The sequence below is a fragment of the Phytophthora cinnamomi genome, assembly GCF_018691715.1.
Source record: "Phytophthora cinnamomi strain GKB4 chromosome Unknown Contig13, whole genome shotgun sequence".
In the NCBI taxonomy this organism is placed as follows: domain Eukaryota; phylum Oomycota; class Peronosporomycetes; order Peronosporales; family Peronosporaceae; genus Phytophthora; species Phytophthora cinnamomi.
The window spans coordinates 59,444-131,532 of NW_027150946.1; the positions used below are offsets into that span (position 1 = coordinate 59,444).

Below are 72,089 nucleotides of genomic sequence, written 5' to 3' on the forward strand. Positions count from 1 at the left end.
CGTAGAGGCGCGAGTTCTGCGCGAAGTATGAGGGGGCTTACTGCTTGCTCGGTGTGGTAATGCACAGACATGGTATTGAATTGGTGCGAATATGAACCCGCTAGCATTTGAGGATTCGTCTCGGCATCTGTCCAGTCACCAGCGTACCGGTCGAGATCATTAACTAGCGTTCATCAGTCCGCAGGCAGCACTGGACAAACTTACTCCGGTATTTTGACTTTGTCTGGTATGTGGGCATGGAAAAGTCTACGTAAATCGGCAGAACACACAGCTACACGCTGAAAAAACCGTGATTTGCTGGGAGACCGATTTAATCACGATATGCTTGCTGTCTCGAGAACGATGTGTCTCCTCAGAGAACCACCACTTATTCGCGCAGTTAAGGTATTTCACCATCTACAGGTATCCCGCTGGGTTTATACCCAGTCACAGTAAAAGATCCAGTCTTTGACCAGAATATGCTGAACATGGAAAGCGTTCAACTAAAACAATGCTTGCATAATACATGAATACGCTTCAAAGTTAATTCGCCGACTGCGAACATGCCAGTTGCTCTCGATTGCGTGGATTGTCACCTTCGTCAGTGATTCACAGCCTTCAGGGAGTAAGGCTGCCTATCAGCGGCCGAGGTATTGTGTGCGGTGCGGTGTTATTAGTAAGCGCTTCTCCAGGTTGTGCACGAGGCGAATGCAATCTCAAGGGCAAACGATCGCAAAAAAAAGAATCCCTTCAACGCGACTGTACCATGTACGTGGTACATCGTTGCTAAAGCTGCCACTTTTCGTTTCTATCCAAACTTGGTCCAAATGATGCGCCCGCCAAAATGGTCCTTCAGCTGCGCCCGAAGGTCGCGCCGTTTCCCAGCAGTCTCACGCGACGATCCAGATGAGGAGAGCAGATATCTCGGTCCACGGTAGAGCAGCCGGGCGTACATGCAGCGACGCAGGCCTCGATGCACTAGGCCGCGCACTGCAACAGGCTTCATCACTAGGATGCTGTGCGTGGCGCTGCTGCTGGTCTCCGTCGCGGTGCGCGCCAGCTGTTCACGCGTGAGGACGTGCCCGGCCCGCCCGAGAAGGTTCTGATGTCGCCCGCGAGCGACTCGGCGGTGCGCGTGCAGTTCTTCCCGCCGCTGCACGTCAAACCCGAGGGCGTGAACGGCGCGCTCGGGCTGCGCTACCGCGTGGAGCTGACGCGCTGCGTGGACGAGGTGCAGACGTTCACGGTGGCGGCGATCGCGTGACCTTCACCAACGCGCGCGGCTCGGCGACGACGTCGTGAGTGGCGTTGAACGCGAGCGCCGTGGAGACGGCGCTGGAGCAGCTGCCCAACGTGGACAGCGACGGCGTCGCTTCCTTGGCTACGCGCAGCGACTCCTTCTGCGTAGCACTAGACTCCTGTAGCTGTAGACAGATAGGTAGCGGAGAAGGTTTGAGCTTGAGTTGATAATTTGCAAAGTGAGGTCTTTATTTATCAGTCAGTGGTGTTGTGTTGCACTGAGGTAAAAAACCCTCTTGGCCCCAGTAGACACTACAGGCTACTTCACGTAGCAGGGAGCGACCTTAAACTTCAGGGTGACGCCTCGTCCCCAAACCTTCTTCGGCCTTCCTTGCTCCCCATGTCCACGGCCTCAAATTCACAACCTTCACTCTTTTCTCCTTTCTGCACTTGAACCTCAACTAGCTGTCACACGCAGTTTGCATACTCGAATGCAGTGATACACTTGCATCCACTATACCAACTCAGCCACAACCAAAGTGACCATCTTGCTCAACCGTTGTTGCCACTTCGCCCACGACAGCCAGCTCCCGTACCAAACAGGATCACGGCCGAACTCCAGACCATCAACGGGTAGAGTCTCGTACTCCCACTTCACTTGGTAGTGGCGTTCATGAAAATGTGAATGCAATCATTCGCCCACCTGAGGCCGTTACGGCGAGGACAGGACGGCTACATGTCAATGTCCATGACATCGTCCGTCACCACCGCCAACGCTTGCGTTTCACTCGGCATTGCCACCCAGGCTGCCTTTGTATTCTCTACACTTAGAGTTCATTGAAACGCGTAGGCCCCAGAGCCTTCGTGAAAATGTCAGCCAGATTATTCGTTGTTGGAACATACAATATCTTCAGCCTTCCTGCATCCACGTGCTCTGCAATGTATCGAATCACTTTGACATAGTTCCGTAAGCGGTCTGCGTTGCCATTATTCTCGATCACCTTCAGAGTGTCTTGGTTGTCACAGCAGAGGGTTGTTTCAATAGGCTGCTTGACGCCCAACTCCTTCAGCAGGTTTTGTGTCCACAGCACCACTTCCGTGCACGCATCGGCAGCAAACAGCTCCGAACTGCAAGTATGCGTCGTCAGATTATCCTGCTTCTTGCTTCTCCAGTCAAAAGCGCAACCGTTTAACGTAATGACGAAGCCGGCCACGGACTTGCTGGTCTCCGGGCAGCGTGCATGGTCAGCATCTGCAAATGCCTCCAGCTGCAACGGTCCCTCTTGGGCACGGTAAACCATACCGTAGTCCTTCGTAGTCAGAATGTAGGAACTTGAGCGTACAGAAGACGGTAGAAAAGAGGATCTGTCTCGGATGCTTTATAAACGCAGAAAAGTGACTGGCGACAATCAAACATTCTCCAACCGCATGTTGCTCGGGAAGAGAAGAAATCCGACGGATGTTGCTTGAGTAACAGATAAATCGTTTGCCGCAGGTTGTAACGGATATAAGAGCATAACCGTTGTGATTACACTTTCTTACCTTACAGCAGAAGAGCGAGACTTGAAGAGCATCATACGATGGAAGAGCATGTTAACTCTTAACCCCTCCAAATCGGGAGCCGAAAGGAACACGTAAACTGCATATGAAGCGTAATCAGATTTGATGTTTGTATATAAAATGGGTTAGATATGATAAGATTCACGATGAGCAGCACCAAAGGCGTGCTAAAGCTGCATTCAAGCTACATACTGGTGCCAGCCTAACATGTCCAAGCTGAATAATGCACCTTACAGTAGAAGTGACAGGGCACCCGCAGAACAGAAACTTGCGCACCAGTAGTCCCCCATTTAAAAAAAATCGGAGTTCAAGACTTCCTATACAAAACGCTCTAGACGAAGTTGGGGTGTCACCCCTAGCCAAGAAACAAATACTTGATGTGTCTATCCGTGTTCTAGGCACTATACAAATGTAAAGAGAAGATGACAACCGAAAAAACATCTGGGTGTGCAATCACGTGACACGTTAAATCTTGCGTGCAAAGAAGCCACCAAGATGTTGTTTTGGATGTGAAATGTACAAAGGGAGGCAGTACCCTGTAAAGTTCAAGACATGTTATAGTAATGATTGCAGAGCTACACACGTAAACAAACGTAAACACGCGTTTCCTTGCATATATGCGCTTTTAAGACAGATTAATATGTAGGTTGGAGACTACGGACTCGTCCGACGTCTTTTGCTTGAAGCCGGGATACCAGGGGTTGAAGGGGGTCCAGGAGCGGCCACGTCTGTTTTACGGCGCACCCTGATTGAGTTGCCGCTCTCGACTGGGATCAGTTTGCAAATTGCCCACTCCTTGTGCCAGATATCCCAGCAAGTCATGGCGGCCCCGCAAACTTCCCGACGAGCGCGCATACAAAGAAAGAGTGGGCCTACCTGGTTACAGTCTTGACAAAAGTACGTCGTCGTTGACGCGCGATGGTTTCCAGTCCGCAAGACCGAGCAAACTTTGCATGAGCGCTGGTGTCGCTTAGCCTTTGTGCCTTCGTTCCGTCATTCATCTCTCTGACGCGCCGAGGGTTCGCAGTGCTGCCCCCTCCCCCCGACGGGAAGAGGTTCGTAGGCTGGTTCAGCAGCGCGTGGTGGTGCCCCAAAAGCGTTGCCTTCGTACATGTCCGTGGGTTTCAGCTGGCAAAGCTGCAGATGAAGCGTTATCATATACTTGACGTGCGTTAATGGGCGCGACTCCTTACTTTTGTGGTAGGCTTTGTGGATGATATAGCCATTGACTACGGCCAAGTCGATAGGCCCCAGCACGAGGGACTTGTAGTACTTCTTGAAGCTCACCGCGCGCTGCAGTGAGTAGCGCTGCAAGCGCAACCGGTCGTGGACGTTGTCCACGCCTCCCATGAAGACGTGATAGTCCTTGATCACCCTGGGGCACGGGGCCTCCACCTGTTGAGCACCATCCTGTTGCACTACAGCAAGGAGGTGCCCATGGAGATCTCCAATGCGCTTGCAACGCATGTTGCACGCGCTGACTGCCCCCACCTGTCCGGCCCATAGTGGGAAGCCCTCCAACTCCTGTCAACAGTCATTGGAGAAGCGGCGATAGCTACGATGCTGCGTACGCTATCGCCGACAGAGCAACATGGTGTTGCTCTAGGATTCATCATGATGGAGCAGCGTGCTGCTGCTTCCTCAGTGACGGCGTCGTCAGGGACGACACCGCGTACTCAATCATTAAAATTGAGCGTAAGCAATTACGTGGGAAGAGAGGGCGAGCCTCTCCTCCGATGGCTTGTCGAGCTCGACACAGCCATAGCGGCTCGACGCATCGTCGACCCGCTGTCGAAGGTCGCGTTCGCCATGTCCTGCCTTGGCGGACGCGCATGGAGTTGGGCGTATGGGCGCTGACTCTCCGATCCTACGTGCTTCAGCACGTACGAAGTATTCAAAGAGGAGCTCAAACAAGCGTTTGAGCCCCCGCAAAACGAGTTCCGGTCGAGGGCGGAGTTCCTCGACCTTCAGCAGGGTAAGCATGACGTTCATGCTTACGCGCAGCGCGCACGATACTTGGTCTCAAATATCGTGACTAATCCAATTGAAGAGGCGACTAAGGTCGTCACGTTCATGACGGGACTTCGAGATGGGCCCGTGAAGACCTATCTCTTCCGAGAGTACCCGAGTACTGTCGAAGCTGCAATCACCCTTGCCATGGAAGAAGAGTTTAGCCTGCGGCAGGCTAAACTCCATGCAAATGTGCCGAGGCCGCAACCGCGCCCGGTAGCGAGGCCGGGAGGTCCAGAACCAATGGACCTCTCGAACGCAACGGCTGCTGGCTACCAGCAGCAGGGAGGTAACGTGCGATGCTTCCGTTGCGGAAGGATCGGTCACTTTGCACGGGAGTGCACAGCTCCCATGCCCCCTGGAGGTGGCCGTCGCGGCGATGCTAGGCATCGCCGCGGACCAACAAAAAACGCGAACATCCAGTAGGCGCGAAGCGCCCTACTGATAATGCAGTCACGCGTGCCGACATCGGGCACGCGACACTGAGGACTGCAGCCCCCAGTGAGACTAGCGCTCGCTGCAAGAAACAAGATGACAGGCCAAACCTAGTCATCTTGAAGGTTTACTCGAAGAGAGCGAGTGGCAGCGGCGCCTGTTGATTCTACAGTTATAGCGGCCGATGTCAGCACAACGGAGCAAGTTCCCGGCCCGACCCTGGCGGAGGCAGCGCGTAGGAGGCGCGCAGCAATGACGGCGTCTCAAACAGAACGACGCCGTGCGCGAGACAGAGAGAGGGCCCGGGCCAGAAGGGCGAACATGACGGGATCCCAACGCGAGCGTCAAAGACGTAGAGATGCAGAACGCCAACGGACACGTAGGGCTCTACTAACCGAGGCCGAACGAAGCACAGCGCGTGAACAAAGCCGTTTACTACAGGCCGGTAGAAGAGCTAACCAAACCGAGCAACAACGGGAGATCATGCACGAGACCGACCGTCTCCTACATGCCCAACAACGACAGCAGGAAACGCCTGATGAACGTCAAGAACGCCAGGAACGTGACCGTGTTCGCCAAGACTACCGTCGGGCTGCGCTAAGTCAGGAAGTGGTCGAAGCGGAGAGGGCCGACCGCCGGGAGCATCAAGCAACGGTTCGCGATGCTCAAGAGGAGGAGGAGAGAGAGGAGCGGCGACAGCAGGAGCGTATACGACGCAGTACCCTTCGCTGAGGTCATGCACTCGCGAACCAGGAGGATTTCAGAGTTTATATGCTCAGCGGCGATAACATCATCAATGGTCGCCACACACTGCCTCCGACTACGGTTTGTCCTCATTGCGACGCGTGGAAGTGGCCTGCAGAGTCCAAGAAAGGCTGTTGTTTAGAGGGAGCGGTGCAGCTACCACCACTACCAGCTGCGCCTCCGCGACTGCACCAGTTTTACCCGGACGCCGAGTTTCAGCGCCGCATCCGAGCCTACAATAAAGTGTTTGCCTTCACGTCCATCGGCGCTTCCTGCAGCAACCGTTCCAACTTCAGAGATGTGAACCAAGACGAGAACGTTGCTGGCCAACGTGGAGTATTCATGTATCGTATCCAGGGAGCCATGGGGCACTACTTGGGCTCTCTGCTTCCGCTTATCGATACGTTCACAAACGAGCCCATGCCTCCCAAGTTTGCCCAGATCTACATCGTCGATCCAGACATGCAACAGCGAGCGCAGCGACGCCGAGGTATCTTTGCTGACCTCGATTCTGGAACGCTGCTGGAGATCGAGCAGATGATGGAGAAGTGCAATCCGTTCGCGCAACAATATCTCAACTTCGCGGAGAAGCTGCGCGCCGACCAGGCGGCGGGAAAGGAGGTGGTTGATATGGTATTCCGGCTACATGAAAAGAGGTCGAACCCGCGAACCCACAACCTACCAACGGTCTCGGAAGTTGGGACGACTCTTAAAGAGGACGGCAACTCGGACAGTCCGCACGACATCCTTCTGTGTGCAAAAGATCACTCTCTGTTGCGCCTTTTCGAGACACACTCTGTGTATGACCCGTTGCAGTACCCACTACTTCTTCCGCATGGAGAACTGGGTTGGACCTACACAGACGTGTATGCGAACAACGTGGTGCGCAGAAAGAAGCGTGAAATGTCCCTCCGCGAGCATGTAGCCTACCGCTTATTCCAGAAAGTCGGTGATGCGTCGGTACTGCACCAAGGTGGACGCTTATTTCAGCTGTACTGCGTAGATCAACGAGCCAAGTGCGAGCAAGAGCAACTGCGTTGGGTAGCATCCCATCAAGCCGAACTACGGGCCGATCAGCACGGCGGGGTTCAAGACGCGCTTCTAAGTGAAAACACGGCGGTTCTGCGCGAGGGAGAAGCTCTACTGACGGTGTACAACCGCGAAACTGGGGCGCTACAACACCCCGATGAGCCGCAGCGTCGCTCGGGACACTTCCTGGACCAAATTGGCAAACGCATCGTTCTACCAGCTACGCATTCATCGTAGCTCGCGTTTGGCAGCGGAAACTCGAGGCGATGCTGAAAGACTTGGATGAAGGCGTACTAGGTCGTGTTCTGGCGAGGATCTATGTAGTGGAGTTCCAGAAGCGGGGCCTCCCACACGCACACATTCTTATCATTCTTGCTGACGAAGACAAACCGCGTACAAGACAAATCATCGACAAGTTGTGCTCCGCGGAGCTCCCGGACGCCGAGATCAACCCCCCAGCTGTACGAGACTATCCTCACATGCATGATGTATGGGCCATGTGGCGCGGTGAACCCCTGCAGTCCGTGTATGAAGGACGGGAAGTGCACGAAGGGATACCCGAAGCCGTTGGTAGAGGTTACTCAAGGAAACGTAAACGGTTTTCCTGTCTGCAGACGTCGGCACCGGCCTCCAGGAGTACTGAAGTTCAAGGGAAGGGAGTACGACAACGCCACCACTAACCAGTGGGTGGTTCCGTACAATCCCTACCTTTTGCAGAAGTACAACTGCCATATCAACGTGGAGGTCTGTACGGCCGTCACTGCTGTCAAATACCTGTACAAGTACGTCTACAAGGGGTCCGGCAAGGCTGTAATCACTGTGGAAACGGTGGGCATGGAGTCGAACGGTGCAAGGATGGATCCCAACGAGATTCTTCGGTACCTGAACGCAAGGTATATATCTCCGATAGAGGCATGTATGCAGCTTCTCGACTTTTCCGTTCAAGGCAAGACGCACTCCATCGTACAGCTGACTATCCACCTGGAGAACGAGCAATTTGTGACCTTCCGTTCGAGCGACAACCCGGATCGAGTTCTCACTCGCGGTCGGCACACGATGTTGACCCGTTTCTTCGAACTTTGTGCGAGCGAGGCCCCGGAGAACCAAGTTGCTAAGACCATGATGTACCAAGACATTCCGACGCTATTCCGATGGGATGACAAGACAAAAAAATGGGTTCGTCGCAAACGATACCTAGCGGCGCTTGGGCGGATGGTTCATGTTACCCCTCGGGACATGGAGCGGTTCTACATGCGTGTAGTGCTGTGTCACCGCAAGGGACCACATTCATTTGCCAAGCTTCGGACAGTGGATGGTGTTACGTATGCGTCGTACCGCCAAGCTGCATTCAAACTGGGCTACCTTGAAGATGACGCAGAATGGATTGCGTGTATGGAAGAAGCCGCTGCCTTCAAGATGCCGTACCAACTCCGCCAGCTCTTCGCGACGATCATTGTTTATTCTCAAGTTTAGGAGGTTCGCGTACTGTGGAATCGATTCTACGAGGTTCTTTCTGAAGACTTCGCGTACACATACCAGGGCTTGGAAGGACAGGAGAAGGGAGACATGATCAGGTTCCACACACTCAAGGACCTTAACGATCTGCTCCAGATCAGTGGCTACGTAGTGGCGGACTTTGACCTACCTCAGCTGGATGAATACCCGCGGCTGGTGCTGGATTCGCTGCTGCGGAACAACCTCATTCGACGCGAACTGGAGGGGTATCAGCACTCTACGCTTCAAGCCATTGTGGACCAAGAAAGCCAGCTGAACGACGACCAACGAGCTATTTACGACGAAATCATCCAGGCGGTCGAAGCACCCGTTCAAGGCAACAAGCTGTTCTTTATTGACGGTCCGGGAGGTACAGGAAAGTCAACTCTGCTGCGGCATATCCTGGCGAAGGTGCGACTGTCCGGAAAATCGTGATTGCTGTGGCTTCGAGTGGAATTGCTTCGCTGTTGCTCATGGGTGGGCGCACAGCGCATTCAACGTTCAAGATACCTCTCAGGCTGAACGACAACTCGATATGTGCGATTTACAAACAATCGCGCCTGAAGATGTTGATCGAGAGGGCCAGTTTGGTTATCTGGGACGAAGCTCCGATGACTCACAGGCACGCCTTCGAAGCGGTCGCCAGGTCTTTGCGTGACATCATGGGTAACGACCAGGAGCCTTTTGGAGGAAAAGTATTTGTACTTTCGGGTGACTTCCGACAGATTTTGCCGGTGGCAGTGCGCGTCACACCAGCGGAGACCATCGACGCGTGTCTGAAGTCATCTACGCTCTGGCGACACTTCAGGCAGCTGCATCTCACGGAAAACATGCGTGTACAATCCACAAGTAACGAAAGCACCGCCGCAGAGCTCGCGGCTTTCTCTGAGTTTCTTCTACAAGTCGGAGAGGGTAGGCACGAGGTAAACAGGTCCCTGGGCAGGGACTATGTGAAGATTCCGCGCGATATGCTGATCGACAACATCTACGAAGAAGGAGACGACATTGAAGATGAAGAAATCGCACCTGGAGCTGTTCCACGGGGTTTGAAGAACATTATTGATAAAATGTACGCCGACATCAACGATCCCGAGGTTGCTACGGACGAGTACTCCACTAACAGGACAATCTTGACGCCTGACAATGCCGTGGTGCACCGCATCAGCCAAGCTGTCTCGGAGCGACTCTCCGGGGAGGCCCACGAGTATCTATCGGTGGATTCAGTGGATGACGACAACGAAGGCAACTTCTTTGAGCCGGAGGTGTTGCATTCGGTGACTATCAACGGTATTCCTCCACACAAGCTTACACTGAAGGAAGGCGCCCCAATTATGATGATGAGAAACCTGAACCCCGACTTAGACCTCTGCTACGGAACGCGACTACGGGTTGTCCAGCTCAAGCCTCACGTTATTCATGCTACCATCATGACTGGCGAGCGCCTAGGCCAAAACGTTCTAATTCCAAGGATCGTCTTCGTCAGCGATGGGACGCGCGCGAGTTCCCCTTCCCCTTGCGACATAAGCAGTTTCCAGTTGTACCAGCGTTCGCCATGACCATCAACAAAGCCCAAGGCCAATCTGTCCAGAACTTAGGTTTGTATCTGGCGACACCCTGTTTCTCCCACGGACAGCTCTATGTGGCGCCGTCGAGAGGTACATCCAGGTCCAAGTTAAAGGCTTTGATCGAGTATCCAGAGCTGGAGGAAGACGACGGTGCATACACTGACAACATTGTGTACAGGCAGATATTCGAAGATGCTTAGGCGGAGTAGGCATTCAGCAGTACACACTTCATAATTACATAAATACACGTCTCTTTTGGAAGTGCGTTTCACTTTAGCAATGCATCCCTTTGACGAAACCATCGCCCGCCGGAGTGAAGCGGAGGCGGGCGGCCCACACTACTGTGGCCAAACCCACAACCACCGCCGCGAAGCGGCGGCGCTCGGCTAGCCCTCTACAACTAACAGAGTATCGTGTATGTTTGTCTGCTGTGCATCCGTTTCCGCCCCTTGGGCATTTGCCTGACGTAGAGCATCTTCGTACCGCCCTGCATTAGCGCATCAGCAACCTGCCCTATGGCATCTCACCATCATCCCGACTGGCCTATCTTTGCCCGATATTTCAACATAGCCATGTGTTGTATTTATAATGCTCTGTGATTGGACGATTTTCGGATCTGCCTTCGCTTTTCCGTGTTTGAATTCCTGGCGCGGCGGAGCGAGGAAGTGCGCGAACGGCGCGCGCCGCAGGGGACCTCATAGCACTCGATCGCCGCACAGCGACGACGGAGCGCTGCGTAAACGGCATAGGAACGTGTATATGCGCGCTATAGCGCCCTAAAGTTAATAGAGGACGACTTTCTGGGCGTGAGCTAAATACATAATATATTAGTACTGCTCTGTGATTGGTCGAAACCTCTCTGTTATAATATATAGCTATTCGGGGTGCCACACATTTCGCGATACAGCGCGCTAAATACAAGACGTGCGCTGGACAGGGGTAAACCCGGACGTTCAAGCACCTCGTACAGGACCTTCAAGCACCTCTTCATACTATACCTCCAAGCACGTCATACAGGACCTTCAAGCACCTCCCCTTGACCTTCAAGCGCGACCTGCCGGACCATCAAGAACGCTGGACCTTCAAGCACGCCGGACCTTCAAGTACTTCGGACCTTCAAACCCGCAGGACCTTCAAGCACCGAGCGCGATCGTGTAGTAGTGGGGCGAGCTGGAACAGAGAGCGTAACGGGTTGGGACGAACGGTATACCCACCGGAGCAAAGCGATTGAGCGAGCCGGGACAGCGAGCGTAATGGTCGCCACACCAACCTCCACGAAGCGGCGGCGATCGGCTAGTCCTAAACAACTAAGCCGAGCGACATGATTTCCGTCCGTAAGGCATTCCCGTCACGCGAATCCGGATTTCTTATTGGCCAAAACAACGTAGCTACCAAGCACAGCGATGGCAGCTCTGATTGGCCAAAACAACTTTTGCTGTGTACTTGAATTAGTGTGGCGCTCCAAACTATTATGTGGTACATCAACATTTGTGGCACACACCTAGCATAGCAAAACATATGTTGGCGCCATTTACAAAGTTGAACAGACTTTTAGGTTTTTCTTTATAGTATAGTTGTATTACCTGGCCTGAACTCTTAACGAAAGAGTATAGTGTTTTAATAAGGAACGCACAACAATGTATAAATCCATACGAAGTTGGTGCGCTCAAGGCCATCGCAGAAGCATGAAGAGAGCTGTCGGCCAAGACCATCACAAAGTGTTGATTGCATTCGACCTCGGTAGCGACGACCGACATGAACTGTATCCTGCATTAAGTCAGGACATGCTAAATTATCTAGACAAACCTTTAATGCTAAATATATCAAGTGTTCCTTATTGAGGAACTTCACCGTAATCCTAGACACCTAATACATTTTATGGAAACAGGAGTATAGCTGTTTGGATCATTGCGGCTATGAATGTTTGGTGCATCTACCGGTATTGCCACTTCATAAAGAAATCTATTTACATAATGGTACCCACCAGTACACGACTACCAATCTTGATGCGGTGGGGTGGTGGCTAACACGAAACCATTAGATCACGGGTTCGATACTCAGTGAGTGTACCGTAAATCAGTTCACGGCAACGCACATCCTCAATGCAACACGTAAAAACTGTCAGGATTTCGGCAAAAACGGTGCAGGGTTCAGAGTATGGGGATGCCACAACGTCTTCATCTTAATATTTGTATGGAAAAGGCTAACCATCTCTTCGAATCCGCAAATTATGCGATGACTGGCCACGTTTAGTTATTACGACGCCGTAAAAACTCAGGCCGTGTTCGACTTGTGCAGATAATAACTGGATTGGGGCGTAACCAGCTGCTTCAGCTGCAAAATAGCAATTTTACCATAAACGTGGAAGTCGAACACAAATATGCGCAAAGAGCTGCTTTATCCCTAAACGACTGGTTCCGAAAAGCAGGGTAGGGCTGTTTTTCAAAGCGGTCATTTCAATGTCCTGCCAGTAGCGACCACATGATGAGATGTAGTCCACATCTCATCTTGCACAGTGGAAAACAAGCATGGCGATATCAAAAATGACGAAGAGGCGCTCTTGGACCCAGAGGAGAACCAATTTCTTCAGTTCTAAGTTATTAGCGCGCGCAACAACGCGTCGTTAAGAACCGACAGCGCCACCCTTACTTCTCTGCATCAAGGCAGCGGTAACCTGTACCAGCCACGAGGCATCGTCGTCACCACCGCCCATTGCGGTTATGCAAAATGGTACTCCCTGGAGGATTTATACCTCTCTTTAATAAAACAGGTTAGTATTTATTATGAGGCGACCGGATTTGCAGTTGCTGCATCTGACGTTTTGAAGTCGAACACGCCCTCAGAATTTGCCAACAAATTATATAGGACGGGAAATTTTTACGAGCGTTCCAATGAACCCGTGGTTGACGGTACATGTTTTGTTTGGCTTTGGCCAAGCCCACCGGAGCGCAGCGGAGGCGGGTGGGCCCACCCAACTGGGACCCAACATAGACCAACCGCCGCGTAGCGCCGGAGCATGGCTCGCAAATCTATAACAGAGCTTGGGGAGTTGGTGACAAAACACTGCCACTATATCCGGTTGTGTTGTTGTAATGAACGTTATTTCGACCAACCACAACTCAATATGTTTTTGCTTTCGGGGCCATCTCCAGCTGCGTAGTGAACACGCTCGAACCGAGGCTACGTTGTTCGGTCATATATGATCTCCCGTACACCCGTAGCAGCTACGGCGTAGCTTCAAGCATGCGTCTCAGGACCCAGCTATCCTGGCCTTCTTGCCAGGTCCCAGCAACGCCACGCCGCTTCTCGCCGCAGGAAAACTGGCCGGTGAACGCCAGTGTGGACAAAATCATCTCCGGGCTGAATAGTCTGTGAAGGTGTTGTACCCAACGCTGTCGACGGTCGACTTGATCGAGCTGGCGGGCCAGGTGGCCCTCAAGGACGCGGGTAACGTGACCATCGACTTCCTGGACGGCTGTACGGATTCCAACAACGGGAACGGCACGGAGATCCTGGTCCCATGCGAGTACTACGTCACGACACCGATCTCCGTAGCGGCTTGACAACATCAAGATCCTGGGTGTCTCCGTACGAGGCGGTGGCACTGGCTGGCCGTCCGCGCAGCGTGGCGCCGCCGAAGGCGCTGAGCTACAGTGGGTCGTACAGCAACGACTCGGTAACGCTGTCGAACGAGTAATATCAAGTGCTCCTGAACGATACGAGGGCCGAGGTACCCGTCGGAGAAGGAGTACAAGACGGAGGGCACGGACGTGTACATGATGGACACAGACCTGGCGCTGCTGGTGGCGCCTGAGATGTGTAGTTGTTCGCTTCACAGGAGGGCGTCTTCAAGCACGTGTTCTCTTCGGCGTGAGTGAGCCAAGGTCATGACAGCGACTACTTCGACGCGGGCAGCTAATGGGGGGTGGGCAGAGAACCTCTACGTTTGTTAAGAATTAACTATAGCGTTAACGTGAGCAGCTGCTAAGCAGGACAGCGGCGCGTGTACGGTATTCTAGTCGATAAATATAGTTGACCCTGCGCACCGCAGTGCAAGTGCGGTAGCATAATTAAAGCGAAATTTCAATGATCGACTCTGGTTGTTTGTCTTTCTTGCGTGGTAGCACTCTTCTCACTCGTACGAAGTTCTGTTCATTGTGGTCTGACATATGCACCAATGTGGGCCTAACTTACTCATTTTTGCGCTTGCTGAGCAAGGTGGGTGGCTCTTTTGGGGTCAGTCGTAACGTTCGCGACCACAACCACCAACTTCGGGAAGTCTTCCAAGGTAAACATCGGGATCGCCCATTCACGCCAACACAAGAGGCACTGGCAGAAACAGAGAGGCTGTGTTGTCACACAAACCGATGCGAAGACCCGAAGCTTGAGGGCGCAGTGGCGGGCGCCCGTCGAACACTTGAGAGGAAGATTGGAAGTTGAAAAGTGATTGATTGAATCGTTAGTTTGGCGTCGGCTCATTGCCGCTGCACAACCAGTAGTTCTTGGCGACCTGGACACGCAACCAAGTATCCAGGTCCCATCCCAAAGTCTATCAATCTCAGATCCTAACTCTATCCTGATCTACCAATGAGAATCTACTAATCCAAAACGTAGCTTGATCCAAATATGCGACTCGCGTCCCATAATCAAAAGTTCGGCTCGAAAACTTGATTCTCGTACATCTCAAGGATTTTTAGCCAATAAGGTCGCATGAATCTCCATGTTTATGCGTCCCATAATCATGGCTATTCTTGATATTGACCAGTAGGATAGCATGTAACGAATATAAACCATGCAACGTTTTATTACGCTGTACAGCGTAAACAGAAAGGTATGCATTAGCAATTGACGTGGGAGTCCTCTGCCGTCTCATTGGCAGACGGACGTTCACGTCACATGACCTCCCTTCCAAGAAGACCCCGCTATTTCGAAGCTGGATTTCTCTTCATCTTCGTTTCCCAGTACTTGTCAATGAGACCTGGAATCTGATTCAGGTTCTCTACTGGTTCCCACGTTGCTTCTTCGCGTGATTCACCAAGCCACCAAATACGGTATTTGAGTTTCTTCTTCTTGTTTTCGATGACCAATGACTTCGCGCACAAGTTGACCTTCCGTACCGTCATTCAAAATCACTTTGTTCGCTCTTTGGCTCCGTGATTCGTCACTGCGATATGGCTTGAGCGGTGAGGTGTGAAATACGGGATGCAACTTGAGACCCTTCGATAGCTTCAGCTCGTCAGCGTCAAGATGAATTTGTTTCACAACCGGATAAGGTCCAATAAACCGCGGTGCAAGCTTCTTTGACTGTGCGAAGCCTTTATGACGAATGTCCAAGTTTCGTCCATCTAGGAGTACCATACCTCCCGGGTTGAAGTCTTGAGCAAGCCTGTTCTTGTCGCAGTAAGACTTCATACGAGTTTGTGCTTCACTCATTGCATCTTGTGCCATCTTCAAAATTGCATCTTGCTTGAACAGAAATTCTTGCGCCGATTTGTGCAACTGCTCAAATTACGGTTTCCTAGTAACATCATCTGGCATATAGGGCACATAACCCAGATCAGTCTCAAACGGTAACCTACCGATTGAGGAATTAACACGTCTATTATACGCGAATTCAGCGAGATGCACATATTCATCCCAGTCGTTTTGGAATGGTTCACAACACCCCGAAGATAGTCTTCAATAAACCGATTAGTACGTTCGGTCTGACCATCAGTCTGTGGGCGAAAGGCAGACGATAGGTTGTGGGTCGTCTCCAAAGTCTTGATCACTTCTTGCCAGAACTTGGACGTAAATTTGGAGTCTCTGTCTGAAACGATCGATTCGGCATGCCATGGGCTTTCACATAATTGACCATGAATAGGGTAGCAGTCTCTTCTGCTGTCGCATTCGTATTGGTTGCGATGAACTTCGCACGCTTCGTCAACCGGTCCACAATAACCATAATGGCGTCTTTTCCGGTTTCCGTGCTCGGCAGTGCAATCATAGAGTCCATCGACACATCAACCCATCTACCTCCTGGAATCTCCAAAGGCTGTAGTAATCCGGGCGGCTTCGTTTGGCGTGCCTTATTCCGCTGACAACGTTCACACCTATTGACATAGCGTTGAATGTATTTCGACATCTTGGGCCAGTAATACTTTTTCTGGACACCCAAGTAGGTCTTAAAGTATCCAGCGTGACCACATCGTGGTTTTCACAAATAACACGGTTCTTCAGACCTTCATTATCCGGAATTACCAGTCGAGCATTTCCATCATCTATCGTTTGGTAAAATAGCAATCCATTCTTCACAGAGTAGCGTGGTACCTCTTTACCACTAGAAATACTCTGCAACAACTCCTGAACTCTCCGGTCGGTAGAGTACAGTTGTTTGGCCGAGTGCGTCACAGTCGCACTTGTCGTTTGGATACTAGTAGCAATTTCACGGTTTCGAGCAGCTTCGATGAGCTCACTGAGACTAACCTGAGCGGCTTTATGCTCAAAGAGTGGGTTTCGGGACATTGCATCCGACACTTGGTTACTTTCTCCTGGAATCCACTTGAACTGCGGTTGGAATTCAGCTAGCTCGTTAAACCAGCGCGCAACACGACGATTGGTTGTCTTTTGCGTCAATATAATCTCGATGCTCTTGTGGTCTGTCTCCACGGTAAATGGGCGATCGAGAAGGTAAACTCTCCACACGCGAAGAGCATGCAAGATAGCCAGTAACACCTGCTCACGAACAGGGTAGATGAGTTCCGCTGGTTTCATTTTGCGTCCTGTGCATATGCTCCAACCCTCCCTCGTTTTGAAACAAGACTCCTCCCTATGGAAAAATTCGAGGCATCCATACGAATGCCAAACGGTTTGTCGAAAACAGGAAGTTGTAATACAGGAGGGTTGGAGAGGCGGCGTTTGAGTTCATGGAAGCATTCCAACTGATGCTCAGACAAGTGTAACGTTTCCTTTGGGCGTAAACCCTTAGTACTTTCGTGCAGTGGGCCGCGAAGTCGGCGCAAAAACGCGAGACGTAGACCGTCGTACCTAAGAAGCTTTCCATTAGTTTCTTGGCACGTGGAATCGGCCAGTCGCTGATCACGCGCACTTTGTCAGGGTCCATTCGAACACCATGACGACCCAGAAAGTCACCGAGACAGGGGATCTCTTCAACGCAGAACTGACACTTCGACAATTTTACGTACAATTGCTGTTCTTGACACCGTTGAAGCACTCTGACCAACGCGTCCACATGCACCTTGTAACGGGGTTACACGTACAAGTGGCTGCAAGCCACTTGTGAATTTAACAGATAGGATATCTGTTAAAAGTTTTAGATACTTCCTCACCTTGGTGTAAGTCACACCAATGGATACATTGAAGTGGGCCACCACAATGAGTGGTCCACACCTACCCAAAGATCCTATTGGTAGAAAGCAGCATCTTTCTACCAATTAGAGACGTGCATGTCAACGGGGCTCTGACAGCCAGCCGCTGCCAACCCCTTTCATAGATGATAAACAGTTTTAGCAGGTTTTGGAGGAATATCACTTACAAGCAATACAGTTCTCATTTTACCCAATCTAAGTCACTTGGAGTCTTATCTAAGTTAAATTATATTTGTGTATTCAAATATAATTAACTCAAATAATTACTAAGTACTAACGCTTCTTCATACACGTAGCGCAACATGTAAGCAAAAGTAGTGAGTCAAGTTAGACCCGCTACACCTGGTAGCACTTTGTAGTCCGTCCAACGACCGACTGCTTGACGTTCGTACGAGGTGTACGAACGCGGAGTCGAGAACCACATGAGCACGGAGGTGCCCATGGAGAGCTCCAATGCGCTTGCAACGCATGTTGCACGCGCTGACTGCCCCCACCTGTCTGACCCATAGTGGGAAGCCCTCCAGCGACTGTCAACAGTCATTGGAGAAGCGGCGATAGCTACGATGCTGCGTACGCTATCGCCGACAGAGCAACATGGTGTTGCTCTAGGATTCATCATGAAGGAGCAGCGTGATGCTGCTTCCTCAGTGACGGCGTCGTCAGGGACGACACCGCGTACTCAATCATTAAAATTGAGCGTGAGCAATCATGTAGGAAGAGAGGGCGAGCCTCTCCTCCGATGGCTTGTCGAGCTCGACACAGCCATAGCGGCTCGACGCATCGCCGACCCGCTGTCGAAGGTCGCGTTCGCCATGTCCTGCCTTGGCGGACGCGCAAGGGGTTGGGCGTATGGACACCGACTCTCCGATCCTACGTGCTTCAGCACGTACGCAATGTTCAAAGAGGAACTCAAACAAGCGTTTGAGCCCCCGCAAAACGAGTTCCGGTCGAGGGCGGAGTTCCTCGACCTTCAGCAGGGTAAGCATGACGTTCATGCTTACGCGCAGCGCGCACGATACTTGGTCTCAAATATCGTGACTAATCCAATTGACGAGGCGACTAAGGTCGTCACGTTCATGACGGGACTTCGAGATGGGCCCGTGAAGACCTATCTCTTCCGAGAGTACCCGAGTACTGTCGAAGCTGCAATCACCCTTGCCATGGAAGAAGAGTTTAGCCTGCGGCAGGCTAAACTCCATGCAAATGTGCCGAGGCCGCAACCGCGCCCGGTAGCGAGGCCGGGAGGTCCAGAACCAATGGACCTCTCGAACGCAACGGCTGCTGGCTACCAGCAGCAGGGAGGTAACGTGCGATGCTTCCGTTGCGGAAGGATCGGTCACTTTGCACGGGAGTGCACAGCTCCCATGCCCCCTGGCGGTGGTCTCGAATGTAACGGCTGCTGGTCACAAGCAGCACGGAAGTAATGTGCGGCGCTTCCGTTGCGGAAGGATCGGTCACTCTGCACGGGAGTGCACAGCTCCCGTGCACTACAATGGTGGCCGTCGTGGCGATGCTAGGCATCGCCGCGGACCAACAAAAAACGCGAACATCCAGTAGGCGCGAAGCGCCCTACTGATAATGCCGTCACGCGTGCCGACATCGGGCACGCGACAGTGAGGACTGCAGCCCCCAGTGAGAGTAGCGCTCGCTGCAAAACACAGGATGACAGGCCGAACCTAGTCATCTTGAAGGTTTACTCGAAGAGATCGAGTGACTCTCTTCGAGCTTTGGTAGATTCCGGCGCGTCGATCAACTTTGTTCGATTACGAAGCCTGCCGAGACTTGACTTCGAGGAGGTAAATGTACCTCGAAGTCTTCTGGAGGTACGACTGGCAACGGGTGCCATCGTGAAGACCGAGAAGCGCGCCGTGAACGTGCGCTTCTCGTTCAAACAACGAGTGTTTGTCGAACACTTTATCGTCCTGGACCTGGACGATAAGTTCGACGTGGTAATGGGCATGCCGTGGCTTGCACGTCATGATCCGGTGATAGACTGGAAGAAGCCCACGCTCGTGCGCTTCGGCCGCGACAGCGGAACAGAGAGCGATGGCCCTGTTACCGCGGCGCACGCACCAGCAGGTGCGCACGACTCTCCTGCCGAGACAGCGCTAAATGCTGCTGTCCCGGAGTGCCCAGGAAGTGCGCGAGGGCGCGCACAAGTGAAACCAATGTCGGCAATGCTGCCGACGTCAGAAGAAAAAGATGTGCTGGTTCCAGGAACCAATACCCACGTTCGAGCGTGTAAGGGACAGTCACTGACCCGAAGAGGTCAGGTCGACAACGACGCGTCGGCTCCGGGAGCCGACGAACCCTCGGTCATGAGGGGCTCCGCCAATGAATGGCGTCGAGGTGACGAAGGCGTGCCAACCCCACGACGAAGCCCCATGCGATCAAGCCGGGCTTGATATCGCGCGCCCGCAGACAGGGTCTGCCGGCGAACAACTGTCCACGGCCGGGCCTGGACCAGAAGAACAACTGTGCGGAGCCGGGCTCCGCACAACAAGAAGACGGCGCAAGCGGAGAACGCTGCGCAAGTCTCGGTCCGGGACCGAGACGCAACAAGAGCAGTATGCTGGGCAGACTGAGGCGGTGACGCCGAATGTCAAGACGCTAAGCATCTTGACGCGCACCGATACTGGATTCCAGTATCGTGAAATGGAACTCGCTAGTCCTCCGACGATGGCGTCGGAGTTGACTTCGCTTCCAGCCATGAGCTGGAAGCGCTTCACGCGCGACTTGCAGGATGGACGCATCGAGTAAGTCTGCGTTCTTTCGAACAGCGAAAGAACGGAGAGCGAGAGCGAAGAGCTGAGACAGCTCTTCATGGGAAGTACCACTGGGAGTGAAGGCACTCTTAGTGCGAAGACGAAGCGAGAGCTCTTCGAGAAACAAGGTTGGGACTCGCTGAAGTCGAGTCCCTATTACGAATTGTTGAGGGAGTACAAAGACGTACTCCCGGAAGAGATTCCTGCGGAGCTTCCGCAGGATAAGGGCATTCAGCACGAGATTGATCTCGTGCCGGGCACGAAGTACTGTGTTACGCGGCAGTGGCCACTGCCGTGAGAACAAGTAAAAGCGATCGACGACTTCTTTGAAAGTCGTCGCAAAGCAGGACAAGTGCGGGAATCAAAGTCCCCGCACAGTGCTCCGACGTTCTGTGTCAAAAAGCCACAGGGCGGATGGCGCCCCGTTCATGCGTATAACAAGCTGAACGATGCAACGGTACCGGCGTAGACGCCGATACCGCGAAAAGATGTTATCATCAATTCGATGGCCGGGAGCACTGTTTACAGTGCTCTCGACTTGCGAGACGGATTCTATCAGATCCTAATGCGTGAGAGCGACATCCCTCTCACGGCAGTGAGCACACCAAGCGGCATGCTCTGGGAATGGCTAACGATGCCACAGGGACTCAAGAACGCCCCTGCGACCTTCAACAGATGCGTGACGCACTTGTTGCGCTCGGTGCGCGACTTCGCACCGAGCTACTTCGATGATGTGTTCATCCACAGCGGGGCTGTGGACGGGAGGACCGACGTAGAGATGCACAGGGTGCATCTCTGGAAGCTACTTGAGCTTATGCGAAAGCATAAGCTCTACGCGAACCTGAAGAAGTGTATCTTCGGGGCGAGCGAGATACCCGTCCTCGGGTGTCTCGTAGGGAAGAATGGTGTTCGCCCTGACCCGGAAAAGGTCAGAGTGATTCATAAATGACCAACGCCTTCAAGTGTCAGGGAACTGAGGCAGTTCCTTGGCTTGGTCACGTACTTGTGCAAGTACGTGTAGGATTACACGAACAAGATCTGCCCGCTGTCGCAGTTCCCCCAGTAGGAAGCTGTGTGGAAGTGGACAGTCGATTGCCAAAAGGCATTCGATGCAGTCAAGCAGGGCTTGACTGAGGCGCCGATCTTGGCAGTGGCTGACCAAGATCGTCCATTCCACGTCGTATGTGACGCATCCGATTTCGCGATCGGATGTGCGTTGATACATCACGATCACGAGGGCCGTGATCGTGTCGTCTACTACCAATCGCGTCAGCTGAAGCCAGCTGAGCGCAACTATCCGGTGCATGACAAGGAACTCCTTGCCATGAAGTACGCACTCGCAAAGTTCCGAGTGTATTTGCTTGGAAGTAGACCGTTTGTGGTCTACACTGACCATGCATCACTGCGCACTGCAGTGAAGTCACCACACATTTCACAAAGAATGGCGAGATGACTCTCATTCTTTGCGGAGTACAGCTTCCGGGTCGAATACAAACCCGGAAGATTGAATGTAGTGGCCGACACGTTATCACGTCGGCTAGACTACGCAGAAGCTGCTGACGGCAATGCCATTGGCGTCACGCGATCGAGCAAACCCACATCGTCTCTGCTGGACGATGTGAAGGCCGCGTACGCGCACGACGCGGACACGAAGCTCGTGTTGGCCTATGGCACAGCGCCTTCTGACAAGGCTCGTCAGAAGCTGCCCAAGCACCTTCGTGCGCGTGCACACCGCTTTCGAGTGCACGACGGATTACTGCTTTACAATGCAGTCGACGACAACGCGGATCGCCTTGTCGTACTGAATGACCATGCCTTGCGACTCAGGATCATGTACGAATATCATGATGCCCCGACTGCGGGACATCTCGGACGTGAGAAGGCATCCGTCCTTCTCACGCGCGACTTCTACTGGCACCACAAGTATAAGTGGGTGCGCAAGTACATCCGTACTTGCGAGGTATGCCAACGCGTAAAGCCTGCGCCATTCGCGCAGGCTCCATTACAATCACTACCGACTCCGTCGGAGTGTTGGAAGTCTATGTCTTTGGACTTCATCTTTGGTCTTCCCCCGGACAGCGGAAGGAATACCGGTGTTGTGGTTTTCGGCGACCGCTTCAGCAAGATGGTACATCTTGCTGCGGTGCCGGCAGAGGTGACCGCGAAGCAGACGGCCCGTCTGTTCGTCGACATGGTGTTCAAACACCATGGCATGCCGACCGACATCGTGTCGGACAGAGACCCGCGCTTCACAGCGCATCTGTGGCAAGAAGTGTTTACACTTCTTGGGAGCCAGCTTTCCATGTCGACTGCGGATCATCTGCAGACGGACGGTCAAACCGAGCGCGTGAATCGCGTGCTCGTCGACATTTTGAAGAGCTACGCTCACTCGTTCCAATACTGGAGCGAGTGTTTATCGATGGCAGAGTTTGCCATCCACAACTCAGTGCATGCCTCGACCGGGCATACACCGTTCTACGTGAATGCCATGCGGCATCCACGCCTACCGAGTTTACTCGGAGTGATGGCTCCCACCTTGCGTGGGGGAGGATCTACGACTGCAATACAGCAACCGCAGAAAACCGCTGACACTTGCATAGTGTCAGCTGCAGCAACGAAGAAAACGCATGATTATGCGCAGGGCGCAGACTCCTCCACCAACAAGGACAACGACCACGTGTCTGCGCAGGGCGCAGACACCGCGAAGAACCACGCTGAGGCCGGGCCTCTAGCGGAGAGCGAGCTGAATGACTTCAGCTCGGATGCAATCAGTTTCATCACCAAAAGACAAGCCGTGATTCGGTTTGTCCAAGATGCAATAGCAGCTTCTGTTGATCAAAATATGCTGAACGCAGACAATGTGGGCGGAGGCAACACAAATAAATTCAAGGTTAGTTCGTTGGTTTTGTTAGCTACTCAAAACCTGCCTAAACATGCAGTTTCGGATTTTCGAGCAAGCAACCTTGCTCCGCGCTTCATCGGGCCGTTCACTGTGTTGGCACGGCACGGCAACGCATACACGCTAGACATACCGTCTAGCATGCGCCTCCATCCGACCTTTTACGTCGGACAGCTGAAGCCATACCTGCAGCACGAGCCATTTAGCTCGGCTGACCCGAAGCCTCGGCAGGAGCCAAGGCAGAAGCGGAGGACTTGGCCTCAGCGACGAGCAGCCTCTCCTCCAGCGCGCGGACGCCCTGGAGCAACCCCTTCATCTGGGTCCCCAACTCGACCTGGATATTCGAGGCGGTCTGCGAGACCGCCGCGACTAGAGCCTTCTGGTTCGCCAGCTCCTGTTTCAGGGCGGCGAACGCAGCGCCCTGCAGACGCTCCACGGCGGTCACCCGGTCGTGGAGAGACGTGTACTGATCAGCCCGGGCTGATCATACCTGGGGCGTGTTCCCACCCCCGCCACCGCCGATCCGTGATGCCCGCGGCTCAACCCGCTGGGTTGTTGAGCGGATTGTTGACCATAGTATCCCGAAAACGAACCCTCAAGAGGCTCGTTTTCGTATTCGTTGGAGAGGATTTCCTCCCCATCAAGATACATGGGAGCCGCGGAACGTCTTGCTGGAGGACGTTCCGGAAATGGTGAGGGCGTACGAGGAGCAGTACGCGCTGGTGCAGCAGAAGTAGTGCGAGCGCTGCGGTCATCGCTAGCGCCCGAACCCTCACGTGTTAAGAACTTAGAACGGAGCTCCTTGAGACTCTCGGGCACACGGAACGACGTGTACCCGTTCAGGTCGCGGTCGCTCAAGCGGACCGCGCCTGGGAAGCACTTCGCGCACTGAAAGCCCTCGGGCACAGCGCACAGCACATTAGCCTCCTCCGCAGCAACGTGGAGTTGCTCCAACTTTCCACGCTTCGAGTACGTCTCGAAGCGATCACGCGCTTGCTTAATCCGATCACGGTAAGCACTCGGCTTCTTGTTGACGTTCTCAGCGAAAGCATTCCAACTCTGACAACGTGCCTCCCACTCGGGCACTTTGCTCCGAGAAGATGTCTTCTTGCTTTGAAACCACCGGAGCTCATCGAAGAGTCCGATGTAATAATCGCGCCTTTGATACGTTTCCGCATCAAAGTGCAGCTCGGCAGCCACGGCGTCATCTTTGATGGCGCTGCACACGTACAGCGGCACCTCATTCGGAGGTACCGAGTTCCCATACCGGTCCGTGATCTCGGACGTGAACGGCATCCACGGATCACGCGCTGCGTCTGCAGTGCATGGAGAACTGAGAGCCCCAGCGGAAGCGAGTGGAGTATCGCTCTCAGTACGCGAACGCTTCGAACTCGAAGCGTCCGATTCGTCCCCTTCACGCGGACGAACGTTCTTGGCATGAGGGTCGAGCGATTCACTCGACACTGAGCCTTTGCGCTTTGAGGGCGAGTCCTTCTCGTCCTCCATGTCTTCATCGTCGTCGTCAAAGTCGACAACGTCGCCATACTTCGCCTTCTGGCGTTCGGAGTAGTCGTCGATGGAGAGATGACTCCCCACCGACTTTGTGGACTTCTTCTGAGGCGCGCTCATCGTTGAATGAGCGCGGATTTCTTCTCCAAACGCGGAGAATTGACGAATGATCAATTCAGAGATTGACGTGCGGGGACCCCGCGCGTCTAACCTGAAGGGGGGGGATGGTGTAACGGGGTTACACGTACAAGTGGCTACAAGCCACATGTGAATTTAACAGATAGGATATCTGTTAAAAGTTTTAGATACTTCCTCACCTTGGTGTAAGTCACACCAATGGATACATTGAAGTGGGCCACCACAATGAGTGGTCCACACCTACCCAAAGATCCTATTGGTAGAAAGCAGCATCTTTCTACCAATTAGAGACGTGCATGTCAACGGGGCTCTGACAGCCAGCCGCTGCCAACCCCTTTCATAGATGATAAACAGTTTTAGCAGATTTAGGAGGAAGATCAATTTACAAACAATACAGTTCTCATTTTACCCAATCTAAGTCACTTGGAGTCTTATCTAAGTTAAATTATATTTGTGTATTCAAATATAATTAACTCAAATAATTACGAAGTACTTACGCTTCTTCATACACGTAGCGCAACATGTAAGCAAAAGTAGTGAGTCAAGTTAGACCCACTACACACCTGCATGTCTTTGGCTTGCGTAAAAACGTAGATGTCGTCAAAATAGATGCGCATCTCATCGCGCAAGTCACCGAACACTCTCTGTAACAGCCTGTTAAATGTGCCCGGACTACCGCTCAAACCCATCGGGGTTATAAGATACTCAAACAGCCCATCGGGCGTCGAAAAAGCAGTAAATGGAATATCAGATTCACGAAGTTTAACCTGGTCGTATCCCCACAAGAGGTCCATGCAGAAGAACCAGTAACTACCGCCCATCGCGTCAAATGTGTCCTCCTTTCTCGGCATCGGTATCGCTGGCAAAATGGTGGCACTATTGAGTTGACGATAATCGTGCACAATGCGCCAGCCCACGCGCTTCTTGACGGAGAACGTCAGAGCGCTGAATGCAGAGGTACTAGGTCGAATAATACCTGCCTGCGCCATCTCTTTCGTCCAATCCTGGATCACCGTTCGCTGCTCCGGGCTTTGGCGCCATTGTTTCACCGAAATCGGTTGTGTTCCCGGCTGGAGTTGAATTTCGTGTTCAATCCCTTCGCGGACAGGGGGTGTGGTACTTGGCAGCTCAGTGCGAAACACAGTATCGCGATATTTGAGCGAGACTTCATATGCGGGATTGTTCACCAGTGCCTCCCATCCTTGTTGCTTAAAACGCTCAGCCTTTTCTGAGTCGTGTGGATTGATAACAAACACAGCTTCGATATCCTTCCCTTTGCGGAGTTCGTTCAGAAATTGCTTCGTTGTGATCAGTTTCGTTTCACCAAACGCACCCTTGTGACCATACCGACGATAGAAATGGAAGATTTCACAGTTCTGGTTTGCGTTCTTGAAATGACGGCCTCCGATCATACGCGTTCGAGGTCTGTTAGGTACCACCAATTGAAGAGCCTGGGGTTCCTCAGTCCTTGTACGCGGGCGCAATAGTAAACGTTCCCAATCGATGTCCGGGTTATTCTCCCGAAGCCACTTCATTCCGAGGAGCACATCCTTATCCTCCGGGACAGGCATGACTGTAAACATTTCACACGTCACCGGGAAATCCTGAATCTGCAACATCATTTCGACGGTACGTCTCGGTCTTTGCACCGTTTGGTTGTATCCTAGTCGAACTGTCATCCTGTCGTCAGGATGCTCATTGATGTCCAGGTGAAGTCGTACAGCTAGATCTTCAGTGACACCGTTGAGGCTGCTTCCATTGTCGACGAATATTGAGACGTCAGTCGCTGCCTCATCCTGATTGTAGGCTAAAATTTTCACTTCCAAAATGGCGTCGAATGATCCACCAACATAGTGATTGCTTTCCTTGGTGGACTTGCATTGCGGCTTGATATGACCGACTTGTCCACAATCATGACAAGTGGCTGACTTTCGCCAATCCTCTTTTGGTCCACCCTTCGGTGACAGCTTTCGCTCCGGCGGCTTGCTTGTATTGTTAGCCGCTGGTTTCACAGATGATGACGCTTTCGAAGAAGGCTGGTGATTCGCTGTGGTCTTTCCCGAGATTCCTCCATAGTGAGCAAACTCGATATTCGTTGCAATCTCAATTACTTCATGCAAGAATCTTGGACTGAGCTCCTTCACGTTTTTCTCTGTATCCGGCCTAAGTCCGTTCTGAAAGTAGAACCGCTTCTCCGTCTCCGAAATCTCCAACTCGAATTGAAACATTAGATCCTGAAACGATGACACATATTCATGGATGATCCCGTGTTGTTTCAGTTGAAACAATCGCTCACGTAGATTGTATTCAAAGTTTTCGGGACGAAAATGTTCACGTAGCTTCGCCTTAAACAATTGCCATGTTTTGGGAACTCCTGCCGCTTCACAATCTGACGAAAAAGCGCGATACCAGTCTAGCACAGATTTACCTAAACTGCTGGATATAATGGTCACAAAATCGGACATATCGGCCTTCATCAATCCGCGCTTGGTAGCGTAATATTCCTCCATGGCAAAGATCCATAGTTCCAAATCTTCACCGAATTTCCTTTCATACATGGGAGGATCCTTCTTCCGTCGTTCGCCTTGCGATGCGAGCAAGTGTTCAAAACGGTTATTGGCTTGCTGCATTTGCATCTGAAATTGCGTTTGCATCTGCGTCTGATATATTTGCTGTTGTTGCGTTAACCAGATCATTAACTGTTGCATTGACATTGCGTCAGGTGCAACGTTGCCGTTCCGGCGGGTGGGACTTCGTGGTGAGCTTCCTGCGGCGTTGCCGCCTCCGTTTGAGCCGTCCGTGGCACTTGGCGTTGCCGCGGGTTAGGCGATTCACTCTCAGCTGCCCTACACCTTGTCATAGTCATTAGGGGTAGGACAGATGGACTTTTCGGTGAGTGATCCGTAAAATACGGCGAAATAAAACGTAAAAGGAACCAAAAGCTCAAAAAGTGTTTTACAACTCAGTGTTGCTGCGGTTTCTGGCGAATAAGGCTGTTAAGCTTCGCAGCAAGATTGTCTTGGCACTCCAAAAAGGTTCAGAAACGCCAGGTTAAGTTGACGATAAACCTGGGACTCGATGCTCTCGTCCTTGATCCAGAAAGTCTCTTTGTGAAACTTGCCCAAAACCCGCTTAGCCGTTTTGACCTGGCTGAGGAGATCCACTTGAAGTTTAGCGAAACTCTCCGCCTCGGCTGGCGAGAAGAAAAGGCTGGTGTCAATCGCCGTAACAGGTGCAGGAGCAGGAGTGGACGTCGATGATACTTTGACGTCACTCGCTTTCTGATGCCTCCTCTTACTGTTTTGGTTGTGACCCTTCTTGTAGCGGGCCATAGACCGACTCCAAAGATCGAAAAAGAGGCAAGGGACTACCACCGGGTAACCAAGCACCGTTATACTTCTACAAAGTTCCGCTTTCGCAGACACAATGCAGGCGCCCTGGTGCTAAACCGGCTTCTAGTGAAAGCCCAGCACACAGCGAAGGTTAGGTACAATCCGATCTAGGCGGAGGCAAAGCCCCTACGTGGTATTTCCACCGGCCATAAGGAGTGATAATGTACCCACTTCTTCGAAGTGTGCTCCTCAAAAGCTGCACGTTCGCAACCTAGAGCTTCCCCACGGTGTGGCTGGCTCCAATAGTCACACGTAAAACTCGCTTCCCATGATGTGGCCACGAGTAAACCTTTCTTGAACTTGAACCGAAGCTTGACACGGCAAGCTACTATGTCACACAAACCGATGCGAAGACCCGAAGCTTGAGGGCGCAGTGGCGGGCGCCCGTCGAACACTTGAGAGGAAGATTGGAAGTTGAAAAGTGATTGATTGAATCGTTAGTTTGGCGTCGGCTCATTGCCGCCGCACAACCAGTAGTTCTTGGCGACCTGGACACGCAAACAAGGATCCAGGTCCCATCCCAAAGTCTATCAATCTCAGATCCTAACTCTATCCTGATCTACCAATGAGAATCTACTAATCCAAAACGTAGCTTGATCCAAATATGCGACTCGCGTCCCATAATCAAAAGTTCGGCTCGAAAACTCGATTCTTGCACATCTCAAGGATTTTTAGCCAATAAGGTCGCATGAATCTCCATGTCTATGCGTCCCATATAGTCCCCCCAACGTTAAGTTCAACCTCGCGGTTGAGCCAAACGTCAAGAATCAGAGGTTGAGGTTAAAGCCTACGTCTGTACACTTTCATTGCACACTTTATAGTCATTATTGGAGGGAAGGCAGTTGCGCCGCAGATGGTGGACTTGCGCATCGTGCTGCAGCAACTGCTGGGCCTCGCGCATTAGAAGTGCGTGACCTGCCAGCGTCGGTGTGAGTCTGTGTGAGATGCTGGAACACGACGGCCGCGCGCGTCTCGTGCAGACACCAACGACCACGGGCCTGCAGCCAGCCTTCGGCGCCGCGATACCGACACGGACAGCTGGGCCACGACGGACAACAACCTGCTATATAACACGATCGGTACGCAGCCGATGAAGGCCGACGGTGCGCAGTGTGAGGCTTTAAAAGCGCAAGCAAAGATATCATCATTAGCAAGTTAAATCCTTATGAATTAGTTTTACACAACGTTTTTTTTGCGGTCGGCATTTTCAGCCATGAAAACTATATCACGCACTAGGCTAGGATCCATTTGACAGCGCTTCGCTGTCACTGTGTTGCCTGCCGTGGAAAACGCCCGTTCTGATGGCACTGATGTAGCGACGCATCCTAACCACTTTCGTGCCAATAGCTTAAGAGAAGGGTATTGTTGACCGTTCACAGACCACCATACAAGGGGATCCTGCTTACGGGGACAATCTTCGCAGCATCGAGATAAGAAACAAATTCCTGAGCGCACGTGAGCCGAATATTTTGAAGCAACAGACCATCACCAGAAGGCAAATTTTCTTCTTCGTCATCAGAGCCCAACACGTCGTCCCAAACACCAGTTGTATCATCACTTGGAGATCGCTGCAAAGAGCTTCTGCGTGAATGCTGGGCCGGTGTACGTGGTTGTTCTGCAAAATCAAAGGTTGCTAATGCAGCAGCGTCAACTAATGCGTTTTTTGCTGCCTCAACTTCATCAGGTCGTACCAAATTCATTTTGTAGAAACGCGGATCCAGAAACGTGATCCAAACCAGCTCAAACTTCAGTCCTTGAAAGCGCTCTATGAAAAGCGAAAGAATGGCTTTACGAACCACGTGCATTTTTGAAAGCGTATCGGCTTGAAAGTCATGGCGGCCCACAAGTCGCGCCTGCTTATCAAAGATAGTTGAGCTACTAAGCACTTTTTTGATCCTGCGGAGCATCGGGAAGGCCAATGCTAATGTAGGATAGTAATTACCTCCAAGAACCTTCCTAACAGCAACGATAGGGTCCAGCAGCGCTACCATACACTTAATCATAAACCAATCCCTAGGCACTGGGTACTTGTCTTGACTGAGATCCCTAAATTCCGCCTTCCCCTCTGGCTTCTCAAGATAAGTAAAAAAGGTATCTAGAGGTGCTTCGAGCTCAATAAGTCGCTCCAGCATATCACGACACGAATTCCATCTTGTCGGACAATCTGTGATTAAATGCAGCGGTGGTCTTTTCCATTCCTCGCTCTGTATAGCGTCCAAGCGATTTGTCGCTTTTGGCGACTTGCGAAAATACGTTGCGAGGGTGCGAAATCGCTGGACAACGTCACGAATGTCGGCTAACGCACGTTTTGCAGCTGTGTCGTTCTTTAGTGACTTACGTAGATTTGTTTCGATCTCACTCAGCACCTCTTGTTGCTTCTCCTCGGAGGCAGCAACAATTTCATCTTCTTGTAGAGTTCCGCCATGAACAGGTACATCGATGGCAGCTGTCGTAACGGAAGTAGCCACCATAGTTTCACCAATAGATCCTTTCTGTCGCGCCAAGGCGCTACCCAAAACTAGATGCAGCGAGTGGGCGATGCATGAGATGTTATTTACACCTAATATATCGCTAGCGAGAACGGCATTTGAAGCGCCGTCGCGAACCAATAATGTGCACATCGCCAAGTTAAGCTCCCACCGTTCCAGCATTTTCTCCAACCCGGTCGCCACAGCAACACCAGTATGCATACCGGGAAATACCTCAACTTCAAGCGTCCAACAACACATTGTGAAGTCTTCTTCGAGGTAATGCAGGGTTAGCGCCATATAACTTTGGGCCCGGCGACTTGTCCAAATGTCCGTTGTAATGCAAAAGTACTGACAACTCGTGTGGATACGAGCTTTTAATGAAGCTCTCAACTCAGCCGCAACTCGCTCAATATCAGCTCGTAACTGTGTAGCACCCGGTACATCTAAAACTACACCACCCAGTTCCTGCGTAATAAAAACAATAAATTCCAGGAGACCGGGATCCTCAATGATGGCTAGCGGCCGCATGGCTTTGTGCCACCCACTTAGCAAGTAGTCCGTTGGCATAGCTCTGTTGAGCCTTTGTCACCGCCGTAAGCTGTCGCTTGGTCGATTCTGGAACTAAATCAAATGCATTCTGCAGCTGCCGTTTCGCCGTACGAGCCCTGATCTCTTGGCGATCTTGTTCAGCTCTTAGAAGCACATCCATATGATACTTCTGCATATGCAGCTTAACTGAATTGGTCGAGCCATGCGAATACTTCACGAGAGAGTGGCATTTTGTGCAGTATGCTGAAGATGCCATTTTAGAGTTGAGCTTATCGATCGGTAGCGATGCCCACTGGTCACCGGGAACAAGGCGGATAAACTCCCACCTTTCGGGGTACTTTGGGCGCCACATTTTGAACAGGTTGCTCGGTTCAGGCGCTCTGGGCAGGGGAGGCTCAGCATGAACTTGTGAGGGGCTTGGCGCACTCAATCTTGGCGACCGTCTGACGGCGATAGGTGGGCGAGAAGACCTCGCGGACGACTGGCTTCTGGGAGTTGGCGCTCGGTTTCGAGCTCGAGAAGGAATCGGCGAAGTGAACGATAGTGTCGACGCAGAACGAATAGCCACAGGTATGACAGGAGAACTGTGAGGGCCTTCGTTCATGGTATTCGCAGCTGGAGCTTCTATTGCGTTCCGCAGGTAGATGACGGAGTTTGTCAGATTTTCTAGGCTAGGCAATGTGAGGCTGACAGCGCTTTACCAACCTCTCAACCTCAACCGACAACGTTTCGGTTAAGTCCGTTGACCGAACGTTGAGCCAATCAACGTTGAGAGGCCTAGTCCCATAATCATGATTATTCTTGATATTGACCAGTAGGATAGCATGTAACGAATATAAACCATGCAACGTTTTATTACGCTGTACAGCGTAAACAGAAAGGTATGCATTAGCAATTGACGTGGGAGTCCTCTGCCATCTCATTGGCAGACGGACGTTCACGTCACATGTGTAGCTTAGAAGCAGAACTTACTTCAAGATAAAATCCCGAGCTTCGCCGTGCTTTAGCACGGCATAGTATGTCATGGACATGTATGAATGTAGGAGCTTGAGCGTACAGAAGACGGTAGAAAAGAAGATCTGTCTTAAAAGCAGAAAAGTGACTGGCGACAATCAACATTCTCCAACTGCATGTTGCTCGAGAAGAGAAGAAATCCGACGGTTGTCGCTTGAGTAAAAGATATATCGTTTGCCACAGGTTGTAACGGATATAAGAGCATATCCGTTGTGATTACACTTTCATACCTTACAGCAGAAGAGCGAGACTTACAGTTGAAGAGCATGATACGGTGAAAGAACATGTTCACTCTTAACGGGCAAGAACAGAGTAAACATTGCCCTTGGCAGGCCACGGCAACGACAACCAGTAGTTGTAGGTTGCGGCGAGAGGTGGCGAGCTAAGGTCAATTCACTTTTCATTTTGCTATCCATTACACAGGTATTATCGTTGCTTAGAGGCTATGTAAAAGAATAGGTATTTTATGTCAATCTCAACTGGATGGGTCAACATTGCAGCATAATTTGTAAAACAAACAGGTTATTAAAATAATAGGTATTAAACACGGCCAGATCTTCTACTTCAGATATCATATTCAACAGGATATGTGATAATTCAATATTGACACCTGAGTGGCATACGCCTATTATCAGGATTTTATCCAGAATCCAGATTCTGGATAAAGCCCAGAGAACAACATCGATCTCATCCTGTGCGTTATCTTCAACGTAATGTCTTAGTCGGCCTGTTCGAACGTTGAGAAAAATGAATACAGCTCTCTAATCACAGGACAACACCAGCTCGTTATAGAGCGTTCGTCGAGATTCTGCTACGGGACCAAAGCTACCAGTTCTCAAATTTCCAAAGTAGCCTAACCCGCCCCATTATCTGAAGAGCTGGACCATGGAGTTCTTGCCCTTCATCGTCGTTCTCCTTGCTGTCGTGGCTGTCGTGTCCAGTTCTGCCACGCGGGGCCTGGGAGAACAAGCTGCTCGAGTTTGTGAGGCCATGCGATGTGGACGCCTGTGACCCAGCCAACTCCGACAAAAACATTAACACCGGCAAAGGCTGCAACTCTCTCAGCGATCATCCTCTGTACAAAAACTTTAAGCTCTGCTGTATCTAAAGCTACACGATCAACTCCCCATGCATTGTGAAGTAGATATCAAGTGGGTGGCTGAACAAGCAAAGCAAATCAATGTATACACTTCGTTGGAGCAACCAACTTGAGTTTCTTTACAACACAGACAATACAAATCATGCATTCGACTACTCAGTGAATCATCAAAATGAACGTGTCAGACAAACATATATTGTGTGTCACTTTCATTTAATGAAGTCCGCGCGGAGCGGTGGGGGAACGAGACCAGTGTTCGCAACAAATCTTATTTTATTTTACTAAGAGGGTGGGCCAACCGTCGCTGGACTCTGTAGCCTTCGCAGCCACGACAGGATCACTCGTCACCTCCATCCTCATCCCCACGCCATTTGATGAGCATAACCATCTCTGCAGTTAGAGCCGCTTGGACTGCATCGCATGGGTTAACCTTCGTGCTACATCTGATTAATGCGATTGGCTAATAGATTTCAAGGATACGAGCTTATTGGCTAATATATTTTGCATTTAGCGATGCAGGTAACATTATGGTAATTTATGGTTTTGTGCAAGTTATTATATCCAGGAGGAAAAAAACACGAGCGGTTATCTCTTGACAACTAATACTACCTGCGTTGGAAGCGTGGAATCAACTCGATGGGAGATCGAGTAGCAGCTGTGGTCAAGTCAAGAAAGAGTGCAAGATGGACCGCCGCCCCGCTGCCCCTGCCAAACGCCCGGACGACTCTCGTTCCCCACCTCGCCGACGCCACGCGCTGACGCTGCTGCGCCGAGGCCTGGAACGCCGGATTCGGCGGATTCGACGGAGACGATGCCTGAGGCTGCCACTGGAGTTCTCCTGGGTGGACGAGGAGCGCCCGCCTTTCGTGCCTGGACCGATCCCCCCGTGTCTCGCATGTACATGCGCTCGTGCCCCACGCTCGACTTGGCGCGCTTTGTGTGCTGGAAGCGATGCTGGATCCGACGACGATGGAGGGCTCGGTTGCTTACCATGAGAGCGACGCTTGGACGGAGGACTCGGTTGCTTACCATGAGAGCGACGCTTGGACGGAGGACTCGCGCTTCCCGCTGCCAGCGCCCATGGAGCATATCACGAAGTCTAATGGTGGAAATGATTACCGGCTCGGACATTTGCATAAGGACAAACTGATGCGAACGGACAGTCTTCCAACGTCATTGTCATGCGATGCAACATCTCTCGCCAATGCGAGCGCCTCCCTGCTACTCATCGCAGCAAGTAGGATTCTCGTAGCACCCGAAGCCAAATCAAGTGCCCCTCAAGTATGTAGTGAGACCTTAGATCCATTTTTGTGTATGTAGTGCGACGGAACAAGAACGCCTGCGCCTCTCTGGACTGTGCCTTGCTTAGCGTCAACTTGATCTCCTGCCCTCCCACAATTAAACGCCTGCGCCTCTCTGGACTGTGCCTCGCTTGGTGTCAACTCTAGATTCCCAGTCCTCATACAATTTTATAATCAGGAAAATGAACGAGGCGGAGCGCTGCGCAAAAAAAATAAATGGTTATCTATTTCCGAACGGAGGTAGTATGCGATTTTGAAGGGTATTTGACTCTGAAATAAATTTCATAGAATAAGGTCACTGACAGTGCCAAGGGGTCAACCAGTCAGCCTCTCCAATACGATACTACTACAGTGTGCCACTAGCGATAAAATAAAATAAAACAACTGATGTCAAACGGGAAACTGTCAATCAACTATCGGAATAGGTGGTTTGATGTTCGCTACATGTACACGAATTGATCTCCATGCGCCTTCGGTAATCGGTAGCAGCCTGACCTTGAGAAATCCACTACTCAGTGGGCTGGAGCAGGAACTTGGTCCGAGCCTAGTTCATGGTCCACACGGCGCCCACCTGGTCGAGCTCTTTGCCCGACGAACCACTAAAGCCGCCCAGTTGGAAGCCGGCCGGTGCACACACTGTTCGGACCCTGATCGTGGGGGTACCACCAGCAATCGATCTGCCACCGGTAGTGCTGATCTTGATGTAGAATATGCGCGTACGGCCTTTGTATTTACCCCAGTGGGCCTCCAAACACTGGAAGCGTTCACCAGAGTTCAGAGTGAGAGTCTGCGGGCTGCCGCCGTTGCCGCCGTGGAACGGATTGTTCCTCTTCCCGTCCGGGCTTGTAACGTCAATTCCGACGCCATTTACACGTTCGCCCGTGCGGATCGTGACGGAGTGCACGCTTTGTCTAGCGATGGCAAAGGTCGTATCCGAAAAATAGGTGCCGTGGGGCTCGCCGAATTTCTCGCTCAGTTCGTAGATTCCCCAAGACGCGTCAGTGTCGCTTGTCAGTAGCATAACCGCCGCCGCCGCGATATGAAAGAAGAACTTCATCGTTGTAAATTGAGTTTCTTGGTGGTCGGTCGGAAAACTAAGAATGAAGCGAAGATCGTCGCAGTGCTTCCCGTTGCGTAAGACGGAGCACGTAATTTACAATTACACGATAATTTACGATACGCATTACGGGACGATTTACGGGACACGGCTTCAAAGGTGACGTTCACGGGGCGACCCGTCAACTAACCATCTACTACAACTAACAGAGTCTCCAGTCTGTTTGTCTGGTGTCCGTCGTATTTCGCCCTTGGTGCATCAGCATCGTCCTACGGTCCTGCATTAGCGCATTAGTAGCCTGCCCTATGGCATCTCACCATCTTCTGGACTGGCTTATCTTTGCCCGAAATTACAACATATAGCCATGCGTTATATTTATAACGCGTTCTGATTGGTCGGACGATTTCGGCTCAGCTTTCACATTTCCTTTATTGAATTTCGCGAAGCGGAGCGAGGAAGAGCTCGGACGTCGGGCGCCACAGCGGGCCCTACAGGACAGAAGCGCCGCACAGGGACTAAGGTACGCTTAGCTTAGTGTCGTGGGAAATCTCATACCAATCCGGGGTAAATGGGGCAGATCTCGGCGAAGCCGGGTGACCGGCCTCATCTCCGGGCCAGTGATCATGTATGGGACCGGCGCTCTAGGTGGACGCACCTATTTTCGCTTCTGTGTCCGCGGTGGGGCGCGCATATCGTGCCCAGGAAACGGCGACAGTGTTCTTAGACTTTATGTCTAACACGTCATGTGACTCTGTTACGTGTGCACAGGCCAAAATGACTCGAACGAAAAGGAAAAGGGATGCGCGAGGAGATCGAGCAGGCCATGCGAGGCAACGAGCTTATCAACGCAACTCCAGCTACTCCAGAGGAGCCTGCCGCTAAAAGCGCCACCAGGGACGTCGGAGGGCTAAACGATACAACTTGAACAAGGTATTGCAAGCGCTTAACGTGGCAGACACAACTGCAACAGTCGCGACGGTCGAGAGTCACGTCGCGGCCGGGAAAACGTCTGCTGAGCATCCACCAGCCCACAGAGAACACCCTCCTATTGCGGCAGCGCCGCCTGTTGATTCTACACTTGCAGCGGCGGAGGCCAGCACAATGGAACCAGCACCTGCCCTAACATCGACGGAGGCAACACGTAGGCGGCGCGCCGCAATGACGGCTTCTCAAAAAGAACGAAATCGTGCACGGGAAAGAGAGAGAGCCCGAGCTAGAAGGGCTAATATGACGGGATCCCAACGCGAGCGTTAAAGACGTAGCGACGCAGAACGCATGCGGGCACGTAGGGCTTTACTAACAGAGTCCGATCGGGAGCGTGTTCGAGAGTCGGCGAGGCGTGAGGGTATACCAGAGAATGAACGGCGGGCTGTACAGAATGTCGATCGGCTTAGACACCAAGAAAACGTCAACTGGAGACCCCGGAAGAGCGAGGAAGCCGACAAGAACGCGAGCGCGTTCGCCAGGAAGAACGACGGAGTAATATGACTCAAGAGGAAGCTGTAGCGGAACGAGCGGCCGATCGAGAATACCATGCAGTGGTTCGTGATGCTCTAGACGCAGAGGAGAGAGAGGGGCGGCGGCAACAAGAGCGGCGGCAACAAGAGCGTATACGGCGCAGTACCCTTCGCAGAGGTCATGCACTGGCAAGCCAAGAGGATTTCAGTCTTTATGCTTAGCGGCTCCAACATCGTCAATGGGCGCCACAGACTGCCTCCGACTACGGTTTGCCCTCATTGCAACGCGTGGAAGTGGCCTGCGGAGTCCAAGAAAGGTTGTTGCTTAGAGGGAGCGGTGTTGCTACCACCACTACCAGCTGCGCCTCCGCGACTGCACCAGTTTTACCCGGACGCCGAGTTTCAGCGCCGCATCCGAGCCTACAATAAAGTGTTTGCCTTCACGTCCATCGGCGCTTCCTGCAGCAACCGTTCCAACTTCAGAGATGTGAACCAAGACGAGAACGTTGCTGGCCAACGTGGAGTATTCATGTATCGTATCCAGGGAGCCATGGGGCACTACTTGGGCTCTCTGCTTCCGCTTATCGATACGTTCACAAACGAGCCCATGCCTCCCAAGTTTGCCCAGATCTACATCGTCGATCCAGACATGCAACAGCGAGCGCAGCGACGCCGAGGTATCTTTGCTGACCTCGATTCTGGAACGCTGCTGGAGATCGAGCAGATGATGGAGAAGTGCAATCCGTTCGCGCAACAATATCTCAACTTCGCGGAGAAGCTGCGCGCCGACCAGGCGGCGGGAAAGGAGGTGGTTGATATGGTATTCCGGCTACATGAAAAGAGGTCGAACCCGCGAACCCACAACCTACCAACGGTCTCGGAAGTTGGGACGACTCTTAAAGAGGACGGCAACTCGGACAGTCCGCACGACATCCTTCTGTGTGCAAAAGATCACTCTCTGTTGCGCCTTTTCGAGACACACTCTGTGTATGACCCGTTGCAGTACCCACTACTTCTTCCGCATGGAGAACTGGGTTGGACCTACACAGACGTGTATGCGAACAACGTGGTGCGCAGAAAGAAGCGTGAAATGTCCCTCCGCGAGCTTGTAGCCTACCGCTTATTCCAGAAAGTCGGTGATGCGTCGGTACTGCACCAAGGTGGACGCTTATTTCAGCTGTACTGCGTAGATCAACGAGCCAAGTGCGAGCAAGAGCAACTGCGTTGGGTAGCATCCCATCAAGCCGAACTACGGGCCGATCAGCACGGCGGGGTTCAAGACGCGCTTCTAAGTGAAAACACGGCGGTTCTGCGCGAGGGAGAAGCTCTACTGACGGTGTACAACCGCGAAACTGGGGCGCTACAACACCCCGATGAGCCGCAGCGTCGCTCGGGACACTTCCTGGACCAAATTGGCAAACGCATCGTTCTACCAGCTACGCATTCATCGTAGCTCGCGTTTGGCAGCGGAAACTCGAGGCGATGCTGAAAGACTTGGATGAAGGCGTACTAGGTCGTGTTCTGGCGAGGATCTATGTAGTGGAGTTCCAGAAGCGGGGCCTCCCACACGCACACATTCTTATCATTCTTGCTGACGAAGACAAACCGCGTACAAGACAAATCATCGACAAGTTGTGCTCCGCGGAGCTCCCGGACGCCGAGATCAACCCCCCAGCTGTACGAGACTATCCTCACATGCATGATGTATGGGCCATGTGGCGCGGTGAACCCCTGCAGTCCGTGTATGAAGGACGGGAAGTGCACGAAGGGATACCCGAAGCCGTTGGTGGAGGTTACACAAGGAAACGTGAACGGGTTTCCTGTCTGCAGACGTCGCCGCTGGCCTCCAGGAGTACTCAAGTTCAAGGGAAGGGAGTACAACAACGCCACCACTAACCAGTGGGTGGTTCCGTACAATCCCTACCTTTTGCAGAAGTACAACTGCCATATCAACGTGGAGGTCTGTACTGCTCTCACGGCGGTCAAATACCTGTACAAGTACGTCTACAAGGGGTCCGACTGGGCTGTGATCACTGTGAAAAGGGTGGGCGGGGAGTCGAACGGCGCAAGGACGGATCCCAACGAGATTCTTCGGTACCTGAACGCAAGGTGTATATCTCCGATAGAGGCATGTTTGCGGCTTCTCGACTTCTCCGTTCAAGGCAAGTCGCACTCCATCGTACAGCTGACGATCCACCTGGACAACGAGCAATTTGTGACCTTCCGTTCGAGCGACAACCCGAGTCGATTTCTCTCACGTGGCTACCACACGATGTTGATCCCGCTTCTTCGAACTTTGCGAGAGTGAGGCCTCGGGGAACGAAGTGGCAAAGACCATAGTGTACCAAGACATTCTGTAGTGGGTCTAACTTGACTCACTACTTTAGCTTACACGTTGCGCAACGTGTATGAGGAAGCGTAAGTACTTAGTAATTACTTAGGTTAATTATATTTGAATACACAAATATAAGTTAAGTAAGAAAAGGATTCCAAGTGACTTAGATTAGGTAAAATGAGAACTGTATTGTTTGTAAATTGATCTTCCTCTAAAATCTGCTAAAAACTGTTTATCATCTATGAAAGGGTTGGCAGCGGCTGGCTGTCAGAGCCCCGCTAATATGCATGTATCTGATTGGTAGAAAGATGCTGCTTTCTACCAATAGGATCTTTTGGGTATGTGTGGACCACTCACAGTGGTGGCCCACTTCAATGTATCCATTGGTGTGTCTTACACCAAGGTGAGGAAGTATCCAAAACTTTTAACAGATAACCTATCTGTTAAATTCACAAGTGGCTTGCAGCCACTTGTGCGTGTAACCCCGTTACACCATCCCCCCCTTAAGGTTAGACGCGCGGTGTCCCCGCACGTCAATCTTTTGGAATTGACCATTCGTCAATTCTCCGCGTTTGGAGAAGAAATCCGCGCTCATTCAACGATGAGCGCGCCTCAGAAGAAGTCCACAAAGTCGGTGGGGAGTCATCTCTCCATCGACGACTACTTCGAACGCCAGAAGGCGAAGTACGGCGACGTCGTCGACTTCGATGACGACGATGAAGATATGGAGGGCGAGGAGGACTCGCCCTCAAAGCGTAAAGACTCAGTGTCGAGCGAATCGCTCGACCCTCACGCCAAGAACGATCGTCCGCGTGAAGGGGACGAATCGGACGCTTCGAGTTCGAAGCGTTCGCGTACTGAGAGCGATACCCCACTCGCTTCCGCTGGGGCTCTCAGTACTCCGCGCGCTGCAGGCGCAGCGCGCGATCCGTGGATGCCGTCCGCATCCGAGATTGCGGACCGGTATGGGAACTCGGTACCTCCGAATGAGGTACCGCTGTACGTATGCAGCGCCATCAAAGATGACGCCATGGCTGCCGAGCTGCACTTTGATGCGGGGACGTATCAAAGGCGCGATTATTACATCGGACTCTTCGATGAGCTCCGATGGTTTCAAAGCAAGAAGACATCTTCTCGGAGCAAAGTGCCCGAGTGGCAGGCACGTTGTCAGAATTGGAATGCTTTCGCTGAGAACGTCAACAAGAAGCCGAGTGCTTACCGTGATCGGATTAAGCAAGCGCGTGATCGCTTCGAGACGTACTCGAAGCGTGGAAAGTTGGAGCAACTCCACGTTGCTGCGGAGGAGGCTAATGTGCTGTGCGCTGTGCCCGAGGGCTTTCAGTGCGCGAAGTGCTTCCCAGGCGCGGTCCGCTTGAGCGACCGCGACCTGAACGGGTACACGTCGTTCCGTGTGCCCGAGAGTCTCAAAGAGCTCCGTTCTAAGTTCTTAGCAAGTGAGGGTTCGGGCGCTAGCGATGACCGCAGCGCTCGCACTACTTCCGCTGCACCAGCGCGTACTGCTCTTCGTACGCCCTCACCATTTCCGGAACGTCCTCCGGCAAGACGTTCCGCGGCTCCCATGTATCTCGATGGGGAGGAAATCCTCTCCAACGAATACGAAAACGAGCCCCTTGAGGGTTCGTTTTCGGGATACTATGGTCAACAATCCGCTCAACAATCCAGCGGGTTGAGCCGTGGGCGTCACGGATCGGCGGTGGCGGGGGTGGGAACACGCCCCGGGTATGATCAGCCCCGGGCTGATCAGTATGCGCCTCTCCACGACCGGGTGACCGCCGTGGAGCGTCTGCAGGGCGCTGCGTTCGCCGCCCTGAAACAGGAGCTGGCGAACCAGAAGGCTCTAGTCGCGGCGGTCTCGCAGACCGCCTCGAACATCCAGGTCGAGCTGGGGACCCAGATGAAGGGGTTGCTCCAGGGCGTCCGCGCGCTGGAGGAAAGGCTGCTCGTCGCCGAGGCCAAGGCTTCCGCTTCTGCCTCGGCTCCTGCCGAGGCTTCGGGTCAGCCGAGCTAGATGGCTCGTGCTGCAGGTATGGCTTCAGCTGTCCGACGTAAAAGGTCGGATGGAGGCGCATGCTAGACGGTATGTCTAGCGTGTAAGCGTTGCCGTGCCGTGCCAACACAGTGAACGGCCCGATGAAGCGCGGAGCAAGCTTGCTTGCTCGGAAATCCGAAACTGCATGTCTAGGCAGGTTTTGTGTAGCTAACAAAACTAATGAACCAACTTTAAATTCATTTGTGTTGCCTCCGCCCACATTGTCTGCGTTCAGCTTCTGTTGATCAACAGAAGCTGCTATTGTGTCTTGGACAAACCGAATCACGGCTTGTCTTTTGGTAAGGAAGTTGATTGCATCAGAGCTGAAGTCATTCAGCTCGCTCTCCGCTAGAGGCCCGGCCTCTGCGTGGTTCTTCGAGGTGTCTGCGCCCTGCGCAGACCCGTGGTCGTTGTCCTTGTTGGTGGAGGAGTCTGCGCCCTGCGCATACGCATGCGTTTTCTTCGTTGCTGCAGCTGACACTATGCAAGTGTCAGCGGTTTTCTGCGGTTGCTGTATTGCAGTCGTAGATCCTCCCCCACTTAAGGTGGGAGCCATCACTCCGAGTAAACTCGGTAGACGTGGATGCCGCATGGCATTCACGTAGAACGGTGTATGCCCGGTCGAGGCATGCACCGAGTTGTTGATGGTGAATTCCGCCATCGATAAGCACTCGCTCCAGTATTGGAACGAGTGAGCGTAGCTCTTCAACATATCGACGAGCACGCGATTCACGCGCTGGGTTGACCGTCCGTCTGCGGATGATCCGCAGTCGACATGGAAAGCTGGCTCCCAAGAAGTGTAAACACTTCTTGCCACAGATGCGCTGTGAAGCGCGGGTCTCTGTCCGACACGATGTCGGACGGCATGCCATGGTGTTTGAACACCATGTCGACGAGCAGACGGGCCGTCTGCTTTGCGGTCACCTCTGCTGGCACCGCAGCAAGATGTACCATCTTGCTGAAGCGGTCTACAAAGACCACAATACCGGTGTTCCCTCCGCTATCCGGGGGAAGGCCAACGATGAAGTCCAAAGACATAGACTTCCAACACTCCGACGGAGTCGGTAGTGATTGTAATGGAGCCTGCGCGAATGGCGCAGGCTTTACGCGTTGGCATACCTCGCAAGTACGGATGTACTTGCGCACCCACTTATACTGGTGGTGCCAGTAGAAGTCGCGCGTGAGAAGGACGTATGTCTTCTCATGTCCGAGATATCCCGCAGTCGGGGCATCATGCTATTCGTACATGATCCTGAGTCGCAGGTCATGGTCATTTGGCACGACAACGCGATCCGCGTTGTCGTCGACTGCATTGTAAAGCAGTAGTCCGTCGTGCACACGAAAGCGGTGTGCACGCGCTCGAAGGTGCTTGGGCAGCTTCTGACGGGACTTGTCAGAAGGCGCTGTGCCATAGGCCAGCAAGAGCTTCGCGTCCGCGTCGTGCGCGTACGCGGCCTTCACATCATCCAACAGAGATGATGTGGGTTTGCTCGATCGCATGGCGTCAATGGCATTGACGTCAACAGCTTCTGCATAGTCCGGCCGACGTGATAACGCGTCGGCCACTACATTCAATCTTCCGGGTTTGTATTCGACCCGGAAGTTATACTCCGCAAAGAATGAGAGCCATCTCGCCATTCTTTGTGAGATGTGTGGCGACTTCACTGCGGTGCGCAGTGATGCATGGTCGGTGTAGACCACAAATGGTCTACTCCCAACCAAATACACTCGGAACTTTGCGAGTGCATACTTCATGGCAAGGAGTTCCTTGTCATGCACCGGATAGTTGCGCTCAGCTGGCTTCAGCTGACGCGATTGGTAGTAGACGACACGATCACGGCCCTCGTGATCGTGCTGCATCAACGCACATCCGATCGTGAAGTCGGATGCGTCACACACTGCGTGAAATGGACGATCTTGGTCAGCCACTGCCAAGTTCGGCGCCTCAGTCAAGCCCCGCTTGACTGCATCGAATGCATTTTGGCAATCGGTTGTCCAATTCCACACAGCTTCCTTCTTAAGAAGTTGTGACAGTGGGCGGATCTTGTCCGCATAATCCTCCACGTACTTGCACAAGTACGTGGCCAAGCCAAGGAACTGCCTCAGTTTCTTGACACTTGAAGGCGTTGGCCATTCGTTAATCACTCTGACCTTTTCCGGGTCAGGGAGAACACCATTCTTCCCTAAGAGACACCCGAGGACGGGTATCTCGCTCGCCCCGAAGATACACTTCTTCAGGTTCGCGTAGAGCTTATGCGAAAGCATAAGCTCAAGTAGCTTCCGGAGATGCACCCTGTGCATCTCTACGTCGGTCCTCCCGTCCACAGCCCCGCTGTGGATGAACACATCATCGAAGTAGCTCGGTGCGAAGTCGCGCACCGAGCGCAACAAGTGCGTCACGCATCTGTTGAAGGTCGCAGGGGCGTTCTTGAGTCCCTGCGGCATTACTAGCCATTCCCAGAGCATGCCGCTTGGCGTGCTCACTGCCGTGAGAGGGATGTCGCTCTCACGCATTAGGATCTGATAGAATCCATCTCGCAAGTCGAGAGCACTGTAAACGGTGCTCCCGGCCATCGAATCGATGATAACATCTTTTCGCGGTATCGGCGTCTGCGCCGGTACCGTCGCATCGTTCAGCTTGTTATACGCATGAACGGGGCGCCATCCGCCCTGTGGCTTTTTGACACAGAACGTCGGAGCACTGTGCGGGGACTTTGATTCCCGCACTTGTCCTACTTTGCGACGACTTTCAAAGAAGTCGTCGATCGCGTTTACTTGTTCTCGCGGCAGTGGCCACTGCCGCGTGACACAGTACTTTGTGCCCGGCACGAGATCAATCTCGTGCTGAATACCCTTATCCTGCGGAAGCTCCGCAGAAATCTCTTCCGGGAGTACGTCTTTGTACTCCCTCAATAATTCGTAATAAGGACTCGACTTCAGCGAGTCCCAACCTTGTTCCTCGAAGCGCTCTCGCTTCGGCTTCGCACTGAGAGTGTCTTCACTCTCAGTGGTACTTCCCATGAAGAGCTGTCTCAGCTCTTCGCTCTCGCCTCTCCGTACTTTCGCTGTTCGAAAGAACGCAGACCTGCTTGATACGTCCATCGTGCAAGTCGCGTGTGAAGCGCTTCCAGCTCATGACTGGAAGCGAAGTCAACTCCGACGCCGTCGTCGGAGGATTAGCGAGTTCCATTTCACGATACTGGAACCCAGTATCGGTACGCGTCAAGACGTTCAGCGTCTCGACGACCGGCGTCACCGCCTCAGTCTGCCCGGCAGACAGTCCTTGTAGCGTCTCGGTCCCGGACCGAGCCTTGCGCAGCGTTCTCCGCATGCGCCGTCTTCCTGTTGTGTGGAGCAGGGCTCCGTACAGTTGTTCTTCTGGTCCAGGCCCGGCCGTGGACAGTTGTTCACCGGCGGACCCTGTCTGAGGGCGCGCGATAGCAAGCCCGGCTTGATCGCATGGCGCTTTGTCGTGCAGCCCGGCTGCACGACAGCATGCAAATTGCGTCAGTGCGGTACATTTGCAACCGTCCGCACTGTTTGCAGCGTCAACTCCCGGAGTTGGCACGCCTTCGTCACTTCGACGCCATTCATTGGCGGAGCCCCTCATGACCGAGGGTGCGTCGGCTCCCGGAGCCGACGCGTCGTTGTCGACCTGACCGCTTCGGGTCAGGGACTGTCCCTTACACGCTCGAACGTGGGTATTGGTTCCTGGAACCAGCACATCTTTTTCTTCTGACGTCGGCAGCATTGCCGACGTTGGTTTCACTTGTGCGCGCCCTCGCGCACTTCCTGGGCACTCCGGGACAGCAGCATTAAGCGTTGTCTCGACTGGTGAGCCGCACGCACCTGCTGGTGCGTGCGCTGCGGTAACAGGGCCATCGCTCTCTGTTCCGCTGCCGCGGCCGAAGCGCACGAGCGTGCGCTTCTCCCAGTCTATTACCGGATCATGCCGCACAAGCCACGGCATGCCCATTACCACGTCGAACTTATCGTCCAGGTCCAGGACGATAAAGTGTTCGACAAACACTCGTTGTTTGTACGAGAAGCGCACGTTCACGGCGCGCTTCTCGGTCTTCACGATGGCACCTGTTGCCAGGCGTACCTCCAGAAGACTTCGAGGTGTATCTACCTCCTCGAAGTCAAGTCTCGGCAGGCTTCGTAGTCGAACAAAGTTGTTCGACGCGCCTGAATCTACCAGAGCGCGAAGAGAGTCGCTCGCTCTCTTCGACGTTATCTTCAAGATGACCAGGTTCGGCCTGTCATCTTGCTTCTTGCAGCGAGATCTGGTCTCACTGGGGGCTGCAGTCCTCAGTGTCGCGTGCCCGATGTCGTCACGCGTGACTGCATTACCAGTAGGGCGCCCCGCGCCTACTGGATGTTCACGTTTTTTGTTGGTCCGCGGCGATGCCTAACATCGCCACGACGGCCTCCTCCAGGGGGCATGGGAGCTGTGCACTCCCGTGCAGAGTGACCGATCCTTCCGCAACGGAAGCGCCGCACATTACTTCCGTGCTGCTTGTGACCAGCAGCCGTTACATTCGAGAGGTCCATTGATTCTGGACCTCCCGTCCTCGCTACCGGGCGCGGTAGCGGTCTCGACGCATTTGCATGGAGTTTAGCCTGCCGCAGGCTAAACTCTTCTTGCATGGCAAGAGTGATTGCAGCTTCGAGAGTACTCGGGTACGCTCGGAAGAGATAGGTCTTCACAGGCCCATCTCTCAGTCCCTTCATGAACGTGACGACTTTAGTCGCCTCGTCAATCGGGTTAGTCACGATATTTGATACCAAATATCGTGCGCGCTGCGCGTAAGCATGGACGTCATGCTTACCCTGCTGAAGGTCGAGGAACTCCGCCCTCGACCGGAACTCGTTTTGCGGGGGCTCAAACGCTTGTTTGAGCTCCTCTTTGAACACTTCGTACGTGCTGAAGCACGTAGGATCGGAGAGTCGGCGTCCATACGCCCAACTCCTTGCGCGTCCGCCAAGGCAAGACATGGCGAACGCAACCTGTGACAACGGGTCGACGATGCGTCGAGCCGCTATGGCTGTGTCGAGTTCGACAAGCCATCGGAGGAGAGGCTCGCCCTCTCTTCCCACGTATTTGCTTACGCTCAATTTTAATGGTTGAGCACGCGGTGTCGTCCCTGACGACGCCGTCACTGAGGAAGCAGCGTCACGCTGCTCCTTCATGATGAACCCCAGAGCAACACCATGTTGCTCCGTCGGCGATAGCGTACGCAGCATTGTAGCTATCGCCGCTTCTCCAATGACTGTTGACATTCGTTGGAGGGCTTCCCACTCTGGGTCAGACAGGTGGGTGCAGTCAGCGCGTGCAACATGCGTTGCAGGCGTGTTGGAGCTCTCCATGGGCACCTCCGTGCTCATGTGGTTCTCGGCTCCGCGTTCGTACACCGCGTACGAACGTCAAGCAGTCGGTCGTTGGACGGACTACAAAGTGCTACCAGGTGTAGTGGGTCTAACTTGACTCACTACTTTTGCTTACATGTTGCGCAACGTGTATGAGGAAGCGTAAGTACTTAGTAATTACTTAGGTTAATTATATTTGAATACACAATATAAGTTAACTTAGACAAGACTCCAAGTAGCTAGTTTAAGGTAAAATGAGAACTGTATTGTTTGTAAATTGATCTTCCTCCTAAATCTGCTAAAAACTGTTTATCATCTATGAAAGGGTTGGCAGCGGCTGGCTGTCAGAGCCCCGCTAATATGCATGTATCTGATTGGTAGAAAGATGCTGCTTTCTACCAATAGGATCTTTTGGGTATGTGTGGACCACTCACAGTGGTGGTCCACTTCAATGTATCCAATGGTGTGTCTTACACCAAGGTGAGGAAGTATCCAAAACTTTTAACAGATAACCTATCTGTTAAATTCACAAGTGGCTTGCAGCCACTTGTGCGTGTAACCCCGTTACACATTCCGAAGCTATTCCGATGGGATGATAAGGTAAAGAGGTGGGTTCGTCGCAAACAATACCAAGCGGCGCTTGGGCGGATGGTTCATGTTACCCCTCGGGACATGGAGCGGTTCTACATACGTGTACTGCTGTGCCACCGCAAGGGACCACAGCCCTTTGCCAAGCTTCGGACAGTGGATGGTGTTACGTATGCGTCGTACCACCAAGCTGCATTCAAACTGGGCTACCTTGAAGATGACGCAGAGTGGGTTGGGTGTATGGAAGAAGCCGCTGCCTTCAAGATGCCGAAGCAACTCCGCCAGCTCTTCGCGACGATCATTGTTTATTCTCAAGTTTCGGAGGTTCGCGTACTGTGGAATCGATTCTACGAGGTTCTTTCACAAGACTTCGCGCTCACATACGAGGACTTGGAAGGACAGGAGAAAGAAGACATGATTATGTTCCACACACACTCAAGGACCTTAACGACCTGATCCAGATCAATGGCTACGTCGTGGCGGACTTTGACCTCCCTCAGCTGGATGTATACCCGCGGCTGGTGCTGGATTCGCTGTTGCGGAACAACCTCATTCGACGCGAATTGGAGGGGTACCAGCACTCTACGCTTCAAGCCATTGTGGACCAAGAAAGCCAGCTGAACGATGACCAACGAGCTATTTACGACGAAATCATCCAGGCGGCCGAAGCACCCGTTCAAGGCAACAAGCTCTTCTTTATTGACGGTCAGGGGGGTACAGGAAAGTCGACTCTGCTGCGGCATGCCCATGCAAAGGTGCGACTCTCCGGGAAGATCGCGATTGCAGTGGCATCGAGTGGAATAGCTTCGCTGTTGCTCATGGGTGGGCGCACAGCGCATTTAACATTCAAGATACCTCTCAGGCTGAACGACAAGTCGACGTGTGCGATTTACAAACAATCGCGCCTCAAGATGTTGATCGAGCGGGCCAGTTTGGTTATCTGGGACGAAGCTCCGATGACGCACAGGCACGCCTTCGAAGCGGTGCACAGGACTTTGCGTGACATCATGGGTAACGACCAGGAGCCTTTTGGAGGGAACGTATTTGTACTTTCGGGTTACTTCCGCCAGATTTTGCCGGTGGTAGTGCGCGGCACACCAGCGGAGACCATTGACGCGTTTCTAAAGTCCTCTACGCTTTGGTGACACTTCAGGCAGCTGTACCTCACGGAAAACATGCGTGTACAATCGGCAAGTAACGAAAGCACCGCCGCAGAGCTCGCGGCTTTCTCGGAGTTTCTTCTACAAGTCGGAGAGGGTAGGCACGAGGTCAACAGGTCCCTGGGTAGGGACTATGTGAAGATTCCGCGTGATATGCTGATCGACAATATCTACGAAGAAGGAGACGACATTGAAGACGAAGAAATCGCACCTGGAGCTGTTCCACGGGGTTTGAAGAACATTATGGATAAGATGTACGCCGACATCAACGATCCCGAGGTTGCTACGGACGAGTACTCCACTAACAGGACAATCTTGACGCCTGACAATGCCGTGGTGCACCGCATCAGCCAAGCTGTCTCGGAGCGACTCTCCGGGGAGGCCCACGAGTATCTATCGGTGGATTCAGTGGATGACGACAACGAAGGCAACTTCTTCGAGCCGGAGGTTTTGCATTCGGTGACTATCAACGGTATTCCTCCACACAATCTTATGTTGAAGGAAGGCGCCCCAATTATGATGATGAGAAACCTGAACCCCGACTTGGGCCTCTGCAACGGAACACGACTACGGGGTGTCCAGCTCAAGCCTCACGTCATTCATGCCACCATCATGACTGGCGAGCGCATAGGCCAAAACGTTCTAATTCCAAGGATCGTCTTCGTCAGCGATGGGGACGCGCGCGAGTTCCCCTTCCGCTTGCGACGCAAGCAATTTCCAGTTGTACCTGCGTTCGCCATGACCATCAACAAAACCCAAGGCCAGAACTTAGGTTTGTATCTGGCGACACCCTGTTTCTCCCACGGACAGCTCTATGTGGCGCCGTCGAGAGGTACATCCAGGTCCAAGTTAAAGGCTTTGATCGAGTATCCGGAGCTGGAGGAAGACGATGGTGCATACACTGACAATATTGCGTACAGGCAGATATTCGAAGGTGTTTAGGCGAAGCAGACATTCAGCAGTACACACTTCATAATTACATAAAACAATGCCTTTTCTTCAAGTACGTTTCACTTTAACAATGTATCCCTTTGACGAAACCATCCCCCCGCTGGAGCGAAGCGGAGGCGGGCGGCCCACACTGCTGTGACTAAACCCACACCCACCGCCGCGAAGCAGCGGCGCTCGGCTAGCCTTAGCCCCCAACTAACAGAGTATCCTGTAAGTTTGTCTTCGTTTCGTCCGTTCTCTGTCTTGGGGCCTTAACCTGCCGTAGAGCATCGTCGGGTGATCGTCCTTCCCGCCGGGCGACAGTGTGGTCATAGCCTACCCTATGACATCCCACCATCTTCCGGACTGCCTTAACTATGCTAGACACGATAACACATAGCCATGCGTGATTTATATTCGTGCTGTGATTGGTTGATATTGCCTTCCCGCCCAAATTTCCGATTTTGAAGTCGAATTCGGGTGCGGCGGAACGACGTAGCGCGCGGATGGCGGCGCCACAGCGTGGCCCACAGGCCGCGAGTGCCGCAAAACGACTACAGAGCACTGCGTACAAGGTATAGCAACCTGCACGTGCGCCCTAAAGTTAATAGACAATGACTATCTGCGCCTGAGCTAAATACATAATATATTATTACTGCTCTGTGATTGGCCAAAATCCTCTCTGTTAGAATATATTGTAATTCGGGGTGCCACATGCATTTTGCGATACAGCGCGCGAAATACAAGACATGCGCTGGACAGGGGTGAACCCGGACCTTCAGGCACCTCCCACAGGATCTGCAAGAACCTCCCCCAGGACCTTCAAGCACGTCGGACCTTCAAGCCCACTAACCCGCAGCAATGCGGTATAGCGAAAGCAATAAGCATACACGGTAGTAAAGCTGGTCGCACGACCAAGCATCTTCTACGAGCAGCAATAGTGATTGGATTGATGTGAAGGCAGTCTGGCTGCAAGCCAATGCCGCCACATCAGTTCCTCACAGTCTGGAGTCGGGCAGGATAGCTCGACGCTCGGTTAGAATTAACACATTTGCCTTCCCACTTATCCTTAGAGGATTATATCGCCGTAGTGCCACCTTGCACAGTCTTCAGTACTTTTATTGCAGAGCGGAACTTTGCAAACGTCACGTGTCCAAGCGGCTTCGTCATACAATCCGCCATCATACCATCAGTGCTTATGTGGCGTGTAGTGGGTCTAACTAGACTCACTACTTTTGCTTACACATTACGCTACGTGTTTGAGGAAGCGTAAGTACTTAGTAATTACTTGAGTTAATTATATTTGAATACACAAATATAATTTAAATCAGATAAGACTCCATGTGACTTAGATTAGGTAAAATGAGAACTGTATTGCTTGTAAATTGATCTTCCTCCTAAATCTGCTAAAAATGTTTATCATCTATGAAAGGGGTTGCAGCGGCTGGCTGTCAGAGCCCCGCCAATATGCACGTCTCTAATTGGTAGAAAGATGCTGCTTTCTACCAATAGGATCTTTGGGTAGGTGTGGACCACTCATTGTGGTGGCCCACTTCAATGTATCCATTGGTGTGCCTTACACCAATGTGAGGAAGTATCTAAAAAATTTAACAGATATCTTATCCGTTAAAATCACAAGTGGCTTGTAGCCACTTGTGCGTGTAACCCCGTTACACCATCCCCCCCCCTTAAGGTTAGACGGCGGGGTCCCCGCACGTCTATCTCTGAATTGACCATTCATCAATTCTCCGCGTTTGGAGAAGAAACCAGCGCTCATTCAACGATGAGCGCGCCTCAGAAGAAGTCCACAAAGTCGGTGGGGAGTCATCTCTCCATCGACGACTACTTCGAACGCCAGAAGGCGAAGTATGGCGACGTTGTCGACTTTGACGACGACGATGAAGACATGGAGGACGAGAAGGACTCGCCCTCAAAGCGCAAAGGCTCAGTGTCGAGTGAATCGCTCGACCCTCATGCCAAGAACGTTCGTCCGCGTGAAGGGGACGAATCGGACGCTTCGAGTTCGAAGCGTTCGCGTACTGAGAGCGATACTCCACTCGCTTCCGCTGGGGCTCTCAGTTCTCCATGCACTGCAGACGCAGCGCGTGATCCGTGGATGCCGTTCACGTCCGAGATCACGGACCGGTATGGGAACTCGGTACCTCCGAATGAGGTGCCGCTGTACGTGTGCAGCGCCATCAAAGATGACGCCATGGCTGCCGAGCTGCACTTTGATGCGGGGACGTATCAAAGGCGCGATTATTACATCGGACTCTTCGATGAGCTCCGATGGTTTCAAAGCAAGAAGACATCTTCTCGGAGCAAAGTGCCCGAGTGGCAGGCACGTTGTCAGAATTGGAATGCTTTCGCTGAGAACGTCAACAAGAAGCCGAGTGCTTACCGTGATCGGATTAAGCAAGCGCGTGATCGCTTCGAGACGTACTCGAAGCGTGGAAAGTTGGAGCAACTCCACGTTGCTGCGGAGGAGGCTAATGTGCTGTGCGCTGTGCCCGAGGGCTTTCAGTGCGCGAAGTGCTTCCCAGGCGCGGTCCGCTTGAGCGACCGCGACCTGAACGGGTACACGTCGTTCCGTGTGCCCGAGAGTCTCAAGGAGCTCCGTTCTAAGTTCTTAACACGTGAGGGTTCGGGCGCTAGCGATGACCGCAGCGCTCGCACTACTTCCGCTGCGCCAGCGCGTACTGCTCCTCGTACGCCCTCACCATTTCCGGAACGTCCTCCAGCAAGACGTCCCGCGGCTCCCATGTATCTTGATGGGGAGGAAATCCTCTCCAACGAATACGAAAACGAGCCCCTTGAGGGTTCGTTTTCGGGATACTATGGTCAACAATCCGCTCAACAATCCAGCGGGTTGAGCCGCGGGCATCACGGATCGGCGGTGGCGGGGGTGGGAACACGCCCCAGGTATGATCAGCCCGGGCTGATCAGTACACGTCTCTCCACGACCGGGTGACCGCCGTGGAGCGTCTGCAGGGCGCTGCGTTCGCCGCCCTGAAACAGGAGCTGGCGAACCAGAAGGCCCAAGTCGCGACGGTCTCGCAGACCGCCTCGAATATCCAGGTCGAGTTGGGGACCCAGATGAAGGGGTTGCTCCAGGGCGTCCGCGCGCTGGAGGAGAGGCTACTCGTCGCCGAGGCCAAGGCTTCCGCTTCTGCCTCGGCTCCTGCCGATGCTTCGGGTCAGCCGAGCTAGATGGCTCGTGCTGCAGGTATGGCTTCAGCTGTCCGACGTAAAAGGTCGGATGGAGGCGCATGCTAGACGGTATGTCTAGCGTGTAAGCGTTGCCGTGCCGTGCCGTGCCAACACAGTGAACGGCCCGATGAAGCGCGGAGCAAGCTTGCTTGCTCGGAAATCCGAAACTGCATGTTTAGGCAGGTTTTGAGTAGCTAGCAAAACCAATGAACTAACCTTGAATTCATTTGTGTTGCCTCCGCCCACATTGTCTGCGTTCAGCTTCGGTTGGTCAACACAAGCTGCTATTGCATCTTGGACAAACCGAATCACGGCTTGTCTTTTGGTAAGGAAGTTGATTGCATCAGAGCTGAAGTCATTCAGCTCGCTCTCCGCTAGAGGCCCGGCCTCTGCGTGGTTCTTTGCGGTGTCTGCGCCCTGCGCAGACCCGTGGTCGTTGTCCTTGTTGGTGGAGGAGTCTGCGCCCTGCGCATACTCATGCGTTTTCTTCGTTGCTGCAGCTGACACTATGCAAGTGTCAGCGGTTTTCTGCGGTTGCTGTATTGCAGTCGTAGATCCCCCACTTAAAGTGGGAGCCATCACTCCGAGTAAACTCGGTAGACGTGGATGCCGCATGGCATTCACGTAGAACGGTGTATGCCCGGTCGAGGCATGCACCGAGTTGTTGATGGTGAATTCCGCCATCGATAACCACTCGCTCCAGTATTGGAACGAGTGAGCGTAGCTCTTCGACATATCGACGAGCACGCGATTCACGCGCTGGGTTTGACCGTCCGTCTGCGGATGATCCGCAGTCGACATGGAAAGCTGGCTCCCAAGAAGTGTAAACACTTCTTGCCACAGATGCGCTGTGAAGCGCGGGTCTCTGTCCGACACGATGTCGGACGGCATGCCATGGTGTTTGAACACCATGTCGACGAGCAGACGGGCCGTCTGCTTCGCGGTCACCTCTGCCGGCACCGCAGCAAGATGTACCATCTTGCTGAAGCGGTCTACAAAGACCACAATACCGGTGTTCCCTCCGCTATCCGGGGGAAGGCCAACGATGAAGTCCAAAGACATAGACTTCCAACACTCCGACGGAGTCGGTAGTGATTGCAGTGGAGCCTGCGCGAATGGCGCAGGCTTTACGCGTTGGCATACCTCGCAAGTACGGATGTACTTGCGCACCCACTTATACTGGTGGTGCCAGTAGAAGTCGCGCGTGAGAAGGACGTATGTCTTCTCACGTCCGAGATATCCCGCAGTCGGGGCATCATGCTATTCGTACATGATCCTGAGTCGCACGTCATGGTCATTCGGCACGACAACGCGGTCCGTGTTGTCGTCGGCTGCATTATAAAGCAGTAGTCCGTCGTGCACTCGAAAGCGGTGTGCACGCGCACGAAGGTGTTTGGGCAGCTTCTGACGGGACTTGTCAGAAGGCGCTGTGCCATAGGCCAGCAAGAGCTTCGCGTCCGCGTCGTGCGCTTACGTGGCCTTCACATCGTCCAACAGGGACGATGTGGGTTTGCTCGATCGCATGGCGTCAATGCTGCATAGTCCGGCCGACGTGATAACGCGTCGGCCACTACATTCAATCTTCCGGGTTTGTATTCGACCCGGAAGTTATACTCCGCAAAGAATGAGAGCCATCTCGCCATTCTTTGTGATATGCGTGGCGACTTCACTGCAGTGCGCAGTGATGTATGGTCAGTGTAGACCACAAACGGTCTACTTCCAAGCAAATACACTCGGAACTTTGCGAGTGCGTATTTCATGGCAAGGAGTTCCTTGTCATGCACCGGATAGTTGCGCTCAACTGGCTTCAGCTGACGCGATTGGTAGTAGACGACACGATCACGGCCCTCGTGATCGTGCTGCATCAACGCACATCCGATCGCGAATTCGGATGCGTCACACACTACGTGAAATGGACGATCTTGGTCAGCCACTGCCAAGATCGGCGCCTCAGTCAAGCCCCGCTTGACTGCATCGAATGCATTTTGGCAATCGGCTGTCCAATTCCACACAGCTTCCTTCTTAAGAAGCTGTGACAGCGGGCGGATCTTGTCCGCGTAATCCTCCACATACTTGCACAAGTACGTGGCCAAGCCAAGGAACTGCCTCAGTTTCTTGACACTTGAAGGCGTTGGCCATTCGTTAATCACTCTGACCTTTTCCGGGTCAGGGAGAACACCATTCTTCCCTAAGAGACACCCGAGGACGGGTATCTCGCTCGCCCCGAAGATACACTTCTTCAGGTTCGCGTAGAGCTTATGCTTTCGCATAAGCTCAAGTAGCTTCCAGAGATGCACCCTGTGCATCTCTACGTCGGTCTTCCCGTCCACAGCCCGGCTGTGGATGAACACATCATCGAAGTAGCTCGGTGCGAAGTCGCGCACCGAGCGCAACAAGTGCGTCACGCACCTGTTGAAGGTCGCAGGGGCGTTCTTGAGTCCCTGCGGCATTACTAGCCATTCCCAGAGCATGCCGCTTGGCGTGCTCACTGCCGTGAGAGGGATGTCGCTCTCACGCATTAGGATCTGATAGAATCCATCTCGCAAGTCGAGAGCACTGTAAACGGTGCTCCCGGCCATCGAATCGATGATAACATCTTTTCGCGGTATCGGCGTCTGCGCCGGTACCGTCGCATCGTTCAGCTTGTTATACGCATGAACGGGGCGCCATCCGCCCTGTGGCTTTTTGACACAGAACGTCGGAGCACTGTGCGGGGACTTTGATTCCCGCACTTGTCCTGCTTTGCGACGACTTTCAAAGAAGTCGTCGATCGCGTTTACTTGTTCTCGCGGCAGTGGCCACTGCCGCGTGACACAGTACTTTGTGCCCGGCACGAGATCAATCTCGTGCTGAATACCCTTATCCTGCGGAAGCTCCGCAGAAATCTCTTCCGGGAGTACGTCTTTGTACTCCCTCAATAATTCGTAATAAGGACTCGACTTCAGCGAGTCCCAACCTTGTTCCTCGAAGCGCTCTCGCTTCGGCTTCGCACTGAGAGTGTCTTCACTCTCAGTGGTACTTCCCATGAAGAGCTGTCTCAGCTCTTCGCTCTCGCTCTCCGTACTTTCGCTGTTCGAAAGAACGCAGACCTGCTTGATACGTCCATCGTGCAAGTCGCGTGTGAAGCGCTTCCAGCTCATGACTGGAAGCGAAGTCAACTCCGACGCCGTCGTCGGAGGATTAGCGAGTTCCATTTCACGATACTGGAACCCAGTATCGGTACGCGTCAAGACGTTCAGCGTCTCGACGACCGGCGTCACCGCCTCAGTCTGCCCGGCAGACAGTCCTTGTAGCGTCTCGGTCCCGGACCGAGCCTTGCGCAGCGTTCTCCGCATGCGCCGTCTTCCTGTTGTGTGGAGCAGGGCTCCGTACAGTTGTTCTTCTGGTCCAGGCCCGGCCGTGGACAGTTGTTCACCGGCGGACCCTGTCTGAGGGCGCGCGATAGCAAGCCCGGCTTGATCGCATGGCGCTTTGTCGTGCAGCCCGGCTGCACGACAGCATGCAAATTGCGTCAGTGCGGTACATTTGCAACCGTCCGCACTGTTTGCAGCGTCAACTCCCGGAGTTGGCACGCCTTCGTCACTTCGACGCCATTCATTGGCGGAGCCCCTCATGACCGAGGGTGCGTCGGCTCCCGGAGCCGACGCGTCGTTGTCGACCTGACCGCTTCGGGTCAGGGACTGTCCCTTACACGCTCGAACGTGGGTATTGGTTCCTGGAACCAGCACATCTTTTTTCTTCTGACGTCGGCAGCATTGCCGACGTTGGTTTCACTTGTGCGCGCCCTCGCGCACTTCCTGGGCACTCCAGGACAGCAGCATTAAGCGCTGTCTCGACTGGTGAGCCGCACGCACCTGCTGGTGCGTGCGCTGCGGTAACAGGGCCATCGCTCTCTGTTCCGCTGCCGCGGCCGAAGCGCACGAGCGTGCGCTTCTCCCAGTCTATTACCGGATCATGCCGCACAAGCCACGGCATGCCCATTACCACGTCGAACTTATCGTCCAGGTCCAGGACGATAAAGTGTTCGACAAACACTCGTTGTTTGAACGAGAAGCGCACGTTCACGGCGCGCTTCTCGGTCTTCACGATGGCACCCGTTGCCAGTCGTACCTCCAGAAGACTTCGAGGTACATTTACCTCCTCGAAGTCAAGTCTCGGCAGGCTTCGTAGTCGAACAAAGTTGTTCGACGCGCCTGAATCTACCAAAGCTCGAAGAGAGTCACTCGCTCTCTTCGAGTAAACCTTCAAGATGACTAGGTTTGGCCTGTCATTTTGTTTCTCGCAGCGAGAGCTAGCCTCACTGGGGGCTGCAGTCCTCACTGTCGCGTGCCCGATGTCGTCACGCGTGACCGCATTACCAGTAGGGCGCCCCGCGCCTACTGGATGTTCGCGTTTTTTGTTGGTCCGCGGCGATGCCTAACATCGCCACGACGGCCTCCTCCAGGGGGCATGGGAGCTGTGCACTCCCGTGCAAAGTGACCGATCCTTCCGCAACGGAAGCATCGCACGTTACCTCCCTGTTGCTGGTAACCAGCAGTTGTTGCGTTCGAGAGGTCCATTGATTCTGGACCTCCCGTCCTCGCTACCGGGCGCGGTAGCGGTCTCGACGCATTTGCATGGAGTTTAGCCTGCCGCAGGCTAAACTCTTCTTGCATGGCAAGAGTGATTGCAGCTTCGAGAGTACTCGGGTACGCTCGGAAGAGATAGGTCTTCACAGGCCCATCTCTCAGTCCCTTCATGAACGTGACGACTTTAGTCGCCTCGTCAATCGGGTTAGTCACGATATTTGATACCAAATATCGTGCGCGCTGCGCGTAAGCATGGACGTCATGCTTACCCTGCTGAAGGTCGAGGAACTCCGCCCTCGACCGGAACTCGTTTTGCGGGGGATCAAACGCTTGTCTGAGCTCCTCTTTGAATACTTCGTACGTGCTGAAGCACGTAGGATCGGAGAGTCGGCGTCCATACGCCCAACTCCTTGCGCGTCCGCCAAGGCAGGACATGGCGAACGCGACGTTCGACAGCGGGTCGACGATGCGTCGAGCCGCTATGGCTGTGTCGAGCTCGACAAGCCATCGGAGGAGAGGCTCGCCCTCTCTTCCCACGTATTTGCTTACGCTCAATTTTAATGATTGAGCACGCGGTGTCGTCCCTGACGACGCCGTCACTGAGGAAGCAGCATCGCGCTGCTCCATCATGATGAATCCTAGAGCAACACCATGTTGCTCTGTCGGCGATAGCGTACGCAGCATCGTAGCTTTCGCCGCTTCTCCAATGACTGTTGACATTCGTTGGAGGGCTTCCCACTCTGGGTCAGACAGGTGGGGGCAGTCAGCGCGTGCAACATGCGTTGCAGGCGTGTTGGAGCTCTCCATGGGCACCTCCGTGCTCATGTGGTTCTCGGCTCCGCGTTCGTACACCTCGTACGAACGTCAAGCGGTCGGTCGTTGGACGGACTATAAAGTGCTACCAGGTGTAGTGGGTCTAACTAGACTCACTACTCTTGCTTACACGTTGAGCTACGTGTATGAGGAAGCGTAAGTACTTAGTAATTACTTGAGTTAATTATATTTGAATACACAAATATAATTTAAATCAGATAAGACTCCATGTGACTTAGATTAGGTAAAATGAGAACTGTATTGCTTGTAAATTGATCTTCCTCAAAAAATCTGCTAAAAACTGTTTATCATCTATGAAAGGGGTTGCAGCGGCTGGCTGTCAGAGCCCCGCCAATATGCACGTCTCTAATTGGTAGAAGATGCTGCTTTCTACCAATAGGATCTTTGGGTAGGTGTGGACCACTCATTGTGGTGGCCCACTTCAATGTATCCATTGGTGTGCCTTACACCAATGTGAGGAAGTATCTAAAAAAATTAACAGATATCTTATCCGTTAAAATCACAAGTGGCTTGTAGCCACTTGTGCGTGTAACCCCGTTACACAATGCATCTTCGAGCACGAGGTTCTGGCGCTCTGTCTGGCAATCTGCCTGAGCTCGGTGCGCAGTTGTAATGCTGATTTTGATACCCATCAACTTCACCAATGACTTCCAAAAGTCCGAGATGAACTTCGAGTCGCGATCACTGATGATCACCTTCGGCAATCTGAGGCGCCGAACAAATACATCAAAGAACACTTGGCCGTGTCCTTCGCGTCAGCTGTCGAATACGTCGGGCATACTTCGCTCGCTTGGACAGCTTGGCCACTGCGACTAGTATTGCATCAAACCCTTCCGCCACTGCAAACCCGTGATGAAATATATTGACACCCCTTCCCAGCATTCCTTTGGCGCTGGTATCGGCATCAGCAGTCCCTTTTTCTTCTGGCTGCTGGACTTCCATCGTGCACAAGTCTCACATGTGCGAACGTATTCCCTTACGTCGCGGTACATAGTCGGCCAGTAGTACCATTGCCCTGCTTTCAGGTACGTACGTCGACTTCCAGGATGCGCGGAAGTCTTTCCATCATGAAATTCGATCATGACATTTGTGCGAAGCTCTTTTATCTTCGGCACACACAGTCGGTAGACAGTTTCGCCTTTCGTCTGTTTGAAAAACAGAAGACCATTGTGCTTGACGAACTTCTCCTTTCCCGCTCCATTAGACTACTGTTGCTTGAAAGCAGAGTCTGAGTCGTATCCTTCCTGAAACGCTCTTTCCGTCTCAGGGGCCAAATGTGGACTTACAAAATGATAGTCGACGCTGTTGACTTGCTGCTGTGCTACGCCAATCGGGTGACCCTCCCCCCGTAAATCGACGTCGTCGAGCAACAGGTGAGTATCATTCGTTAACAAGTTGCGCAACACTGCAGACTTAGTACGGTGGTCATGAACTGGTGCGGCTTTCTTCGCGCATTCGTCGTCGCAGTCATCAGCCGTATACGTCACATCCGGAAGAGGTGCTTCTTTCTCCTCCTCGTCTTCCAGTCCATCCGGTTGAGGCCGTGAGAGCGCATCCGCTACAACCTCGCACATGATGAAAAGTAAACGTGTATTGCGAAAAGTGCGTCAAAAGCGATCCATCTTGGTGACACTCGTGGGTGATGCAACATCCACGAACACGCCGCGTTATCCGTGTAGACGTCGAATGCGCTTCCATGCAGATATTTTCTCCACTTCTCCGTAGCCACTTGGATAGCTAGTAGCTCCTTCTCATGCGTAAGCCATCCACGCTCATGTTTATCCAACGTCTTCGAATAGAAGGGAATCGGATGATCTGCTCCGTCGCACTTCTGTGACAGAACTCCACCAACACAGCGTCCTGACGCGTCCGTCGTCGCGATGAACGGTCGCTCAAAGTCCGGCAACTTCAGCGTAGGCGCTTGCTGAAGTGCGAGCTTGAGATGCAAATACGCGTCCTCCACTGGTTTCGTCCAATTCCATGGGGCATCCCCCTTCGTCAAATCCTTCAACGGACGAGCAATCTGGGTAAATTCCAATATAAATCGGCGATAATATCCTCCCCAACCCAAGAAACTCAACAACTCCTTTCGTTTCGTCGGAGTCTGATACTTGGCTACTGCTTCCGTTTTACGTGGATCGACGCTTACTCCTGCATGCGAAGCCCCAAGGTCGTCGGTCGGCCAGATGCCATCTCACTTGTCATTAATCGAAACTGCCACCCTCCGCCCACAGTCGGCCAACCAGTCGGCGCCAAGCGAGGGGGGGAGATCATTCCGAAACTGAGTCTCCCCCCCCCCCCCCCCCCCCCCCCCCCCCGCACCCACAGTCGCTGCGAAGACCTGTGTAGTCGCTGACCGACGTCGTGCTTGACGACCTACCAGTGCCCAAGTGTGCACACACACTTCCGCCCATCCAGTTAATGAAACTAGCCCAGCGGAGCGATTACCTAGACTGAAAAACGGACGTGCGCCTCAACTTCACGATGAACTCGCTAGGAAGCATGACTTTCAGCTCGAAGCGCTTCGACGAGGCCCGCGCCAGCTCAGACTTGCAGTACCTGTCGGCGTGGGTGGAACGCAGTCGCAAGGCCTTCACGACGCTGGCATTGTCTCTCAGCGTGCAGCTGCGACGCACCTTGGATGTGGAGCGCTTCGAGCCGTGCATGGATGCTCCCTCGCAGCTCTGGGCTGAAATTCGCGCCCATTTTGAGCGGGGAAATGGTGTCAACCCTACGTATCTGAAGGCACAAATGTACAACCGCAGACTGCAGATCTCTGAGACTGTAGACAAGTATGTGCAAGATATGGAGCGTAGGCGTCGTGTCATGGTGGACAACGGTGGGGCTATGGAAGACTGGGAATCGGCGGACCTTCTATTATCAAATGCACTACTGGTGTTCCCACTGTTGGCGATGTACCACACGCTGTGGCTGGGCGAACATCACCCTCGAGAACTCAGTCTCCCGCCCGCTGTGCACAAGTTGGGGACCGCTGAGCAGCGTCACCAGCTTCGCCAGGAGGGAAGTGCTAGCGCTGGTGACGGATCGCGCAGCCTACCTACACGCCAATTGCATGGCGTAGGTATGCATGACCAGGGCAAGGGTCGCAATAGCAAGAAGAGGAAGAAGAGTGATAAAATGCATGCGCCGCGCAAGACAATTGAGCAACAAAAGGCTGACTCTACCTGTGCAAATTGCAAGGCAAAAGGCCACTGGTATGGCGACCCAGAGTGCCCGATGCCGATGACTACCGAGCAAGCTGCGTCACGTGCGAAGTGTGACCAAAAGCGCCGTGCTGCACAGAACGTTCGCTCTTTTGCGGGAGCTGCGTTGGTAAACGACCAACCACAGCTAATTACTGCAGTCTCTACTGAAGAGAAGGCTGTTACTCCTATCGCAGGTCCCAGCACTGCTTCGATGGCTTCGACTCTTACAATTGGTCCGCTGCCAGTGGGAGGATTAGAGACTATGACTGATACTGCGGCAGCAGCACGTACACGCGGGCGCCAAATGGAGCTGGTGCAAGAATCCCAAAGTGTTGCAAGGGCGGTGCAGCAGCCGGGGGCGAGTGTTGCTGCGTCTGCTGAGCGCCCAAGCATAGCGACGGTGACGCTGCTGCAGTCATCAGGGTCAGTGTGCACAGTACAATCGGAGGATCTCGTGACACGTGCAGAAGTTGTATCAGCTGTTGGTCTAAGTTTGGCGGACATGTACTCAGTTACTCACGCTGGCTGGGAAACTATGACTACTGCGATGGTGGAAAAGGTGTTTGGAAAGGTGGCTGTCGAGGTCATTGCCTCCTATAGGAAAACTGCTGACGGGCCATGGTCGCCCACGTCTCTATCGCCTGCGCCTGCGCCAGTGCAAGCTCCCCGACATTTTGAGGCACTGTATGCTGTTGACCAACGTCCGCCTGGTGCAGACATGACATTGCGTGGTGAACGAAGACCCGGATTTGGTAACAACTATGTCGGTCGCTATGCACCCCCGCACTATTCCGGTGATATCTATCGTGAAAGCCCTTATGGGTATGGTTATCAAAGGTCATTTGCAGATGACCGACGCGAACAGCGTGACCAGCCGTTCCAGAACAATAGGCAGCAACGGATGGGGCTGGAATGCTTCTGGCCCTGCTCGCCACCGGGAAAACAATGGACCTGGTTATCGCAGTGCCTTTGCGATAGGATGCTTTGCTGCTGCAAGTGATGTTCCTACTGATGAACTCGAATGGATTTTGGACTCTGGCTCTCAAGTGAATATCTGTGTGGACTTAGCGCTGTTTGTTGATTTTTTGGAAGCTTCGAAAATACCGCAACTACTCTTTGCCAACGGTTCTCGAGAGACACCGAGCGTGCGTGGCTCGGTGCTCTATCGCTCAATGAACCATGCAACGGGGTATATTGAGGACAGACTGCTTGATGAAGTGATTTACTCGGATAAGTCGCCCGTCAATATTCTGAGCCAGGGCTACATGAAAGAAAATGGCTTCGCTTTGTCATACTCCGGTCCGGGGCAGTGCATCGCCTAGCTGACCAAGGGCGACACTACGCTACGATTTAAACGCGTTGACAAGCTTTATCGCCTGCGTATGAAGAAGCCTGACTGCTGCAAAGTCATGGCTGTCGCTGATGCTAAGGCGACGGAGAACCCGATGAAGTTGTTGCACAACAGACTCGGGCACCTCAACATGCACGCCATCAACCAGATGGTGAACAAGGGATTTGACTTTGGAGTTAAAATTAATGCTACCATTTTGAGCTTCTATGACTGTGTTGCATGCTGTTTTGCCAAGTCTCGGAGGATGACCTATGCTAGGGATCCCGAACGCGCTACTGAACCACTTGCTAAACTCGCTATGGATATATGCACGGTGAATGAAGAGACAGTGGACAAAAAGACCATGTTCCTGTTTGTCGTGGATGAGTATACTTGTAACGGGGTTACACACACAAGTGACAACTGTCACTTGTGCATGACATTTGTCACTTATGGTTTAACAGATAAATATCTGTTAAAGGTTTTAGATACTTCCTCACATGGTGTAAGTCACACCAATGGATACATTGAAGTGGGCCACCACAATGAGTGGTCCACACCTACCCAAAGATCCTATTGGTAGAAAGCAGCATCTTTCTACCGATTAGAGACGTGCATATTGGCGGGGCTCTGACAGCCAGCCGCTGCAACCCCTTTCATAGATGATAAACAGTTTTAGCAGATTTAGGAGGAAGATCAATTTACAAACAATGCAGTTTTCATTTTACCTAATCTAAGTCACATGGAGTCTTATCTGATTTAAATTATATTTGTGTATTCAAATATAATTAACTCAAGTAATTACTAAGTACTTACGCTTCCTCAAACACGTAGCGTAATGTGTAAGCAAAAGTAGTGAGTCTAGTTAGACCCACTACACCTGGTAGCACTTTGTAGTCCGTCCAACGACCGACCGCTTGACGTTCGTACGAGGTGTACGAACGCGGAGCCGAGAACCACATGAGCACGGAGGTGCCCATGGAGAGCTCCAACACGCCTGCAACGCATGTTGCACGCGCTGACTGCCCCCACCTGTCTGACCCAGAGTGGGAAGCCCTCCAACGAATGTCAACAGTCATTGGAGAAGCGGCGAAAGCTACGATGCTGCGTACGCTATCGCCGACAGAGCAACATGGTGTTGCTCTAGGATTCATCATGATGGAGCAGCGCGATGCTGCTTCCTCAGTGACGGCGTCGTCAGGGACGACACCGCGTGCTCAACCATTAAAATTGAGCGTAAGCAAATACGTGGGAAGAGAGGGCGAGCCTCTCCTCCGATGGCTTGTCGAGCTCGACACAGCCATAGCGGCTCGACGCATCGTCGACCCGCTGTCGAACGTCGCGTTCGCCATGTCCTGCCTTGGCGGACGCGCAAGGAGTTGGGCGTATGGACGCCGACTCTCCGATCCTACGTGCTTCAGCACGTACGAAGTATTCAAAGAGGAGCTCAGACAAGCGTTTGATCCCCCGCAAAACGAGTTCCGGTCGAGGGCGGAGTTCCTCGACCTTCAGCAGGGTAAGCATGACGTCCATGCTTACGCGCAGCGCGCACGATATTTGGTATCAAATATCGTGACTAACCCGATTGACGAGGCGACCAAGGTCGTCACGTTCATGAAAGGACTTAGAGATGGGCCCGTGAAGACCTATCTCTTCCGAGCGTACCCGAGTACTCTCGAAGCTGCAATCACTCTTGCCATGCAAGAAGAGTTTAGCCTGCGGCAGGCTAAACTCCATGCAAATGCGTCGAGACCGCTACCGCGCCCGGTAGCGAGGACGGGAGGTCCAGAATCAATGGACCTCTCGAACGCAACAACTGCTGGTTACCAGCAACAGGGAGGTAACGTGCGATGCTTCCGTTGCGGAAGGATCGGTCACTTTGCACGGGAGTGCACAGCTCCCATGCCCCCTGGAGCAGGCCGTCGTGGCGATGTTAGGCATCGCCGCGGACCAACAAAAAACGCGAACATCCAGTAGGCCCGGGGCGCCCTACTGGTAATGCGGTCACGCGTGACGACATCGGGCACGCGACAGTGAGGACTGCAGCCCCCAGTGAGGCTAGCTCTCGATGCGAGAACCAAAATGACAGGCCAAACCTAGTCATCTTGAAGGTTTACTCGAAGAGAGCGAGTGACTCTCTTCGAGCTTTGGTAGATTCAGGCGCGTCGAACAACTTTGTTCGACTACGAAGCCTGCCGAGACTTGACTTCGAGGAGGTAAATGTACCTCGAAGTCTTCTGGAGGTACGACTGGCAACAGGTGCCATCGTGAAGACCGAGAAGCGCGCCGTGAACGTGCGCTTCTCGTTCAAATAACGAGTGTTTGTCGAACACTTTATCGTCCTGGACCTGGACGATAAGTTCGACGTGGTAATGGGCATGCCGTGGCTTGTGCGGCATGATCCGGTAATAGACTGGGAGAAGCGCACGCTCGTGCGCTTCGGCCGCGGCAGCGGAACAGAGAGCGATGGCCCTGTTACCGCAGCGCACGCACCAGCAGGTGCGTGCGGCTCACCAGTCGAGACAACGCTTAATGCTGCTGTCCCGGAGTGCCCAGGAAGTGCGCGAGGGCGCGCACAAGTGAAACCAACGTCGGCAATGCTGCCGACGTCAGAAGAAAAAAGATGTGCTGGTTCCAGGAACCAATACCCACGTTCGAGCGTGTAAGGGACAGTCCCTGACCCGAAGAGGTCAGGTCGACAACGACGCGTCGGCTCCGGGAGCCGACGCACCCTCGGTCATGGGGGGCTCCGCCAATGAATGGCGTCGAGGTGACGAAGGCGTGCCAACTCCGGGAGTTGACGCTGCAAACAGTGCGGACGGTTGCAAACGTACCGCACTGACGCAATTTGCATGCTGTCGTGCAGCCGGGCTGCACGACAAAGCGCCATGCGATCAAGCCGGGCTTGCTATCGCGCGCCCGCAGACAGGGTCCGCCGGTGAACAACTGTTCACAGCCGGGCCTGGACCAGAAGAACAACTGTGCGGAGCCCTGCTCCACACAACAGGAAGACGGTGCATGCGGAGAACGCTGCGCAAGGCTCGGTCCGGGACCGAGACGCTACAAGAACTGTCTACCGGGCAGACTGAGGCGGTGACGCCGGTCGTCGAGACGCTGAACGTCTTGACGCGTACCGATACTGGGTTCCAGTATCGTAAAATGGAACTCGCTAATCCTCCGACGACGGCGTCGGAGTTGACTTCGCTTCCAGTCATGAGCTGGAAGCGCTTCACGCGCGACTTGCACGATGGACGCATCGATCAGGTCTGCATTCTTTCGAACAGCGAAAGAACGGAGAGCGAGAGCGAAGAGCTGAGACAGCTCTTCATGGGAAGTACCACTGAGAGTGAAGACACTCTCAGTGCGAAGACGAAGCGAGAGCGCTTCGAGGAACAAGGTTGGGACTCGCTGAAGTCGAGTCCTTATTACGAATTATTGAGGGAGTACAAAGACGTACTCCCGGAAGAGATTTCTGCGGAGCTTCCGCAGGATAAGGGTATTCAGCACGAGATTGATCTCGTGCCGGGCACAAAGTACTGTGTCACGCGGCAGTGGCCACTGCCGCGAGAGCAAGTAAACGCGATCGACGACTTCTTTGAAACGCGTCGCAAAGCAGGACAAGTGCGGGAATCAAAGCCCCCGCACAGTGCTCCGACGTTCTGTGTCAAAAAGCCACAGGGCGGATGGCGCCCCGTTCATGCGTATAACAAGCTGAACGATGCGACGGTACCGGCGCAGACACCGATACCGAGAAAAGATGTTATCATCGATTCGATGGCCGGGAGCACCGTTTACAGTGCTCTCGACTTGCGAGATGGATTCTATCAGATCCTAATGCGTGAGAGCGACATCCCTCTCACGGCAGTGAGCACGCCAAGCGGCATGCTCTGGGAATGGCTAGTAATGCCGCAGGGACTCAAGAACGCCCCTGCGACCTTCAACAGGTGCGTGACGCACTTGTTGCGCTCGGTGCGCGACTTCGCACCGAGCTACTTCGATGATGTGTTCATCCACAGCCGGGCTGTGGACGGGAAGACCGACGTAGAGATGCACAGGGTGCATCTGGAAGCTACTTGAGCTTATGCGAAAGCATAAGCTCTACGCGAACCTGAAGAAGTGTATCTTCGGGGCGAGCGAGATACCCGTCCTCGGGTGTCTCGTAGGGAAGAATGGTGTTCGCCCTGACCCGGAAAAGGTCAGAGTGATTAACGAATGGCCAACGCCTTCAAGTGTCAAGAAACTGAGACAGTTCCTTGGCTTGGCCACGTACTTGTGCAAGTACGTGGAGGACTATGCGGGCAAGATCCGCCCGCTGTCACAGCTTCTTAATAAAGAAGCTGTGTGGAATTGGACACCCGATTGCCAAAAGGCATTCGATGCAGTCAAGCGGGGCTTGACTGAGGCGCCGATCTTGGCAGTGGCTGACCAAGATCGCCCATTTCACGTAGTGTGTGACGCATCCGATTTCGCGATCGGATGCGCGTTGATGCAGCACGATCACGAGGGCCGTGATCGTGTCGTCTACTACCAATCGCGTCAGCTGAAGCCAGCTGAGCGCAACTACCCGGTGCATGACAAGGAACTCCTTGCCATGAAGTATGCACTCGCAAAGTTCCGAGTGTATTTGCTTGGAAGTAGACCGTTTGTGGTCTACACTGACCATACATCACTGCGCACTGCAGTGAAGTCGCCACGCATATCACAAAGAATGGCGAGATGGCTCTCATTCTTTGCGGAGTATAACTTCCGGGTCGAATACAAACCCGGAAGATTGAATGTAGTGGCCGACGCGTTATCACGTCGGCCGGACTACGCAGTAGCTGCTGACGTCAATGCCATTGACGCCATGCGATCGATCAAACCCACATCGTCCCTGCTGGACGATGTGAAGGCCACGTAAGCGCACGACGCGGACACGAAACGCTTGCTGGCCTATGGCACAGCGCCTTCTGACAAGTCCCGTCAGAAGCTGCCCAAACACCTTCGTGCGCGTGCACACCGCTTTCGAGTGCACGACGGACTACTGCTTTATAATGCAGTCGACGACAACACGGACCGCGTTGTCGTGCCGAATGACCATGACGTGCGACTCAGGATCATGTACGAATAGCATGATGCCCCGACTGCGGGATATCTCGGACGTGAGAAGACATACGTCCTTCTCACGCGCGACTTCTACTGGCACCACCAGTATAAGTGGGTGCGCAAGTACATCCGTACTTGCGAGGTATGCCAACGCGTAAAGCCTGCGCCATTCGCGCAGGCTCCATTACAATCACTACCGACTCCGTCGGAGTGTTGGAAGTCTATGTCTTTGGACTTCATCTTTGGTCTTCCCCCGGACAGCGGAGGGAATACCGGTGTTGTGGTTTTCGGCGACCGCTTCAGCAAGATGGTACATCTTGCTGCGGTGCCGGCAGAGGTGACCGTGAAGCAGACGGCCCGTCTGTTCGTCGACATGGTGTTCAAACACCATGGCATGCCGACCGACATCGTGTCGGACAGAGACCCGCGCTTCACAGCGCACCTGTGGCAAGAAGTGTTTACACTTCTTGGGAGCCAGCTTTCCATGTCGACTGCGGATCATCCGCAGACGGACGGTCAAACCGAGCGCGTGAATCGCGTGCTCGTCGATATGTTGAAGAGCTACGCTCACTCGTTCCAATACTGGAGCGAGTGGTTATCGATGGCGGAATTCACCATCAACAACTCAGTGCATGCCTCGACCGGGCATACACCGTTCTACGTGAATGCCATGCGGCATCCACGCCTACCGAGTTTACTCGGAGTGATGGCTCCCACTTTAAGTGGGGGGTCTACGACTGCAATACAGCAGCCGCAGAAAACCGCTGACACTTGCACAGTGTCAGCTGCAACAATGGACAAACCACATGAGTATGCGCAGTGCGCAGACTCCCCCACCAACAAGGACAACGACCACGGGTCTGCGCAGGGCGCAGACACCTCGAAGAACCACGCAGAGGCCGGGCCTCTAGCGGAGAGCGAGCTGAATGACTTCAGCTCGGATGCAATCAGTTTCATCACCAAAAGACAAGCCGTAATTCGGTTTGTCCAAGACACAATAGCAGCTTCTGTTGATTAACAGAAGCTGAACGCAGACAATGTGGGCGGAGGCAACACAAATGAATTTAAAGTTGGTTCATTAGTTTTGTTAGCTACACAAAACCTGTCTAAACATGCAGTTTCGGATTTCCGAGCAAGCAAGCTTGCTCCGCGCTTCATCGGGCCATTCACTGTGTTGGCACGGCACGGCACGGCAACGCTTACACGCTAGACATACCGTCTAGCATGCGCCTCCATCCGACCTTTTACGTCGGACAGCTGAAGCCATACCTGCAGCACGAGCCATCTAGCTCGGCTGACCCGAAGCCTCGGCAGGAGCCGAGGCAGAAGCGGAAGCCTTGGCCTCGGCGACGAGTAGCCTCTCCTCCAGCGCGCGGACGCCCTGGAGCAACCCCTTCATCTGGGTCCCCAACTCGACCTGGATATTCGAGGCGGTCTGCGAGACCGCCGCGACTAGAGCCTTCTGGTTCGCCAGCTCCTGTTTCAGGGCGGCGAACTCAGCGCCCTGCAGACGCTCCACGGTGGTCACCCGGTCGTGGAGAGACGTGTACTGATCAGCCCGGGGCTGATCATACCCGGGGCGTGTTCCCACCCCCGCCACCGCCGATCCGAGACGCCCGCGGCTCAACCCGCTGGATTGTTGAGCGGATTGTTGACCATAGTATCCCGAAAACGAACCCTCAAGGGGCTCGTTTTCGTATTCGTTGGAGAGGATTTCCTCCCCATCAAGATACATGGGAGCCGCGGAACGTCTTGCTGGAGGACGTTCCGGAAATGGTGAGGGCGTACGAAGAGCAGTACGCGCTGGTGCAGCGGAAGTAGTGCGAGCGCTGCGGTCATCGCTAGCGCCCGAACCCTCACTTGCTAAGAACTTAGCACGGAGCTCTTTGAGACTCTCGGGCACACGGAACGACGTGTACCCGTTCAGGTCGCGGTCGCTCAAGCGGACCGCGCCTGGGAAGCACTTCACGCACTGAAAGCCCTCGGGCACAGCGCACGATACATTAGTCTCCTCCGCAGCAACGTGGAGTTGCTCCAACTTTCCACGCTTCGAGTACGTCTCGAAGCGATCACGCGCTTGCTTAATCCGATCACGGTAAGCACTCGGCTTCTTGTTGAAGTTCTCAACAAAAGCATTCCAACTTTGACAAAGTGCCTGCCACTCGGGCACTTTGCTGCGAGAAGATGTCTTCTTGCTTTGAAACCATCGGAGCTCATGGAAGAGTCCGATGTAATAATCGCGCCTTTGATGCGTCCCCGCATCAAAGTGCAGCTCGGCAGCCATGGCGTCATCTTTGATGGCGCTGCACACGTACAGCGGCACCTCATTCGGAGGTACCGAGCTCCCATACCGGTCCGAGATCTCGGACGCGGACGGCGTCCACGGATCGCGCACTGCAGGCGCAGCGCGGAGAGCCTTGAGCTTTGGAATCACACACTGCAGCTGCAGTGCGCGGAGAACTGAGAGCCCCAGCGGAAGCGAGTGGGGTATCGCTCTCAGTACGCGAACGCTTCGAACTCGAAGCGTCCGATTCGTCCCCTTCACGCGAGCGAATGTTCTTGGCATGAGGGTCGAGCGATTCACTCGACACTGAGTCTTTGCGCTTTGAGGGCGAGTCCTCCTCGTCCTCCATGTCTTCATCGTCGTCGTCGAAGTCGACGACGTCGCCATACTTCGCCTTCTGGCGTTCGAAGTAGTCATCGATGGAGAGATGACTCTCCACCGACTTCGGAGTCTTCTTTTCTTGAGGCACGCTCATCGTTGAATGAGCGCTGGTTTCTTCTCCAAACGCGGAGAATTGATGAATGGTCAATTCAGAGATAGACGTGCGGAGACCCCACGCGTCTAACCTTAAGCGGGGGGGTGTAACGGGGTTACACGTACAAGTGGCTACAAACCACTTGTGATTTTAACGGATAAGATATCTGTTAAAAGTTTTAGATACTTCCTCACATTGGTGTAAGTCACACCAATGGATACATTGAAGTGGGCCACCACAATGAGTGGTCCACACCTACCCAAAGATCCTATTGGTAGAAAGCAGCATCTTTCTACCGATTAGAGACGTGCATATTGGCGGGGCTCTGACAGCCAGCCGCTGCAACCCCTTTCATAGATGACAAACATTTTTAGCAGGTTTTGGAGGAATATCACTTACAAACAATACGGTTCTCATTTTACCTTAACTAAGCTACTTGGAGTCTTCATTTGATTTAAATTATATTTGCCTACTCAAATATAATTAACTCAAGTAATTACTCAGTACTTACGCTTCCTCATACACGTAGCGCAACGTGTAAGCAAAAGTAGTGAGTCAAGTTAGACCCACTACACATTGAGATGTTTGATCTCGTATCACGATGATGATTGGGTTGAACACCTAGGAACTATCGAATATGTGAATTCGACCCTCGTCAACGCGCCTACGAAGTTCGCGCCAGTCGAACGTGACATAGGACGCAAGGTGTCAAACATTGTGGCAGAGGAGATGAAAGACCTGCTGCAATCGGAGAATGATGTGACGCTCGCGGAGATCGCGACAAACATTGCGAAGGAACGACAGGAGATCGTAGAACTTGCTCAGAAGAATTTGGAAGAAGCTCAAGCAAGACAAAAGGAATATTATGATCGCAAGCGCAGACAAGTTGTCTTCAAGGAAGGTGACATAGTGCTGCTCGACACGAAGAACTTACCGCTGAAAACCGTAAACAAGAGCACGGAATTGGAGAAAGCGAAACAAGCGGCTAAGAAGGCTGGGCCGTTCGTGATTGAACGTATGGTGAACGACAAAGTGGCGAGGTTAATACTTCCGCGCACGATAAAAAGTCTCAATCCGACATTCAACGTGGAGTTGCTGACCCATTACCTGACGAATCGTGAGTATTTCCCGAATCGACCGATTCCGAAGGCTGCACCTCTGATCTTGGACAAGGACACTGGAGAAGAACTCTACATTTTGGAGAAGCTGCTCAAGAAACGAACTAGACGTCGCAAACGTCAGTGGCTCGTGAAGTGGCATGGGTTACCGGAGCATGAGGCAACCTGGGAAGGTGAAGCAAAGATCGAGCACGTTTTGCGTTGGCGTCAACTCCTGGACGGGTATCGACTCCGCCAACACAAAGTCAACCGGGGGGGGGGGGGGGGGGGGGGGGGTCAGGTCCACCTCTGGCCTGCTGAGCAAGCCAGCCAGAGCGATGTGGCGCAAAGGCTCTGGTTTGCTTGCTAGCGGCCAGAGGCTTGAAGTTCCTGTGACAGCTACCCGAGAGGGTCAGCCGTCACAGTGAACATGCATTTTGTAGGAAAAACATGAAAAAGAAACATGGAACATGCATTAGTAGAAAAGAAATGAA

At 53.1% G+C, this 72,089-nt stretch overlaps 3 protein-coding genes across 3 annotated transcripts in view; 2 read left to right on the forward strand and 1 right to left on the reverse strand.

The window, feature by feature from the left end:
* Positions 1–1,039: 1,039 nt before the first annotated feature.
* IUM83_19477 (catalase/peroxidase HPI) lies at positions 1,040–13,618 on the forward strand (the record flags this gene model as incomplete). The annotated part of the gene is made up of 2 exons (XM_067944528.1): positions 1,040–1,225; positions 13,424–13,618. 2 exons carry the CDS (start codon positions 1,040–1,042, stop codon positions 13,616–13,618), a joined length of 381 nt encoding a protein of 126 aa, XP_067797802.1.
* A 21,485-nt stretch (positions 13,619–35,103) lies between these two features.
* On the reverse strand, positions 35,104–35,616 carry IUM83_19478 (ABC transporter ABCA1 lipid exporter family; the record flags this gene model as incomplete). Its single annotated transcript, XM_067944529.1, has 1 exon — positions 35,104–35,616. The coding sequence occupies one exon, from the start codon at positions 35,614–35,616 to the stop codon at positions 35,104–35,106; it is 513 nt and encodes a 170-aa protein (XP_067797801.1).
* Positions 35,617–60,620: 25,004 nt separating this feature from the next.
* The window catches only part of IUM83_19479 (Integrase catalytic core protein), a gene marked incomplete at both ends in the record, with an annotated part of 11,995 nt that continues 526 nt past the window's right edge, over positions 60,621–72,089 (forward strand). Inside the window, one exon of the mRNA XM_067944530.1 lies at positions 60,621–61,518. Within this exon, the coding sequence (XP_067797800.1) occupies positions 60,621–61,518 (898 nt within the window). The remainder of the gene's footprint in view (positions 61,519–72,089) is intronic.